This window comes from Primulina eburnea, chromosome 7, assembly GCF_022965805.1.
Source record: "Primulina eburnea isolate SZY01 chromosome 7, ASM2296580v1, whole genome shotgun sequence".
NCBI lineage: Eukaryota > Viridiplantae > Streptophyta > Magnoliopsida > Lamiales > Gesneriaceae > Primulina > Primulina eburnea.
The window spans coordinates 19854336-19926424 of record NC_133107.1 but is presented as its reverse complement, the minus strand read 5'-3'; the positions used below and the strand labels follow the sequence as shown (position 1 = coordinate 19926424).

General features: G+C 38.2%; 1 protein-coding gene and 1 long non-coding RNA gene across 3 annotated transcripts; both read left to right on the top strand.

Moving 5' to 3' along the window:
- The first annotated feature begins 19217 nt into the window (after window positions 1–19217).
- LOC140835767 (uncharacterized) lies at window positions 19218–20297 on the top strand. Its single transcript, XM_073201176.1, has one exon. The coding sequence runs from the start codon at window positions 19218–19220 to the stop codon at window positions 20295–20297; it is 1080 nt and encodes a 359-aa protein (XP_073057277.1).
- Window positions 20298–21419: 1122 nt separating this feature from the next.
- LOC140836177 (uncharacterized) lies at window positions 21420–37876 on the top strand. 2 transcript variants are annotated; one of them, XR_012119001.1, is made up of 3 exons: window positions 21420–21505; window positions 36870–36935; window positions 37528–37876. It is a non-coding gene; the product is annotated as an uncharacterized lncRNA (long non-coding RNA). The 2 variants fall into 2 exon arrangements; XR_012119002.1 differs by lacking the exon at window positions 21420–21505 and adding an exon at window positions 35859–35982.
- Window positions 37877–72089: the final 34213 nt, after the last annotated feature.

The window sequence follows — 72089 nt, the reverse complement described above, 5'->3', positions numbered from 1 at the left end:
TGTAATTTTGAGAAAATGGTTCAAAATTTGGCCTTTTGAAATTGTTCAAAACATTGGCTTGTTCATGGAGACATTCTTTAAAAGAGGGCAACGTGGGACAATCTTTTGTAAAATGATCACTTGTATCACAGATGTGACACACAATTTCTTGAACAGATTTTAATTGTCCATTCTTTTTCAATTCAAGTGCCTCAACTTTTCTTGCCAAAGAGGTAAATCTAGCTTGAAGATCATGTTCATCTTTGAGAGTGTACATATCTCCACCAGATGTAGGAGATTGAATCTTGTTTGATGGGTCGAATGTACCTATAGTGTCCCAATTTTGAGCATTTTCAGCTAATGAATCGAGATACTCAATTGCCTCGTTTGGATCTTTATCTTCAAATGTTCCATTACACATAAATTCAACCATTTGCCTATCTTTAGGTGTTAAGCCTTTATAAAATTGAGAAACAACCCTCCAAATTTCAAAACCATGATGTGGACAAAGATTAAGCAATTCTTTGTATCTATCCCAACACTGATAAAAAGTTTCTCCTTGTTTTATAGTGAAAGTGATGATTTGCCTTTTCAAAGAATTTGTTCTATGCGATGGAAAAAACTTTTTCAAAAATTTTTGTTGCAATTCATCCCAAGTTCGAATGGATCTCGATCTAAGATTTTGTAGCCAAGTTTTAGCTTTATCTTTTAAAGAAAAAGGAAAAAAGCTTAAGTCAAATGGTGTTCATGCTACAATTTAGATCATTATATGTGTTGCACACTTTTTCAAACTCTCGTAAATGCATGTATGGATTTTCAAAATCTAAGCCATGAAAATTGGGTAAAAGTTGGATAATACCAGGCTTAAAATTGAAATGAGATGCATCAGAGGGAAAAACTAGACATGAAGGTGCACTAGTACGTGTAGGATTCATGTGATCTCTAAGTGTTCTTCGTCTATCATGATCATGTTGAGATTGAATTTCATCTTCATTTTCTGGGATGGGTTCTTCCGCCATGTTTTGTAAAAATAAAGGGTTATTTCGAATGAGTCGACCACTAAGTGTACGTGACCAAATGTTCATGCAAATGCAAATGCAAATGTAAAAGAATAAAAACACACAAAAGCAATAAAAATTCAAATAAAGAAAAATAAACTATAAAAGAAAATTAAATAGACTTGAAATTAAATTATACTTCTCCGGCAACGGCGCCAAAAAGTTGTTGCGACTCTGATTGTTGCACTCCCAAGAGCAGGTTGTCCACAAGAAGTATAATTCGGAGAGTCCGATATCGTATCCACAGGGAAGCTAAGTTAATTACAAGTCCACTACAATGTCTTTTTGTTTTGTTTTTGTTTCTTTTTAATTTTAATTGTTTGAATCTTTAATGGGTAAATTTTAATTGTTTCAAATTTTAATTTAAGTAGTTGAGATTAAAGGATCCACTCTTGGTATTTTAATAAAGTTAACACTAACGAACAATATTGAAATCCACTTAATAAAATAGTTCCAATATATTAAATAATCATATTTATATTATATTATATATTATTATCTTATAAGTATATAATATATACCAACACTTATAAATGTGGTCAAGTATTTATTGTGCTATATGTATTTGTAAACACCTGGTTGGTAAAACCAAACTAACATTTAAATGGTAACAAGAAATTAATATTATGATATATTCATATATAATAAATTAAGGCATCCACTTTAAATGGTTGGTGAAACCAAACTAACATTTAAATGGTTCCAAGAATTTAGTGTAACATATAGCAACAATAAATCAAAACTCCCACTTATAAGTAGGGTATAAAAATACTTAAAGAAATAAATATAACATAAACAATAAATAATGATTAAATAATATAAAACATAGATTCTTACCTTTTAGTAACCTTATTATCATGCCAAGAGTTTCACCTTTTCATCTCAACTTTAGGAAGTTAGCTGTTCATTATTCAAAGTGTAAAACTTTGAATATGAAATTATCATGCTAATTATATTTAAATGAAGAAATAAAAGAAAAATATAGAGAGAAATATTATGAACTCAAAGGTTTGTTCATAGAATGAGGGATATCTCAATACATTACAATGCACCCCTATTTATAGCCAAATTTGGGGAGACAACCACAAATAAAAATATTATTTTTTTACACAAAAGTCTTCATTGGTGTTCCAAGATATTATATTATATTACACATCACTTTTGAAAATCTTCTTCTTCAAATTTGCTTCTTCACATAAAAGAAACATGTGGATAATTGAGTTGTCTAGTTGTGGTATTTTTTTCAAACCATTTGACCAAGTAATTTGAGAGATATGGTCAAAATACTAGAGCATGGTAAAACTGCCACTCCTTTGGTAACTTTATTTGTTGCTTAATTTGATCCCACTTGTGAAAAGATTTTTATCTCATGCTTGCCATCAATATTGTAGATATTAACATCAACTTTCTACAGGTCCAAGAATCATCTTAATCCCATTTGAAACTCCAAGTTTATTCTTGTTTTATTGAACCTGTAAAAAATGGTAAAAACTTGTAATTACACAACAACTTATATTTTATACAATTTATTATGAAACATATAATATTTAAACATTTAATAAAACAATAACTATTTATTTATATTATAAAACATTTAATTAATGTATAATTTTTATGTTTATCAGTTACCTTTTGGGGGAAATGTTGATATCAGATATTGTTGTGAAATATTTTATACTACGGTAAGAGAAGAATGAGATCGAGTTAGATTATGATGTACTTGTGTTTTCAGATTTGACCGCATCATTTATATTAATTTGCTAAACAAGTACAGAACTATTATAGATTTCTTTCAGGAGAATATATGATTTAGACCGGATATGGCTGAGTGGAGATTCCACGGTAAGGATTCTAGATTCAGAATCCCTTTGATATCTGTATGGTTATGACTCGATTGTTACAGAAAGGAACAGATGGTATCCTTATGTATTCAGTAGACCTACTGAAATCGAGCCTAACATTGACAGATTTGCCAATGATATACGAGTTGGCTGGTGTTGCCAGATAAGATTTCAGAATTGCTTTATATCAGAAAAATAGATTCCAGAATTGAATTGAGATCAGGTACTGTTTGTGCTTTAGAATTCAGCACAGAATGACATTGAATATACAGAATGAATTAAAAGAATTGAAAGATCAGTAGAAGAGTACTGACCAGGAGTTACATCTGATTTAGTGTTTCTCTTTGGCATGTTTCAATATGTTCAGAGATATTCTGATGATTTCATGCTCGTTATATCTATGATATCTTGATTTATTCGCAGCATCTGATCGATTGAATCAAACAATTGAAAATTGTATTGAATATTCTGAGAACTGTGATTATTGTATACAGAAGTTATTCATATACGAATCCTGCTTGAAACAGATTGTATTCAGAGTATGTGATATCTGAAGTTAGTATACCGATTGATTTTGACACAGTTGAGATTATGATCAATGGCTGAGAATGATACCGATATCAGAAAGATCAGAAATTTCAGAAATTTCAGAATTGTCAGAAATGTCAGAAATTTATTTTGTCTAAGTTGGCAGATTATCTTATCTGATTATGTTTTGAACTGCTTGAGAATTGTTAGCTTCTAGATCAGTATAGATTATTGATATTCTAAATCTGATTTGATAGTACTGTTGTGCTAAATCCATGTTTGAAATCTATTTTTGAACCGTTGATATTATATACCGTTCAAATCGAATCAGAATTGAATTCGAGAATTACAGCAGTCCAGAAATTTGATCAGATTGTTCAGAACTAGATTTCGATAATCAGAGCAGAGCATCGATTAGAGTGACAGATATGTGATTCGTACTGTATGAGAATGAGTATCTGGTGATGTCAAATGTTTCAGAATTGTACAACAGAATTTGATATCGATAGTCAGAACCGAATACCAGGTAGGTATTTTTCTTTAATTTATATTATTAACTGATTTGTTTGTACCAAATAGTTCGAATTTGAAATGACAGACAGTGTCAGCAACACACAGTAGTGGATTCAGTTTTCATTTTGGTGACTGAGAATGTATAATATTCAAACGGACAGTTTTGATATAGACAGATTAAATCAGTTATGGAAGAATTTATGCTGAAATGTTGGCAGAATTTGTACTGAAATGTCTGAATCGCCAATAAATGAAGATAGAAAGATAAAAATCAGAAGATTTATTACAGAATTTGTATATTTCTGACTAGACATGGGAAGTATAATTCGATGAATTTAATAATGAGATCACCGCAATACTTTCCAGATTGTGATATGATATGATTGTGATTGACAGATTGTTCAATCTATATCTATTAGTTTGTACAAGATGACGTACAAACATGGCCAGATGACAAAGATCGATGTCAAGAAATGGTCAGATTGACCAGAATGTTGAAGTAGATTATATCAGATTGTGAACCTTGATTGAGTTTGTAATTGTGGCAGAATATACCATGAACTCATTCACCTATTATCCATAGACTGACAGATAGCCAGAGCGTACTATCCAGATATTGGAAGATATTTGTGGAATTATAGTGCTGGATGCTAGCACTAATTGATATGAAATATTGTCGCTGTGTGAACCATTGTATGATAATAGTTATCAGGTTATCAGATGGATAATGAGATAGTTACAAATGAGACATTGTACAGTGAGTACTACAGATTTCTTTAGTACAAGAATAATATCTCGGAGATACCTGAGATAGGATCTGATACGATTAGAAATATGACAAAGAAAATGTAGATAAATTCAGAAGAAAATGAAGATAGCTCAGACCAGACAGACTAAATATGCCAATGTCGGATGGTGACGATTGGTATTTGGGGCCAGAGATTTAATATATCCTTGAATGGATAAACAGATTTGATTACAGCTGATGATGTTGACTCGCTATGAGCTGTGGATGGGCATATACAGATGTTGTATAGCTAGTATTGTGAGATTAGTTCTGTTAGAATTATTTCGAGTGGTATTATGAGATTATACTTCTTGAATTCTTATTCCAGAGCGGAATCGGAGATCCGTAAAAGAAAAATATTTCAGAACGAAGATTATTCTGTTGTTGAAAACACAGTAAGATTGTCAGAATCTTAAAGAAATTATTTGAGAGATAGAATCTAACATAAGATTGAGATTTCAAAATAGATTCATTGAAATGAGTTCTGATTTAAACTCGGTATACATTTCTTCTGATATATCTGAATTGATTACTTGCGAGTTCGAGGACGAACTCAGATCTAAGAGGGGGAGAAATGTAAGGCCCGAGATTTTATTCCTGTAATCTGAGATTAATCTGAAATGATTTATTCATTAATCGAGATGATTATAAACGGAAGAGAGCCGAAAGGAGAAATCACATTAAGTGTGAAGAATATGATCGGCGCATATGCGCGAATTGAATGCGCGCACATGCGCGGGACGTCCAGAATGTTTGGCGCATATGCACGACGTAGATGGCACACATGCGTGGGACAGACAGAATGATTGGCGCATATGCGCGACGTAGATGGCGCATATGCGCGAGCAGGCAAGATGCTGGTGCGAGCTACCGGCGCATATGCACGACCTTGTTCCCGTATATGCGCGCAACGTGCAGCACATGCATGACGCCACTTGGGTTATCATGCAACGTGTGTATATGTGTATATATATATATAATTGCTTTACATATAATTGCATGTATACATTGTTTATACTGGGATTTATTCTCACCGGAGTTATCCGGCTGTTGTCTTGTTTGTATGTGTGCATGACCACAGGTGGGACAAGATCGGGGTCAAAAAGATGATGAGGGAAGATGAATTTAGAGTGGTGATTCCGGACTTATTGTAGACCTGGTCTAATACTTGAAATTTAGTAGTTGAACCTTAGACTAGTTTGAATAATTGTTGTACAAGATTTGTATTATTATACTGATTGTATAATAGATTGATTCCATTACCTTCCGCACTTGCATTTTAAAATAAAAAATTTTAGACCCTGTTTTATCTTAATTGATAATTAAATCCCAAAGATGATTAAGAAAATGATTAGCGTCTGGGTCCCCACAACAGGATAAACATCAATTTATACCTTTGTCTTCTCGGTCTGATGAAGACGAAGTCTCGTATCCCAATCTGTCCATATCCAAATCTGATAATGACAATCATATAAATACCATATCAGTATATAACTCAATTCAAGACCTGTTCTGATCAATACTCAAATCGGTATATAATCTGATCCATATCTGAACAAGGTATAATCTAATTCATATCAATGATATCACGATACAATCTAATTCATTACTGAATCTAATCAATTTCAATCAAAACTGAATCTGATCAATATCAATCTACTGATATTTCGACAGCATAACAATACAGTCTTGATACCCCGTCAATCTCAACATCACAGATATGATACCAGAATTCATAATCTCAATATCGGTACACTTAAATCAGTAATAACTCAACTCTGATATCAAATCTCAATCAATTCAACTCTGAAAATCATAACAATTGTATAACCAGTCTATTCTTTAATATGACTTCAATTATACAATGTCTAATGTAGTAGAAACACCATATCTGATTCATATTCAATTTTGACAATATCATAATTTCAAATCATGTCTAAACGTAACAAAACTTACGTCCAATTGTAGCCTGCGTCGCTAGGAAATCATTACTGAAGTCGGATTTAAAATCTAATAGACGGATTTCTCGTAATCACTAATTCTTTGCTTGAAGAAATGCTTCCACGTTCTCGTTTCCTTCCTTCCTGATCTAAATGGTGAGGAATCAAGGTTTCTATATATATATATATATATATATATATATATATATATACACACACACACGTTGCATGATAACCCAAGTGGCGTCGTGCATGTGCTGCACGTTGCGCGCATATGCGGGAACAAGGTCGTGCATATGCGCCGGTAGCTCGCACCAGCATCTTGCCTGCTCGTGCATATGCGCCATCTAAGTCGCGCATATGCGCCAATCATTCTGTCTGTCCCGCGCATGTGCGCCATCTACGTCGCGCATATGCGCCAAACATTCTGGACGTCCCGCGCATGTGCGCGCATTCAATTCGCGCATATGCGCCGATCATATTCTTCACACTTAATGTGATTTCTTCTTTCGGCTCTCCTGATCTGATCCGTTCCGTTTATAATCATCTCGATTAATGAATAAATCATTTCAGATTAATCTAAGATTAAAGGAATAAAATCTCGGGCCTTACAGAGAGAGTCCTAGCCATGCTAGGACTTTAGTACAGGGCTCGAGAAGGCTAAGACTCCCACCCGAGAAAGGGTAGTGTTGTGCGCCTTGGTGTAGCAGCGTGCAGGGGTTGCACGGTTCATCCAGGGGTCTCAGGCTGGGCTAGAGTGATGCACTAGGTTCCTAGGAAGGTGCACGTGAGGCTGGTTTAGGGCTAGCTAGGTCCTAGGCGCAAGTTTGAGGTGTCCATGCCAAGGAGGACCCTCGGCCGCAGCGTTGCACTCGGGAGTGTGGCTTTGGTTTTGAGCTATGGGTCTGGTCCGGGGGTTCCAAGGGTTCAGGAGGGTGTCCTAAGGGGTTGGTCAGGGTCTGGTTCAGCATGGTTTGAGGGTGGCTCGAGGAAATAGGAACATGGCTCGGGTTGAAACTTGTGGGTCGAGCTATGGTTTCTAGTTGCTAAATAATTCGAAACACGGCTCACGGGAGTCGAGTCGTGGTTCACGAGGGATAAAATAATATATAAAGTTTGTGTTTTAAATTTAATAATTTTATATTAAAGTTTGAAATTATTCGGGATTAAAACACCTTAAAATGAATAATTAAAGATTAATTTAAAAGTCTAATATTATGCAAAATAAAATAATGGAAAAAATAATTTAAGCTTAAATAATTATTTGGGACATGTTAGAGTCAATGAAATTAAGAAAAAGTCAAATTCCAAAAATATTTTACGTCTTGGGGTAAAACAGTCATTTTTACACCTAAAAATTAGTAAACGTAATGGCATTGCTTTGAATGCTGTTTTATATGCTATTACGATTATTTTAACTATTTAAGGATTTTTATATGCTAAAATGTTTATTTTAAAGGTTTATAAAATTTTATGATTTAATTATGGAATGTTATGATTATGGAATTTATGAGGAAACAAGTAAATTAAAAGTTATGTTGCATGCTTGTTTTTTTATAAAAAAAAAAGAAAAGAATACTTAATGCAACATTTTTATAAAATGATGAAAATGAAAAACGTTGAAGGAAGTGAAAAAGTTGTGACTATTGAGGATATGAGGATAAGAATGAGGATATCGTGTGGGAAAAGGCCCCAGAGTGAGCCCGTTTATGGGAGAAGGCCCCAGAGGGAGCCCGATGATCGTATTTCCATTCGATGAGGATAGACCAAGGCCCAGTTGACCGGTGAGAGTGTTGCTGGAGTCCCCGTCGCTCAGTACTGTGGTTACATGTAGATGGATGCATCGAATTTTTGAGGATGAGGAAAGTCATAATTAACTATCTGAATTCAATAATAAGGAAAAATGTTTATGTTCATGATGAAATAATTTATGTTATGAAATGAGGAAAAAAGAAAAGTTGAGGTTTATGTTATGCATGTCATGAAAATGTTATTTTTACGTAAAAAGTAACTTTCACTATTGCATGTGATTTTATACATAGTACTTGTTATCAATATTATGGTGTGTTGAGTCTTTAGACTCACTAGATGCTATGGATACAGGTGATTATGATGTTAATGTTACTGGAGGTCTTGATGGTTGACCTTGCTGGATTGTCGGTGCACATAACCCGAGAGGTCTTGATGGTTGACCTTGCTGGACTGTCGGTGCACATAACCCGAGGACCAGCGCTTCTACTTTCCGCACTTATGATTTATGTTAAAGATTTTTAAGACTATTTATTTATGCTTTTGAGTTGTTTTGGAGAGGATGATACTTTTCAATTTTATTACTGTTTGGGTTTGTAAACATTATATTTGATGATTTTATGCCTTGAGATATTTCCTTTAAATTCCAAATATTAGTTGGTTGGTTTATTATTTTAAAACGATGCAAAATATTTTATATTTTGTATATATTTAAGTTGAGTTCGCTGATTACCAGGAAGGTTTTTTTTTAAAAAAATATAGTACTTTTTAAGCAAAAATATTAGTGGACGTTTCATTTGGTATCAGAGCAAAGGTCCTGTAAAGGGTTGTGCCACCATCATCGTCGGAAAGATCAGTCATCAAGCCTCGATTTGTAAGTTTACATGCTTTATATGATTTAATATGATGTTACCAGAATGATGATATGAATAATATGTTTACGTTACATGTTTACTAGCTTTTTGAGTATATATGCTTTGTATGTTTAAATTTTTAAATGAATTAGGATATGTCACATGATTAGAAAACTTAAATTTAAATACATTTTGGTTACGTTAGAATTTGGAAAAAATTCAGATAAAATGCCTCCTAGATATGTCCCTGTTATTGAGAATCAAGCTGAGAACAGTGTGAACCGACAAGAGAATTAGAATGGAAATGCAACACCTCCTCCAAGGGATGCTGCTACTCGTTAGAGAGGATGGCTCATCTCTTCAAACAGCAGTTACAGCAGCAGAAGTTACAGTAACAACAGTTACAGCAGATGCAGCAGGCACCTAGGCCACAACATGACATGTATGATCAGTTCCGAAGGCTAGGGCCGAAGGAATTTTCAGGCACCACCGATCCTTTTGCTACTGAGAGTTGGATTCGTTCACTCGAGGTACACTTTCATTATCTAAATATGGGGGATGCTAACCGTGTGATGTGTACCATTTATCTATTCAAGGATGATGATTCTTTATAGTGGGAAGGAGCCGAGCATGTTATTGATATTGCTACTCTTACTTGGGCACGATTTAAGGAGATATTCTACAAGAAGTATTTCCCTGCTGATGTTAGAGGGCGACTGAAGAGAGAGTTTATGAGCCTCCCTCAAGGAGACTCGACTGTTGCTAAGCTTTGAAGAAATTTGATAGGGGTTATCACTTTGTACCCCTTATTGCGAGGGATCCAGCAGAGAAGCTTAGACACTTCATGGATGGTCTAAGACCCACTTTACAAAATAATGTTATGATGATGCGTCCTTTGCACTATGCCACTGCTATTACTTATGCATTTCAATCTAAGCAATCTTTGAGAGACATTGAGTTTGAGATGCAGCGCAAGAGGCAACAACACCAAAATAACAATCAGCCAAACAAGAAATCATATACAAGTCCTCCTAGACCTCAAGGGCCTCAAAAAAATCAAGGTCAAGTCAAGAAACAAGGACAGAAAAAGTCCCAAATTCTCGGAGCACCAAAGCCTGCTGAGAGGCAACAATGCAAGGAGTGCAATCGATTACATCTCGACAAATGCGAATGGGGGACATTCAAATGTTTCTACTGCAAGGAGAATGGGCACAAGGTGGCTGATTGCTCGAAGAGAAAAGCACCTACTGTGGGACAAGATTTTGTTATGAATGCTGAAAAAGCTGAAGAAGAAGCTGACACTACACTCATTACGGGTAACCTAGTCACTTAACATTTTTATAGTTTTTTTATTGCATGAAATGTTAAATTGATTATTAGAATTTAATTGGGATCAAGTTTAACCTAATGAAAATTAGGTTGCATGTTCTACCCTAGTTGGATTTAAGTTATGATTTGAGAAACCCTAGAACTTAATATGGAATTTTGTGCCTTATTTTATGTAAAGGATGATTTAATTCCAAAGAAAAAGTTTCATGGCCAAAATTTAAAGAAAATCCTAATCAACGGTTACTAAAGGTTTCGAAATTTATTGAGGGGTCTAAGTGCAATTTCTGAAAAATGTAAGGGCCTTAATGAAATTAACCAAAAGTTAAGCGACCTAAATGAAATTTTCGAATTCTTAAGGGTCAAAAACTTAATTCTCAAAATTTAGGAACCAAAATGAAAAATTTTAAAAAAAAATTAAAAGTATTAATTAAGGATCAAATTGCAAATATTCAAAAATTTGGGGACTAAAATGCAAATTTCAAAAAATTGAAGGGCTAAAATGAAAATTTTCAAGAAATGCATTAGTACTACGCGTTATCCTCACATAACTTTAGGAAATTAATTATATAAATTCCTTAAGCTTCAACACGAAAAGATTTAAAAGTCGTTTTCTCCGCAGGGAGGTTTATCATTCAAGGTGTGGCAACCTATGCACTACTAGATTCGGGAGTTACACATTCTTTCATATCTGAAACCTTTGTCAAAAGATTTAATATTACTCCTCAAGATATGGGTTTGGGTTTCAAAGTTTCTATTCCTTCCGGTGATCAAATGCTCACGTCTAAAATTGTCAAGAATATGGAAATTCGTTTAATTAAAGATGTGGTTCGGACAGATCTTATTGTGCTTCCTATGTCTGAATTTAATATTATTCTCGGGATGGATTGGTTATCATAAAATGAAGATTCGATTGATTTTCGTCAGCAATCAGTTTCTAATCGACCGCCTAGTGGTAAAACTTTTGTCTTTGAGACGGCGAGAAACAAACAATACCGCACATTATCTCTTTTCTATGTGCGATGAAACTTATTAGACATGGATGCCAATCTTTTCTAGCATGTGTCACAATTGCGCATGCTCATATTAGTCAGAAGTTAGAAGATGTTTATATTGATAGAGTTTTTCCTAGCATCTTTCCCGAGGACGTTTCTGGCATTCCACCCGACCGTGAGGTGGAATTCTATATTGAATTAATGTCGGGCACAGTACCTATCTCTAAAGAACCTTATCGTCCAGCACATGCTGAAATGAAAGAATTAAAAGATCAAATCCAAGAATTTCTAGACAAAGGTTTTATTCGCCCTAGTTATTCTCCATGGGACGCTCCAATATTATTTGTGACGAAGAAAGATGGTAGTATGCGTCTTTGCATTGATTATCGAGAGCTTAATAAGGTCACTATCAAGAATAAATATCCACTGTCAAGAATTGAAAACTTATGTAATCATTTACAAGGAGTATCGATATTTTCTAAGATTGATCTATGTTCTGGGTACCATCAGTTGAAAGTGAGAGTCTAATGTTCACAAGACAACATTTCGTACTAGATATAGGAAATATGAGTTTACGGTCATGCCATTTGGGTTTACCAATGCGCCAAAAATCTTCATGGATCTCATGAATCACGTATTTCAGCCATATTTAGATCAATTAATCATAGTCTTCATTGATGATATTTTGATCTATTCTAAGAGAAAGGAGGAGCATAGTCGTCATTTGATGACAGCACTGCAAGTACTGCAAGATATAAAGTTATAGGCACAATTCAGCAAGTGTGAGTTTTGGCTTGATTGAGTGGCATTTTTAGGCCACATTATTTCTAGTGATGGAGTGGAAGTCGATCCAAGTAAAGTTGAGGCAGTGAAAGAGTGGCCAATACCGAAGAGTGTTATCGAGATTCGCAATTTCTTGGGGCTAGCTAGCTATTATCGCAAATTTATTCAAGGATTCTCATCCATTGCAGTACCTTTGACATCCTTGACTAAGAAGAATGCAAACTTTATTTGGAGATCCGAGTGTCAAGACAGTTTTGATAAGTTGAAGCAAGCCTTAATATCAGTGCCAATGTTATCTATGCTATCGGGGAAAGGAGAGCATGTTTTATATGCCGACACTTCTAAACTTGGTTTGGGTGCAATTCTGATGCAAAATGACCGAGTTATTGCCTATGCGTCGAGAAAGTTGAAAATCCACGAGAAAAACTACCTACTCATGATCTTGAGCTTGCAGTGTAGTTTTTGCATTGAAGATTTGGAGACACTACTTATATGGGGAGAATTGAAAAATATTCACCGTTCATAAAAGTTTGAAATACTTCTTCACCCAAAAAGAACTTAACAAGAGACAGTGTAGATGGCTTTAGTCAGTAAAGGACTACGACTGTGAGATTAGCTATAATCCGGGAAAAGCTAATGTTCTGGCAGACACATTGAGTAGAAAAGCAGCAGTTATCACTCAATTGTCACTTCAAAGACCGTTGCAATCCGAGATACAGCGGTTTGAGCTTACAATTTATGCTAGGGGCGAGGCCCCGAAACTTTACACATTATCAGTACAGTCGACCTTGAGAGATAGAATTCGTCATGGGTATTCTACCGATGAGCAATTGCAAAATTGGAGAGCAAGAGATGAAGCCAAGGGCCAGAAGTTATATTCAGAGGTGGATGGTATAGTTTGTTATCAAGATCGTTTATGGGTTCCTAGTGACGATTCTTTGAGAGATCTTATTATGAAGGAAGCTCATGACACGCCATATTCCATTCATCCGGGAAGCACAAAGATGTATAAAGATTTGCAGTTGTTATATTGGTAGCCTGGCATGAAGAGAGTTGTCAGCAAGTTAAAGCAGATCATCAAAGACCAGCGGGAAAGCTTAAGCCATTTCATATTCCCTAGTGGAAATGGGAAAATATTACTATTGACTTTGTTATGGGATTGCCAAAGACTATTAAGGGACTCAATGCTACATGGGTGATAGTGGATCATCTTACGAAATCGGCTCATTTCCTACCTATCAAGACGACCTTCACCATGATTCAGTATGCCAAGTTATATATTCGAGAGATATTTCGTCTGCATGAGATTTCTGTATCTATTGTTTCTGATAGAGATCCGAGATTTACGTCATCTTTTTGGAAGAGTCTGCATGCAGCGATGGGGAACAAGTTATTATTTAGTACCACATTCCATCCTCAAACCGATGGTCAGTCCGAAAGAGTTATTCAAAATTTGGAAGATCTACTACGAGCATGTATTATTGATTTCCAAGGCAGTTGGGAACCAAAATTACCTTTACTGGAGTTCACCTACAATAATAGCTATCAATAATCTATCGAGATGGCTCCTTTTGAGACACTTTATGGAAGGAAATGTAGATCTCCTATTCATTGGGAAGAGGTTGGTGAAAGAAGAGAGATTGGTCCAGATGTGATTGAAGAGACTGCCGAGCTCGTAGTCAAAATTCGTGATAGATCGAAGACTGCACAAATCCGAGAAAAGAGTTATGCTGACAAGAGACGTAGAGACCTAGAGTTTGCAGTGGGAAACCATGTGTTTGTTAAGATAGCACCTACGAAATGTGTTATGCGATTTGGCAGGAAAGACAAGCTTAGTCCAAGATTTATTGGTCCGTTCAAGATTTTAGAGAGGGTTGAGACACTAGCTTATAGAATGGCATTGCCACCGCTGTTTTCTGGAATTCACAATGTGTTCCATATTGCGATGCTGCAGAAGTATATGTCAAATCCGTCACATGTGCTAAATTATGAACCTCTACAACTGACTCCAAATATGACATATGAAGAAAGACCTGTCCAAATCTTGGCAAGGCAAGAAAGAAGACCGTGAAACAAAGTCATTCCAATGGTCAAGGTCAAGTGGCTGAATCTCTTGGAAGAAGAAGCTGCTTGGAAAACCGAAACGGACTTGAAGAGTCGCTATCCAGAATTATTCAGTAAATTCTAATTTCGAGGACATAATTTTATTTAAGGAGGGAGAGGAATTGTAAGGTCCAAAATTAAGATGACGTAATTCAACTGCATGCAAATCTTGGAATTATGGAAAATGGTTAATTAATTTATTTTAATTGCTTAATTGATTATGACATACATGATTATATATTAAATAGGATTTTATTGTCATTATGCATAAAACTGTATTTTTAAGGATTATTCGAGTTGCGATCGAGGAACGGAGACCGATGGCTGAAAAAAAATGAAAAATGTTTTTATTAAATAATAGTTTTTCATTATTTAAATTAAGGGTAATGCTTTTTCTCATTTTTGAAAATAAGGGGTTTAGAGGTGATTTTATATACCGGGACGTAAATTTTATCGATGTTGGTTTTTTCAACAAAAATATGAACGTTTGGCAACCCAGCTAATAAATTCACAAACTTATTTAAACAAAATTATTTTTAACATTTAATTAAGCATTAATGGGCCTAATTTACATACCAAATCGGCCTATGCTTGATTAAGGTGTAATTAATTATATAATATGCAATTAACCTTACCCCAATTCATGAGTATACACGCCCTTCCTCCCCCATAAACCACACGAGACCCACCCTTTCAGAAAACACAAGCACACACGCCACTTTCAAGAGGAATCAACCAAGGTTTTGAACAAAAGTTCTGTCTAGTCTCCAACGTCAATGTTCTTCGCATTGCCATCGAATATTCGTGTGTTTAAAATGCAAAGGCACGCTATACATCTCCTTTCTCGTATATCACATCGTATTATTGTTTAAAATTATGTGTGTATGAAAAGCATGACGTTCATATGAAAAAATTTCGTAATAATGCATATAAATGTGATATTCTTATGATTTTAAGTTCCAAATTCATGTTTTTATGTGTTCAAGAGGGCTGCCATATGATCAAGCCTTGTTTTTCATGATTTAAGGTCCTAGAACACACACCATACACAGGGATATCACAAAGGAAATATGCTGGTTCGATACTTCTGTTTTGTGATCTTGAAGGTTCGGTTGTGGGGTGTAGGTTGGCATGGCTTGGCACGGCTGGGACCAGGGCTAGCCAAGGCTATGTACTAGTCAAGGAACAGGGCTCGGGAAGGCTAGGACTCCCACCCAAGAAAGGGTAGTGTTGCGCGCCTTTATGCAGCAGCGCGCAGGGGTTGCACGATTATGCCTGGGGTCTCGGGCTTGGCTATAGTGATGTACTAGGGTCCTAGGAAGGTGCACGTGAGGCTGGTTCAGGGCTGGTTTGGTTGGCTAGGTCCTAGGCGCAAGTTTGAGGTGTCCATGCCAAGGAGGTACTCTCAGCCGCATGCGTTTCACTTGGGAGTGTCGCTTCTGTTTCGAGCTAGGGGTTTTGTCCGGGGGTTCCAAGGGTCAGGAGGGTCTCCTAAGGTGTTGTTCAGGGTCTAGTCCAGCATGGTCGACGGTGGCTCGCGGAAATCTGGACATGGCTCGGTTGAAACTTGTGGGTCGAGGTAGGGTTTCTATTAGCTAAATAATTCGAAACACGGCTCACGTGTGTCGAATCGTGGTTCAAGAGGGCTAAAATAATATAAAAATTCTGAGTTTTAAATTTGCGAATTTTATATTAAAGTTTGAAATTATTCGAGATTAAAACGCCTTAAAAACAAATAATTAATTATTAATTAAAAAGTCTAATATTTAAGCAAAATAAAATTATGAAAAATATAATTTAAGTTTACCTAATTATTTGGGATATGTTAGACTCAATGAAATTAAGAAAAATTCAAATTCGAAGAATTTTACGTCCAGAGACAAAACGGTCATTTTTACACCTAAAATTAGTAAACGTCGTGGCAATGCTATGAATGCTGTTTTATATGCTATTACGATTATTTTAAATCTTTAAGGATTTTTTTATGCTAAAATTTTTATTTTAATGGTTTATGGAATTTTATGATTTATTTATGGAATGTTATGATTAAGGAATTTATGAGGAAACAAGTAAATTAAAAGTTATGTTGCATGCTTGTTTTTTTATAAAAAATGAAAAGAATACTTAATGCATGATTTTTATAAATTGATGAAAATGAAAAACGTTGAAGGAAGTGAAGTAATTGTGACTATTGAGGATATGAGGATAAGAATGTGGGTATCGTGAGGGAAAAGGCCACACATGGAGCCCATTTATGGGAAAATGCCCTATAGGGAGCCCGATGATCGTATTTTCTTTCGATGAGGATAGGCCAAGGTCCAGTTGATCGGTGAGAGTGTTGCTGGTGTCCCCGCCAGTCCAGTACTGTAGGTTACATGTAGATGGATCTATCGACTTTTTGAGGATGTGAAAAGTCACAATTAACTATCTGGATTCAATAACAAGGAAAAACTTTTTTGTTCATGATGAAAGGATTTATGTTATGAAATGAGGAAAAAGGAAAAGTTGAGGTTTATGTTATGCATGTCATGAAAATGCTATTTTTACGTAAAAAGTATTTTTCACTGTTGCATGTGATTTTATACATAGTACTTGTTATCAAGATTATGGTGTGTTCTGTCTTTAGACTCACTAGGTGTGATGGATGCAGGTGATTATGATGTTAATGTTACTGGAGGTCTTGATGGTTGACCTTGCTGGATTTTCGGTGCACATAACCCGAGGACCAGCGCTTCTACTTTCCGCACTTATGATTTAAGTTTATGATTTACATTAGATATTTTTAAGACTATTTATTGATGCTTTTGAGTGGTTTTGGAGAGGATGATACTTTTCAAGTTTATTACTTTTTAGGTCAGTAAACATTTGACGATTTTATATCTTGAGATATTTCCTTTAAATTCCAAATATTTGTTGATTGGTTTATTATTTTAAAACAATTATAATTTTTTTTTTATATTTAAGTTGAGTTCGGCCGATTACTAGGAAGGTTTAAAAAAAAATTCTAGTGTTTTTTAAGCAAAAAGATTAGTAGACGTTTCAAGTCCTGTTTTTGTTCAACTCTTTCCAGCAGCTAGGGCCATCTTTCACAGTTGTTCATTTCCATATGTTACTTTCTAATAGTTTTAATATAGATTTAACAATTTTTTAATTACTTACCTTTACCAAGGAGTGGGATCAGGTCAAGATCCATCCCGTGATCTTCCTACTTAATTTTCGGGGCGAATAAAAAATATATGATCCATTTTAAATTTAATTAAATAAAAGAGATTTTGACTTTTTTTAATCTAGAAAATGGAGTTGAGTGCTGTTAGTTAGCTTAGATCATTTATTAGCTCATTAATTAATTAGTTAGATTTTATATTTAAAAAAATATTTTTAATTAATATCGTTCCCTCTTCTCCGAAAGGTCTCATTCAGTTATTTTTGTATTCTTCCAAAGAAAATTAATCAATATCATTTGAAAATTTGAAGATCTTCACGAGAAGTAAGTATATACTCGAACACTAAATTGTAGTAACTAGATTTGTTTCAGTTTATTCTGGTTGTTTTTTGTTAGAATTTTTGTGGGCGGAGTTACTGGTTTTTTTTTTTTTGTTAGATATTTTATGGGTGGAGTTAGTGTGAGTATTTACTGTCGAACAACATAATATAAGTTGATTGTATGGGTCGAGCAGGTGATGGAGTGTGCTGGTGTGCGTCGAGCATGATGATGTGTGCTGGGTCTGGGTCGTGTGTTGGTCGAGCACGTGTGGGTCCAGCTTTCCCATCTCTCGACCCACTCTTCATGCGCCTCGACCCATGTGAGAAGAGTGGGTCGAGATCTTCACACCTCGTGTGTGGGTCGAGGTGCAAGGCTCTACCCAGGTGTGAAGAGTGGGTCGAGCTCTTCACGCCTTGTGTGTGTGGGTCGAGTGATGTGTTTGTGGAGTGATGTGTGGGTCAAACATGGTCGAGGTTGCAAATGTGTTGGATGCAATTCATGGGTCGAGTAATGTATATATGTTGTTGGGTCGAGTGTTGTGATCTTAGAGCTGCGGCGCTGTATATGTAGCGCCTAGGCGCTTGATCTTCGCAAATGCAGGCGCTGGGGTGATAGTTTGTAGCGCCTAAGCGCTTGATCTTCGCAAATTCAGGCCCTGCGGTGCTAGTTTGTAGCATCTCAACACTCATTTCTTTCACATAACATGTTTTTCTAAATAAATAATGTTGTGTATAATATAATATTCTTATCTATATTTTGTAGATCATACCAACCATTATTCTCTTTGAGTACAACGGTGAATGAGAAATTAAAAAAGATAATATATTTAGATGGCGTTCATGGCCGAGTGGTAAGTGGGCAGCAATTCATTTGGATTATGATATTTTTTCAATGGAATATATAGAAAGTGAGATATACCGAATTATGAAATTAGTTGGCACAGAAAAATTGCAATTAAGTTATCTTCCTAATGTGAAGCATTGCAATATTCATCCAATTTATATTGAGGATGATAATGATTTGAAAGCATACTTATATTTTGGATGTGCAAAAGAAAGACATGTACTTCATGTCGAATTTGAACTCAGTGTTGTTTCTCTTGATATTGTTGAAAGTGAAAATATCATGTCATCGGATTTAAATGTGACCCATTTGGATAATGAGTTTGTCGATGATGAAACAAATCTGTATGATCTTATTTTGATAGAACTTTTGTCTCAACTAACCATTGTACCAATAATGATGTATTAGAAGATATAAATACTTCAACTGAAAATATGGAAGAGAATGATGTGAAAACAACAGATAATGATGTGGAGGATATAGATGCGGTGCATGTGGATGATATTGATGTCAACATCCACCACATCAGTGTAGCTCATGATACTGAGACTCATGTTCAAGCTAACAATGATACATATTTATTTATCAATGGTTCCAACTTATTTATTGGTCAAAGATTTTCAAGCAAGACCGAAGTGAAGAAAGTGCTATCCAAAATTGCTATGAACTCGCCTTTTGCGTTTGAATGTTTCAAATCTTCTCGAAATATTTATTCGGTTAGTTGTGTGACTAAAGGTTGCAGCTGGAGAATTTGGACTTCAAAACATGAGAACTCAACAGATTTTGTGATTCGTACATACTGCAACACACACAATTGTGATTTGACAGGAATGCGTAAAAGGCATCGACAAGCCTCCTCGTCTGTCGTTTGTAATATGTTGGTAGAGAACTTTCGGGGACTACAGAAAACACCTCAACCAAAATCTATTATGACAATGATGCGGAATAAGGGGGTTGACATTACCTATTACAAAGCCTTGAAAGGCAAACAACTTGCTCATGATATCTTCAAAGGTGATCCTGAAACAAGTTTTGCTCTTCTACCTTCATATTTGAAATTGTTCAAGAGAATGAACCTTGATAGTTTAATAGATTTAGTAGTATATGAGCATAATAGATTCAAGTATTTGTTTTTAGCATATGGCGCATGTGCAAGAGGATATAGATGCATGAGAAAAGTTGTATCTATTAATGGTGCATGGTTGAAAGGAAAGTACGACAGTACTTTACTTGTGGCCTCATCACAAGATGGAGATTTTCATCAATATCTTTTGGCTTGGGCTGTTGTTGATGTAGAATCCATTACTTCATGGAGTTGCTTTTTGACGAAGCTCTTGGAACTAGTGGTTGATGAGGAAGAGTTGATGATTATCTCAGACAGACATCCGGACATCATTGCTGCAATTACCGATGTTTACAAAAATGTACATCATGGTCATTGTATATGGCACTTTTCACAAAATATGAAACTTTGTTGCAAAAAAAAGGGTTGCACCGAAATTTTATGTGGTTAGTAAAAAATTATAAGCAAACCGACTTTGACTTGGAGTATGAAAATTTTCAGAAAATATATCCTAATGCTGCAAAGGTTTTGGATGATAGTGATTCATTGGATCGATGGACTCGAGCATATAGCCCAAGATCTCGATATAATATTATGACAACCAGTTGTGTTGAATTAATAAATGCAAGATTGCGTGAAGAAAGATAACTTCTAATCATTGCACTACTAAATTCTTTGCTGACATTGACTACATCTCGGTTTTCAAGGTATCGAAATGCATCTGTCGCGTCAACAACAAATTCACTCCAACCGTTGAGTCGATTCTACGTGAAAGGTTTAATATTGTTCGGAGATAAAAATTTTATGAGCTAGGCCGTCTTGAGTTCGATATTCGAAGTGCTACAAATAGTGACATTGTGAATTTGGAATCGAAGAGATGTACCTGTAGAGAATTTTATATTGACAAGATTCCATATTCTCATGCAATTGCAGCGAGTTACTTTTGTGATGTTAATTTTTATTCCTTGTGCTCAGAATATTATTCTGTAATGATATAATCCTTAGCCTATTCTGAGCCAATTTATCATGTTTTTGAATCAGAACGAGTGGCCACTTGATGATATGTTAATATTGCCACCGGTGTTCAAGAGAAGACGTGGAAGAAAAAAACAAAACAGATTTCCATCCGTTGGAGATTTTAGTAGAAGATAGGGTTGAATGATATGTAATTTGTTTGAATTTAAAGACTGTGAGAACCCAAATTTAATTATTCAGTATTTGGAAAGAATTAGAAATAATTATTTTGAAGTGCTAAATTAAAATAATTAAGCCAATAATTATACTTGTGTGTTAAAAATATGTATTAGAAAATATCAGAATTATAGACGATATTAAAATACATATCGATGTTTAATAGCATACGGGAGTTGTAATATTTGGACCGAGTCATATTCTAGCAATTGGGCTAAATAATTGGATTCATGCATATATGTGTATATGTGTTATAGGAAGCCCCTTTGCACCAAGCCCAATCCATTTCTTCCTTTAAATCTCTCGTTTCTTCTACAAGCATCCATTTTCTTCTCTTCTTGCATCTCCTCTAGCTACCGAGCTGTTGCTTCGTTAATTTTCAGCCTCTTGCTTGTCATTTTTCTTGGTTCTTTAGAGTGTGAAGAGATCGATTCTAACTCTATTTCAGTTGAAATGAACCTTTTGAAGGTAATCCCTAAGCCTAGGTTTTAAAAGTTTGTGCAGGGAAGAAGTTGGTTTCTATTTTTTCGAGTTGCAGGTTTTTGTGTTTCTGTTTTTGGGTTTTTGGTGTGTTGTGCACTAATATTCTTGAATTGTGGTTCATATAGAACTTATAGATCTATGTCGAAGCCGCTGACGAAATAGAATTCCAATTAAAAACGGATTTGATATGATTTTTTTACAAAACTATGTCAAAATGGAAGTCTGTGTTGGAGCTGTGCAGAGTAGCTTCTGTAATTCGCGTTTATGACATTTTGCTCTCGGATTTTGGACTTGTGATCCAAAAGAGAGTTGTAGAGCTATGCGTTGTCTTCGTATTGATATATGATTCGTTAAATTCCATTAAGAATTGAGGTCGTTATGCTGATTTTGCCGGAACTGCTCAGTACAGGCTTATGTCCGCGAAGTGTGCATGTAGTAGCGCCTTCTGGTTAATTCTGGGATTATTCTATTAGGATTCTGGAAATGGTTTCTTCTAGGAAAACTTAGATATTTGAGTTTTCTTTCATCACAAAATTTCCGGATATTAATTTGATCAATGATGAGTTAGATATGAATTTTATACTCCTAAGTGTCGAAAATAAATCTGTCACAGACCTTGCATCTCATGGTTGCTGGTTTTGGGCGTTTTTCAGCGGCAAGATGACATAATTTCATTTTGATGTCTTCTGATGAAATATGGCATTTTGAGTTAACAGCCATGTATGTTAAGTATGTTTTGGTTAAGTTTTGGTTGAGTTATGACCTTACAACCGAGCTTAGGTCCAAACTGGAATTAGTAAATTGTTTTTGGCTAAGAGTTGAATATTTATTTGATGGTAATTAATTATTTTCCATAGGATTTAGTAGCCAGGAAGCACCGAAGAGTTTATAAACTATAATGGTAATTTAATTTGAAGGTTAAGGTACGGATTGATCGATTCATTACCGCGTCTATAACGACGTGTAATAAATTGATGTGATTGTATGAAAACTATGTGTTTATGTGCTCTTTGTGCTGTTTGGGTGTATTTTAGGATTATTCCTCATTTAAAAAAAAATAAATATGAGTTTAATATATTGGAATAATCTGTGAATTTATATGCATTGTTGAGCACGCATTCATATAGAGCCGATGACTCCGTTGTTTCCGAGATCTCTGTTTACTCTTGGATGAGTTATTTAGACATCAAATCCGAGGACGTTTAAGCATTCACACCTCTGATGACTAGCGGAAGGGCCGAGCAGTTCTGCAGACTGACACCCCTGACACAGATGTGCAGGGCCGAGGGCGTATTTGACACGTCACACCCCTGGCACATGTGGCCACAGTTGTTGCTATGGTTTCTTTGGATCCAGTTTGATACCCGAGATTATTGGTACCCTACATGCATTTCATTGCATTGATTTTATTACATGTCATTTATTTATGCTGTAATTTATATGATCTTCGTACTGGGGTTTGACCCCTGTCCCTCGGGGCTATTGTTGTTTGTTTTGTGATTCTATAGCAGGTTATACAGGTGCATCTGATGCAGCCTGCGGAGCGTCTGCCAGTGGAGCCCAGTGAGTCGGTTTGAGTTTGGAATCCCCAGATATTTATACTATATATTGAGTCATTTTCCGAGGCAGATACCTCGTGTATTTGTATGGTTGTATTTTGAGTGTTGGATCCTATTTGGTATGATCGAGCCTGGTTGGCTCTGTGTGCGATTGGTATTCTGTTTGTTTTAACAGACTCTATTTTCGAGTATAAATGTTTTGTTGTGTTGTTTTGAAATTTTTGTTATGTCCTATTTACGGGGAGGTCATGCCGAAATTTCTGTAGGCCCAAAAATGAAAAATTTTACTCGTTTTCGCTGTTTACGCTAATAAATCCTGTTGTTTGATAATTTAAAACTAATCAGGAGCACGGGCCCTCGCAGTTGGTATCAGAGCGTAACTGGGGTATGCTCGAATTAGAGTCTAGGACACTCGAGTTTAGACACAAATAAATAAATTTTGTATTTGATTTACTACTTGCTCTTTATTTGATTTGCATGCTATAATTATTTAACTTAGCTAAGATAGAGCTGGTAGTGAAGTAAGTTTGACGCTTCATTTATTTCTACCTAGTGGACTAAGCTCTACTTGAACCGTTCAGTGTTTACTATTAAATTTTTTTCTGCTGGTGTATAATCCTTGTGTCTTGTAGAATGGCACCGGGAGGAAGAGGCAGAAAAGGGAAAGAAGTTATCCAAGAGTCTGAAGCTCAGAACATAGCTAATGCTGAGGGTATTGGCAGAGGTAGACGTGGTCGCTCTAGGGGAAGGGAAAATCAAAATGTGAATATAGAGTAGAGGTGGAGCAGGAACCACCAATTGGTCCTAGAAAGGCATGTTGCAAGAAATGTGGAAGTTGATCGTGAAGTTCAGCAGCTGACCCAAAGAATGAGAGAAATGGAGTTAGTAATTGCTAAATTCCAAGATATGCGTCCTCCAAAATTCTTTAGAAATGAAAGTGGAGAAAAGGCAACAGCGTGGCTGAAGAGTATGAATTATTTATTTAATTTGGTGGAGTACACTACAGAGCTGAGACTCAAGTTGGCTGTTTACCAACTCAAGGATTGAGCACAACTGTGGTGGGAAGCCACAGAGGAAGCGATCCGAGAATCTGGTCAGATAATTTCATGGGAGGTATTTCGTACTCATTTTATTCAAGAATACACGCCTCCATATTATTATTCTGCTAAGGAAGCCGAGTTCAATCAGTTGATTCAGGGAAATATCAGTGGGAGAGTATGCCTCTCAATTTGCTGCTCTTCTAGCTTACGTACCCCATGTATCAAATAGTGATCGATCCAAGCTGTCGCGTTTTATGCAAGGACTGAACCGGACAATACATACTTTGGTTATGACTGGAGCACCAACTACCTATGCTGAAGCAGTAGAGAAGGCGAAGAATATTGAGGCTAGTTTGCTTTGGGGAGGATCACAACAAGTTCCATCTTTTACTTCCCAAGGGTCCGAGAGTAGCATTCAGATGCCAGTGGGAATTCCTCCGTATCAGCCTCCACAGTCAAACCAGCCACCGAAGCAGCATAAATTCAGGGCTAGATGAAAGCATTTTAAGAAGAATTCTTACAGTAGTTCATCTAGTTCAGGCAGTTCTCGTGGCAGAAGATCTATTGGTTATGTTCGAGATTCTTGTGGAAAATGTGGAGGTAGGCATCCTACTACCCAGTGCACAGGAGTTCAGGGAGAATGTCATACATGTGGATTACCGGGACATTATGCGATAGTTTGTCCTAATGCGGGAAGACAACATTATCAACCCTCGCAGTTTAGCCAGTTTCCGCGAGCCCCAGGTGCCTAGACCATCTACTCCACAGCCTAGCTACCAACAGCCGAGAGGATCTTCTCAGCAGTACTTTCCAGGACCTCAACAGGCTAGGGTACATGCGTTGACTCAAGACCAGGCTCAGGAGACGCCCCGAGGGGTCATTGCAGGTATATTGATAAATGCAAGATTTGCACTTAAGTTACATTTAAATCCATTTTGAATTATGCTTGTTTCGAACAGAATTACGCGTTTTTGGTTTGTTTATGTTGTCATTTCAGGAATGGAGAAAATAGTGGACACGAAACCAAGTGGACCAAGAAAACAGAACCGAGCCGCGAGTATAAATATTGCAAAGACCAGAAGGGCGTGCGCGGTCCGCCACTTCACGCGCATCCGCGCACGCACAAATAATGCACAAGGGCAGAAGCTTGCGCGCGGTCGCGCGACATCTCTCGCACCAGCGCACGCACAGAAGCAGAAGATGACCCGAGAGGTGCGCGCGACAGCGCCACTTTACGCACAGGCGGCGCGCACACCTATACAAGCGAGTGACCAGACGCTAGCGTGCGCCCGTGCGACAACATGCGCGACCGCAGCGCACACATGCATGGCCAGAGGAGCAGCACCGAGCACGCCACCCGCGTGCGCCGCGTCCAGAAAAAGTATAAAAGCACTATCGTCTAGGTCAGAGAGGACTGAGCCGCCGTGGAGAGAAAACACACGAAAATTCACCGTCTTGGGAAGGAAAAGAAGCGAGAAACGGAGCGCATACACAAGACGAAGATTCAGAGTATGAAGAACAGACACAAATACGAAGAACGACGGAGCTGGGGACAGAGACGACACTTCGGATTTGTTATCTTTTCCCTTGTTTCTTTATTTTATTGCGTGGCGATGTCTAGAATCACAAACATGTCTTGTTTTCTCTTGGATTTTGTGATGAACTAAATTTACCTTCTAGAGGTTGACGTAGCTTTGTCTTTACGATGATTTGACGTGGATATTTTTATGATTGGATTCCGTTTTATTTAATTGTGTTCTCTACTCTTATTTCATTGCAATTTACTGGCCATAAATTGTATTTTGTGATTAATTCTACGACTCGGGAGAGGGACTAGGATTATAGATCACTAGAGGCACATCGTGGAATGTTTATATCGTTCGGAAGGCGTATAACGTTTGCGAGGCTTAGGTAAGAACATTGATTGCATTTATCAATTAAACTTAGATTTGTATTAGGAATAATTGAATCGAAGTTTGATTGATACATTTATTCGTCACTTGTGAAAGGGGGAATAAAAAACGTAAGTGTTCTTGGCCATTAAATAAGAGGAATTCAGGAATTTAAATGCAACCAGGAGAATTATTGTACAAACTTAGTGAAATCAGTCCTCTAGATAATTTCTATCACTGATATTTCTCCGGTCGGTAATTCGATTTATTGTTTATTCGCATTTTAATTGTTTTTAACAAACCAATTCTCTTACGAATTTTCTAAATAAAGTCTTGACTATTTTAATTACAAGAACTGATATACGTGTTTATACACACTCCTCGTGGGATCGATATCTGTACTCTAACCAGTACTAAAACTTGACACTGTACACTTGCGGTCGCAACAAGTTTTTGGCACCGTTGCTGGGGAGTGTCAAATTTGAATTTATATCAGTATTGTTACCAATTAGTCTAGATTTTAATTTAGAGCTTTTATTTTTATTTCATTTTATATTGATTGAGTTTTTCATTTTTTCCTGCTTGACAGTGTATGCTAAGATCGCAAAACTCAGACTTGCTGATTTTTTACCCGAAGATCGAAAAAAATTGCGAGAAAATTAAGAAAAGCAAGGAGGGAAGAGATCCAAGCAATGGCTGAACACAGAGAAAATGACAGACACGCCCAGCCAGAGGCTACTCCTATCAAAGATCACTTCCGACCAGTGATCAACAATCATTACTCTGGTATTGCTCGGGGGACCATAAATGCTAACAATTTTGAGCTGAAGCCTGCCCTGATCAATATGGTTAAACAAAACCTAGTTCGTTGGAACTGCTACTTCAGATCCTCACGTTCACCTGAGAACTTTCTTGGAAATCAAAGATACGGTAAAAATTAATAATGTTCCTGATGACATTATTAGATTGTGTTTGTTTCCTTTTTCTCTCAGGGATCAAGCAAGAGGATGGCTCCAATCACTGCCGTTAGGGAGCATCACAACATGGCAGGAGCTGGCGACGAAGTTCCTTTCTAAATATTTTCCACCTGCAAAGTCTGCACAATTAAAGATTGAGATCAGCACTTTTAGATAGACAGACTTCGAGCAGTTGTATGAAGCTTGGGAAAGGTATAAAGAGCTGTTGCGGAGGTGCTCGAATCATGGTTTCGAAGACTAGGTGCAGATTGAGTTGTTTTATAATGGATTGAATGGTCAAACACGTACAACTGGGGATGCAGCAGCAGGTGGCACGATCTTTGCCAAATCTCCTGCTCAAGCCTACGACTTGCTTGAGCAAATGACTATTAACAGCTACCAAGTGGCCGTCTGAGAGGTCTGGAGTACAGAAGACTGCTGGAATTTATGCGGTGGATCCGATCACATCACTCACTGCACAAGTATCAGCATTGACTACACATATAGCAACCATGAATAAAGTGAGCACATCAAATACTGAGGGACCATCGCTCGTCGTTGAAGAAGCACATTTTCTTGAAGAAGCTCAGTATATCAACAACAGAAATGTTGGAGGGTTTGGCAGATATCGAGGTAACCCTCCCCCTAATACTTATCATCCTGGGTTGAGAAACCATGAAAATTTTTCTTATGCAAACAATAAGAATGTGTTGAATCCTCCACCGGGGTTCAATACATCAAATGGGGAAGGGAAGCCATCATTTGAGGATTTAGTTGGAACGTTTGTTGCTGAATCTGGCAAGAGAATGGCTAGGACTGAGTCTAGGCTTGACAACCTAGAAACCCACATGGCAAGTATTGGTGCTACTTTGAAAATCATGGAGTCGCAAGTTGGGCAAATAACGAAGCAACTCACATCTCAACCATCAGGTGCAGTGCAAAAGAATGCAGACCCAAATCTGAGAGAGGTGAATGCTATTTTTATGCAGCATGAGGAGATTGGAGTGGTAAGCAAAGAAGAGAAAGTTGATCAGCCGACTCCAAGCAAAAGGAACCGAGGTAAGAAAGGTAAGAGTTATGATTTTGATCAATGCGTTGATATTTCTTTACTTCCCTACCCCCAAAGATTTTTACAATTGAAGGCTGAGTTTCAAAAGAAAAAAGGTTTGAAGATCTCAAGAACCTACACTCTAACATTCAGTTTGCAGAGCAGGAAGAGGTGGCATTTTCTGGAGGAGATGATAAGGCAGGAAAGGAAATCTTCCTCAGAAACTACAAGACCCCGGGGAGTTTGTTGTACCATGTGAAATTGGAAGTCAATCAGTGAAAAAAGCTATCTGTGATTCAGAAGCGAGTGTGAACATAATGCCAAGTTTCCTTTACTAGAAACTTGGATTGAGTAGGATAAAACCCACAGGACTAAGCTTGCAGATGGCAGATAAATCGGTTAGGACACCGCTGGGTATTGTGGAAGATGTTGAACTTAAAATTGATAAAATAAGGCTTCTAGCAGATTTTGTGGTGCTTGACATGGGGAACAGTCAGAATGTTCGTGCTATTTTAAGACGACCATTTTTGGCTACTGCTGGAGCCGTCATTGATTTGAGACAAGGAAAACTGACCATGGCGGTTGATGGTCAAAACCTAGAACTCAAGGCTTCCAAGATATCATACGATCCACCATGAACAAGAGTGGTATAGTTGGGCTGATGACGTTAAACCAAGCGCTGTGTGGGAGGCAACCCACAATTTATTTTCTTTAGCTTTCATTTTGTTTTTATTATTTTATTTTATTTTACGTCCTTAGTTGTTAATTTTACCCACTACCAGATCTATCACCGCCGCAGCCCATGGACATGGATGACACAGATGTTGCGGACAAAAACTCGAGCGCCCGAGTTTTGACACTCGTGCGCAAGGTATGTGTTGTCGTGTTCTTTATTTCTATACATTGAGGACAATGCATACTTTAAGTTTGGGGAAGGGTAAAATTGTGTTGCTTGTTAGAATTTTTAGAATTTTTCTGCAAATTTTTTGTTTTATCGCTCAGTAGTTAGTTTGATTTTTTATCTATTGCATGCTAGATTTGTTAGGTAGAGTCATGGATAAGTAAAATGTGTGACCGATGATGAAAACTGAATTGCGATCCTGAAATATATATGTGTTCATGATAACTTAGGAGTCACAAATATTTTGCACTGTCGTGTTTATTGATACTATTGTTGCTCAGAGACAAGTTGTATGCCTATGATGCTAAATAGAAGACGGATATCTGATTCTTGGTAATTCTTGCATGACATTGATTGACACTTTCACAAACATAGAAATGATCTAGGCAGTTTTTCACAATATCTTTGGGCCTTTGTTCTTTGTTTACTGTCATTTGTAGCCCTTTGAGCTTCGAAGTTTTTGAGATGCTTAAGAGTTCTTTTGTGCATGCCTTGTATATCAATTTTTTGTTGAAAAAAATTCATATTATTAGTTGGTATGAGATGATTAATGGATTGACGGTAGTCTAGAACTTGTTTGAACACTTTTCGAGGCGAAATACGGATAATATGTGACATAGGAATGATTTAGGCGATCTTTGGAGCCATTTTGAGCCTTCGAGCCTACCAAATGAACACGAAATATCTCTAGTGTCCCATTTTGAGCCTACTAAAAATCAAGTGGTGTGTGTCAATGACATACAATTAGCCCCCACTTGTATCTATTCTATATCCCACAGCAACTACCAAATGAAGCTTATACACTTATTTTCCTACCTGATTTTGAGAGAAATAAATTCATTGGTGTTGTAATGATTCAAATGCTCCTTGAAAAGAAACATAAAAATGAATGTACAGAAAGGAGTTCAAAAAGAAGAAAAACAATGAAAAGAATGAATCAAAAGTGGTGAGAAAGAAAGCATTTGGAAAATGAAGGATACGAATGAAAAGAAAACAATAAGTGGGTGGTGGTTGAAAAGAAAATGAAAATGAGTGAAGTTGATGAAGTTCAAATATTTCTCTCAAATTTTGATTTCCATACCTTTATTGTAGCCATGAGCCGGAGCCTAACGTTACAAGCCTGCAAGACCTATTAACCTTGTCACATTCATCCAATATACTAGTGGAGAAAAGATGTTCAAGTCGAGCATATGGATACCAGAAAAACGTTGTCATCAAGTATAGACTTTAATCACTTGCTTTCAAGCATCTCATTTTGTGATCTCATCTTTGGCATACTTGTTTTGACCATCTTTCGAGCCAAATAATCACCAATAAAGTCCTATGTGATCTATGAATGTGAATTTGTATTTTGATGAAGTGTGAGTTGAACTAAACTGAGGATTTCTTGATTCAGTAAGGTGAATGGGCATTATGACTCTATTTGAGCACTCGATGGGGTAAACGAACATTGACATATCACACACACACGTGACACTTGGGAAATCGTGAATTACATGAAATTAGACAAGTCGGAGGTCAATATCACTTTTCGCATATCCATGATTGTAGTAGTTTGCGTAATTTTTCCGTTTTTATTAGCTTTTATTCTATTTTGCTCGGGACTAGTAAAAGTTCAAGTTTGGGGGGTTTGATAAATGCAAGATTTGCACTTAAGTTACATTTAAATCCATTTTGAATTATGCTTGTTTCGAACGGAATTACGCGTTTTTGGTTTGTTTTTGTTTTCATTTCAGGAATGGAGAAAATAGTGGACACGAAACCAAGTGGACCAAGAAAACAGAACCGAGCCGCGAGTATAAATATTGCAAAGACCAGAAGGATGCGCGCGGTCCGCCACTTCACGCGCAGCCGCGCGCGCACAAATAATGCACAAGGGCAGAAGCTTGCGCGCGGTCGCGCGACATCTTGCGCACCAGCGCGCGCACAAAAGCAGAAGATGACCCAAGAGGTGCGCGCGACAGCGCCACTTTACGCGCAGGTGCGCACGCACCTATACAAGCGAGTGACCAGACGCTTGCGCACGGCCGCGCGACAACATGCGCGACCACGCGCACACATGCATGGCCAGAGGAGCAGCACCGAGCGCGCCACCGCGCCAATTCTCGCGCCACCACACACGCAGCATCCAGAAAAAGTATAAAAGCGCTATCGTCTAGTTCAGAGAGGAGTGAGCCGCCGTGGAGAGAAAACACACGAAAATTCACCATCTTGGGAAGGAAAAGAAGCGAGAAACGGAGCGCATACACAAGACGAAGATTCAGAGTGTGAAGAACAGACACAAATACGAAGAACGACGGAGCTGGGGACAGAGACGACACTTCGGATTTGTTATCTTTTCCCTTGTTTCTTTATTTTATTGCGTGGCGATGTCTAGAATCACAAACATGTCTTGTTTTCTCTTGGATTTTGTGATGAACTAAATTTCCATTCTAGAGGTTGACGTAGCTTTGTCTTTACGATGATTTGACGTGGATATTTTATGATTGGATTCCGTTTTATTTAATTGTGTTCTCTACTCTTATTTCATTGCAATTTACTGGCCATAAATTGTATGTTGTGATTAATTCTACGACTCGGGTGAGGGACTAGGATTAAAGATCACTAGAGGCACATCGTGGAATGTTTATATCGTTCGGAAGGCGTATAACGTTTGCGAGGCTTAGGTAAGAACATTGATTGCATTTATCAATTAAACTTAGATTTGTATTAGGAATAATTGAATCGAAGTTTGATTGATACATTTATTCATCACTTGGGAAAGGGGGAATAAAATACGTAAGTGTCCTTGGCCCTTAAATAAGAGGAATTCAGGAATTTAAATGCAACCAGGAGAATTATTGTAGAAACTTAGTGAAATCAGGCCTCTAGATAATTTCTATCACTGATATTTCTCCGGTCGGTAATTCGATTTATTGTTTATTCGCATTTTAATTGTTTTTAACAAACCAATTCTCTTACGAATTTTCTAAATAAATTCTTGACTATTTTAATTACAAGAACTGATATACGTTTTTATACACACTCCTCGTGGGATCGATATCTGTACTTTAACCAGTACTAAAACTTGACACCGTACACTTGCGGTAGTGAAAACACGCAACATATATGTTTTATTTTTTATCATCCTGCACATATATTGATAGACACGGGAGCATCTCATTCATTCTTGTCTGCTGCATTTATCGGTGAGCATGAGATAGCTACTACCTTGTTGATGGATACGATGTCTGTGTCTACCCCTGCTGGTGTGTATTTGATGTCTCGAGAGATAGTTCTGAATTGTGTGATTAGATTTGATGATAACGTTATGATAACTAATCTAATCAAATTGTTTATGTCTGACTTCGACTGTATTTTGGGAATGGATACTTTGACGAATTATCGAGCCATCGTTGATTGTTTCCATGGAGTTGTCAGATTTAGACCTTATTATGGCCATACGTGGAACTTTTATGGTAATGATTCTCAGTCACGCATTTCATTAGTTTCAACAATGGAAATGTTTAGACTGCTATCGGCAGGGAATGAAGGATTCATGATTTATGCAGTTGATGTCACACAGGAAGAAATGTTGAAAGTTTCAGATATTCCTGTGGTAAAGGATTTTCCTGATGTATTTTCTGATGAAATTCCTGGCTTTCCCCCTCAAAGGGAAATAGATTTCAGCATTGAGTTAATGTCAGGGACGAACCCTATTTCTAGAGCACCGTATCGTTTGGCTCCAGCAAAGTTGAAAGAACTCAAGGAACAATTGCGAGACTTACTGGAGAAAGGTTATATTAGACCAAGTATGTCACCTAGGGGAGCTCCGGTATTGTTTGTAAAGAAGAAAGACGGGACGATGAGGATGTGTCTTGATTATCGGCAGTTGAATAAAGCTACAGTGAAGAATAAATATCCTCTCCCGCGTATCGACGATTTGTTTGATCAGTTGCAGGGTACATCCGTGAATTCCAAGATCGATCTTCATTCTGGATATCATCAGCTTAGAGTTAGAGAGGAAGATGTTCCTAAAACTGCATTTCGGACACGTTATGGGCATAATGAATTCTTAGTCATGCCTTTCGGATTGACTAATGCTCTAGCAGTTTTCATGGGTTTGATGAATCGTGTTTTTCGAGAATTTTTAGACAAATTCGTTATTGTCTTTATCGATGACATTTTGATTTATTTCAAAGAAGGAGCATCGAGAACATTTGAGACTAGTACTCCAAACACTCAGAGCAGCACAATTATATGCTAAATTTTCTAAATGTGAATTTTGGTTGGACAGTGTAGTATTTTTGGGTCATGTTATATCCGCTCAGGGAGTTTCTGTGGATCCTAGTAAACTCGAAGCTGTTAATAATTGGCCAACACCAACAAATGTTTCTGAGATTCGCAGTTTTTTGTGATTAGCAGGGTATTATAGGCGTTTTATTGAAAGATTTTCCGCTATTGCAAGGCCTATAACCCAATTAGCGCAAAAACATCGACGTTTTGTGTGGACTGCAGAATGTGAATCAAGTTTTCAAACTTTGAAGGAAAAGTTGACAACAGCTCCTGTGTGAGCTTTACCTTCAGGCTCAGGTGGATTTGTTGTGTTTACAGATGCTTCTCTGAATGGAATGGGATGTGTTTTAATGCAAAATGGGCGAGTTATTGAATATGCATCTCGACAGTTGAAGCCACATGAGACTCGATATCCAGATCATGATTTAGAATTGGCTGCCATTGATATGGCGTCATTATCTGTACGGTGAACAATTTGTAATTTATTCTGATCACAAGAGCCTTAAATATCTTTTCACACAGTCCGACTTGAATATGAGACAACGTCGATGGATGGAGTTGCTTAAAGACTTTGATTGTGAGATTCAATATCAACCAGGACGAATGAATCTAGTTGCAGATCCACTTAGCAGGAAGGTTAAAAACGCTATGCTGACATCTCTGAATATTTCTAAAGTCCACGAGCACTTGGGAACTTCAGGATGGACTTATCAAACAAGTGGAGATTACTTTGTAGTTTCATCTATCAAAGTCGAACCACAGATAATATTAAGCATTAAAATAGCACAGAGAACTGATCCACATATTCATAGATTGAAAGAATTGGCTCAAACAGATCAGTCAGATAAGTTCAACGTTGCCTCAGATGGTAGTTTGCGCTTTAAGGGGAGACTAGTGGTTCCTAATTTGACAGATCTGAAAGAAGCTATACTACGTGAAGCACATTGTAGTCGACATTGCATTCATCCAGGAAATCGAAAGATGTATCATACCTTGAGAGCTCATTATTGGTGGGAAGGTATGAAGAAGGAAATTACTGATTTCGTGGCTAAATGTTTAACTTGCCAACAGGTTAAAGCTGAACGAATGAGACCTGGCGGTATGTTAAATAGTCTTGAAGTACCACAGTGGAATTGGGAGCACATTGCTATGGATTTCGTGACACATCTACCTCGTTCTAATCGTGGTTGTGATGCAATTTGGGTGATTATTGATAGATTGTCTAAATCAGCTCATTTTATTCCATATGACCGTACTTGTACTTACAAGAAAATGGCGAAATTGTACATTGATCATGTGGTGAGATTGCATGGTGTGCCAATAACCATAGTATCAGACCGCGATCCAAGGTTTACTTCAAAATTTTGGAGTAGTTTGCAATCAGCTTTGGGTTCAAAGTTGGCCATGAGCACTGCTTATCATCCCCAAACAGATGGTCAATCAGAAAGAACCATCCAGACTCTAGAGGATATGTTACGAGCAGTTGTAATGGATTTCAGAGGTGGTTGGCAAGAATCATTGTCTCTGGTCGAATTCTCTTAAAACAATAGTTTTCAGACAACGATCAGTATGGCATCATTTGAAGCTTTATATGGCAGAAAGTGCAGATCTCCAATTTGTTGGGAAGATGTAGGAGAACAACAGATGTCTAAACCAGAGTTTGTACAAGAAATGAAAGATAAAGTTGAATTGATCAGAAAGATAATGAAAGCAGCCCAGGATCGTCAAGCAAGTTATGCTAATAAAAGGCGTCGGCCTTTAGAGTTCCGGGTTGGCGATTATGTTTTCTTGAAAGTATCACCGTTTCGTTGTACTATGAGATTTGGACGTAAAGGGAAGTTAGCTCCACGTTATATTGGTCCGTATGTGATTGTTGAGAGGATTGGAACTTTGGCTTATCGTTTGGACCTGCCGCAGAGTTTTTCTGCGATACACGGTGTGTTTCATGTATCTATGTTGTGGAAGTATGAGCCAGATCCATCTCATGTTTTGAGTACCGAGGATATGGAGTTAGATAGTTCCCTAAGTTATATTGAGCATCCAGTTCAAATTCTTGATCTCAAAGAGAAGCAACTCAGGAACAAGACGATTCCTTTGGTTTTGCTGAAGTGGAGTAGACATGGGATAGAAGAATCTACATGGGAGTTAGGGGATCGAATGCGTCAAGAGTGGCCTCACTTGTTTGAAAATATGATGAATAACACCATGTACTCAGATTTTCCTATGTATTATCTGTGGTAAATGTTTTAACCACTTTGTGTATAAGTGTTGTGTACGTTAGATTTCGAGGACGAAATCTTTTATTAGGAGGGGAGAATGTGAGAACCCAAATTTAATTATTCAGTATTTGGCAAGAATTAGAAATAATTACTTTGAAGTGCTAAATTAAAATAATTAAGCCAAATAATAATACTTGTGTGTTAAAAATATGTATTAGAAAATATCGGAATTATAGACGATATTAAAATACATATCGATGTTTAATAGCACACAGGAGTTGTAAATATTTGGACCGAGTCATATTCTAGCAATTGGGCTAAATAATTGGATTCATGCATATATGTGTATATGTGTTATAGGAAGTCTGTTTGCCCCAAGCCCAATCCATTTCTTCCTTTAAATCTCTCGTTTCTTCTACAAGCATCCATTTCCTTCTCTTCTTGCATCTCCTCTAGCTACCGAGCTGTTGCTTCGTTAATTTTCCAGCCTCTTGCTTGTCATTTTTCTTGGTTATTTAGAGTGTGAAGAGGTCGATTCTAACTCTATTTCAGTTCAAATGAAGCTTTTGAAGGTAATCCCTAAGCCTAGGTATTAAAAGTTTGTGCATGGAAGAAGTTCGTTTCTGTTTTTTCGAGTTTCAGGTTTTTGGGTTTCTGTTTTTGGGTTTTTGGTGTTTTGTGCACTAAGATTCTTGAATTGTGGTTCATATAGAACTTATAGCTCTATGTCTAAAATTTCTGTAGCCGCTGACGAAATGGAATTCCAATTAAAAACGGATTTGATATGATTTTTTTACCAAACTGTGTCAAAATGGAAGTCTGTGTTGGAGCTGTGCAGAGTAGCTTCTGTAATTCGAGTTTATGACATTTTTGCTCTCGGATTTTGGACTTGTGATCCAAAAGAGAGTTTTAGATCTATGCGTTTTCTTCGTATTGATATAAGATTCGTTAAATTCCATTAAGAATTGAGGTCGTTATGCTGCTTTTGTCGGAACTGCTCAGTACAGGCTTCTGTCCGCGAAGTGTGCATGTAGTAGCGCCTTCTTGTTAACTCTGGGATTATTCTGTTAGGATTCTGGAAATGGTTTCTTCTAGGAAAACTTAGATATTTGAGTTGTCTTTCATCACCAATTGCCGGATATTAATTTGAGTCAATGATGAGTAGATATGAATTTTATACTCCTAATTGTCGAAACTAAATCTGTCACAGACCTTGCATCTCATGGTTGCTGGTTTTGGGCGTTTTTCAGTGGAAAGATGATTGAATTTCATTTTGATGTCTTCTGATGAAATATGGCATTTTGAGTTAGGATTCCAGCCATGTATGTTAAGTATGTTTCGGTTAAGTTTTTGTTGAGTTATGACCTTACAACCGAGCTTAGGTCCAAGCTGAAATTAGTAAATTGTTTTTGGCTAAGAGTTGAATATTTATTTGATGGTAATTAATTTTTTGCCATAGATTTTATTAGCCAGGAAGCACCGAAGAGTTTATAAACTATTGTGGTAATTTAATTTGAAGGTTAAGGTACGGATTGATCGATTCTTTACCGCGTCTATAACGACGTGTAATTAAATTGATGTGATTGTATGAAAACTATGTGTTTATATGCTCTTTGTGCTGTTTGGGTGTATTTTAGGATTATTCCTCATTTTAAAAAGAAATAAATGTGAGTTTTTAAATATATTGGAATAATCTGTGAATTTATATGCATTGTGGAGCACGCATTCATATAGAGCCATGACTCCGTTGTTTTCGAGATCTCTGTTTACTCTTGGATGATTTATTTAGACATCAGAGCCGAGGACGGTTAAGCTTCACACCTCTGATGACTGGCGGAAGGGCTGAGCAGTTCTGCAGACTGACACCCCTTGACACATATGTGCAGGGCCGAGGCCGTATTTGACACGTCACACCCCTGGCACATGTGGCCACAGTTGTTGCAATCGTTTCTTTGGATCCAGTTTGATACCCGAGATTATTGGTACCCTACATGCATTGCATTGCATTGATTTTATTACATGTCATTTATTTATGCTGTAATTTATATGATCTTCGTACTGGGGTTTGACCCCTGTCCCTCGGGGCTGCTGTGGTTTGTTTTGTGATTCTATAGCAGGTTATACAGGTGGTTCTGATGCAGCTAGTGGAGCGTCTGCCAGTGGAGCCCAGTGAGTTGGTTTGAGTTTGGAGTCCCCAGATATTTATACTATATATTGAGTCATTTGCCGAGGAGATGCCTCGTTTATTTGTATGGTTGTATTTTGAGTGTTGGATCCTATTTGGTGTGATCGAGCCTGGTTGGTTCTGTGTGCGATTGGTATTCTGTTTGTTTTAACGGACTCTATTTTCGAGTATAAATTTTTTGTTGTGTTGTTTTGAAATTTTCGGTATGTCCTATTTACAGGGAGGTCATGCCGAAATTTCTGTAGGCCCAAAAATGGAAAATTTTTACTCGTTTTCGCTGTTTACGCTAATAAATCCTGCTGTTTGATAATTAAAAACTAATCAGGAGCACGGGCCCTCACAAAGACAATCGATTTGATTTTATTAATATATAATGTGTTTAAGGTGAATTTTTAACTTTGGGTCGAGTGGGTGGTGAGTGGGTCGAGTGGATGGTGAATGGATCAAATTTTTAAGTTTGGGTCGAGTGGGTGGTAAGTGGTTCGATTTTGGGTCGTGTGGGTCGAGTGGTAGTGTTTGGGGTTTGGTTTAGGCTTTTGTTTAGGGTTTAGGGTTGGGGTCGAGTTCGGGTCGAGTGGGTGGAGTGTGGGTCGAGTGGTGGTATTTGGGGTTTGGTTTAGGGTTTTGTTTAGGGTTTGGGTCGATTTGGGTCGAGTGGATAGATGGATTTTGAGTTTTGATCATGTTATAATATATAATTCACTTTATATATAATTAGAATGTAAATATATATAAAAAATTTATTTGTATAAACATTTTAATATAAGTTATATATTATAATTTAAGTATGTTAATTAAAAATTTCATAACAATAGTAGAAGAATGTATCACTTATTCTAACAATTTGGGTTGAATTTCTACTCAACTAAAATTCTTAACAAATTTCATAACAATAGAACCTAAAAAATTCGTAACAAATTTCATTATATATTCATTTGACTGAATGTATCTCGAAGCATATGAACTGAATGTTTATTATATATCAATGGTGCATCGAACATGGGTCGAGCCTTCATGACGATCTCGACCCACAAAGGCTCGACCCATTTTCGGTCGAGTGGGTCGAGCCACACCCAAATTACCCACTCGACCCAAATTGGGTCGAGTGGGTTGAGCATAAGGGATATTGTGTGGCTCGACCCACTCTACCCCTGACTCAACCCACACCACCCCAATGAATTGGTTTCACTGTTTAAAATAGATAACCACACGACCCCATACTCTAACCAATGAATTGTTTTCATTGTTTAAAATAGATTGAGTTACTGAAACCACAAAACTACAAAACTCCAATCAAAATTCAAAACTTCTTAAATGGATCATATAAATTAACTAAAAATCAGGAAATCTCCCAAACATATCCTTCAAACTCGAGATATCAGTCTGCATATATTTCAGTAGATTCATGATTTCGGCTTGGTCCTTTTGCATCGTCGCCACTTTATTCTCCAAACTTGTCAAACGAACGTCATACATATCTGCAAAAGATGTATCATCTCTATGCATAGATGTATATATCATATCAGTCAATAGAGGAGATGGTTTATTCATGTGTGAAGGACCACCAAATGACCGAGAAGATTTTCGGACTTTATCTCGAGATGATCTTGAGTATGTATATGTAAATTGCCGGGGAAACTGTGATTACCACATTATTAGAATCAAAAAAGTATCCAGTCAAATAATGCACAAACAACAGCTTCTCCGTGGGGGAAATGAGGATTCCCAAAATATCATATATTAATCATTAACATTAAACATGAAAATTAGTTAACAATTGACAAAAAATGTATTAGATAATACAAAAAGTAAATAAAATGAATATATTTTTGTATTTACCTTGACAAATACATTTTTAAATACTTTGTTCACGTCGTCCATGGAAGGGGAATGATTCAACTCTTACTAATACGTTATTCTCTCGTTGGATTTCTTGCAGACGAATACCTTGTAGACTCATTGTTAATTCTTAGCCAAAAACCAAAACAAAGGATGCAAGGAGGGTTGAGTAGAAGAATATGTTTTGTGAAGATTGGGAAGGAATGAAATGAGATGTGAATTGGATTGAGTTCGGTAAGATTGGGTCGAGTGAGTTTTTTTGAAGGATCATGTGTTGGGCACCTTGAGGTGCTTCAAACACAATATTCTCCAAGAGCTGCAATGGCTCGTCTTCTAAGAATATATACACCGATGAATTAGATCGAGTTTGGTATTAAATCAAGCGGAAACACTCGAAGTAATCCTTCTTTAATAAACATTTATATATTTTATATCATGTGTAACTGAATAACTGAAAATAATAGGATTCCGTTGTGACATATATCAGTTCAGTTATGGCGAAAAACTGAACCGACGGATGCTCTTAATGATCAAATAAGTTTGAAAACAATAGTTAAACAATTAAATACACAAGATGTGTTTATGGATGTTCGGAGACTTCAACTTCTTCTACGTCACCTGATGTGATCCGGGCAAAATGAATGAGCCGGGTCGGGTTGCTCCACCGAATCTACTATCAAGATATTGGAAAAAGTTAGAGCAGGACGTATGGATCAAGAGCTTGATTCCTAGAATAGATGTGAAAACCTGCAATCAAGAATAACCACGTGAATGGGCGCCGGAGAGGTGTCCGACGTGACCACTCCAATGCTTAAGTCAGTGAGGAACTCAAGCAAGAAACCAATGTAGCCAAGTGATGGTTGTGAGATTGGTGTGGAAGGTGAGTAATAAATGAACAATGAATGAGAGTAGAGAATAAATGCAAGGAGAAAACCTGGTATTTATAGTAGAGGATGTAATGTTGACCTCGTTCTTTGTGGTGATCATTAATTACAATAGGGCGGCTGATTATACCCGATTATTCTGACATGTCAAATATCATACTAGTCATATCTAGCCCACCTAATTTTTTCAACTATTTGTATTAGTGTCAGGGATAGGTCGACAATAAGCACCCTACTTTGTCGGCATTATTAAATGCAGCACTCATATCGAAGTGGCCTGGGCAGAATGCCTCTCAGGTATTTACATGAGAACCCGGGCATACAATGGCCCGGGAAGGTGATGCCCTGAGTGCTCCATGGTCCGGCCTCTAGACTGACTGGCCTCTCCATACATTCTTCCTGGCGGATCATACTCCCAACGTACCGGGCAGCCTGAGATCAGGTTATCGATTCAGATTGTCGCCTTGTTGATCCGGGAACAGTACATCCTCCTGACCCGGGCACTTCCCATGGCCCGACTTCATGGCCCTGGGACATCTCGGTCATTACCCATGACCCGGGGTATCCCGGGGTATCATCACTCCCTCCTTAAATATTCGGGCTAGAGTCTTACTCGCTGTCCCGATCAGTCTTGTGTGCCCGGTCAGGAGAAATAATTTGTCGTTTAGTCTTCCCGAGATGATAGAGATGATGTCATCCTATCAATGCCGACGTAAGCCCTAAGATTTTATGATATGTCAGAAACTCTTCGATTTTTGAGAGAAATCATTCAATTCCTCGATATCTGTGCACTTATTTTCGACTGCCTGGTACAAATTCCGAGGCATATCTGAGCCGTCTACGTGTACTCCTATCGACGATCAAGATCACTTCTTACCGTCTATATATAGTAGCACAAGAGTTTTTCAAAAATCACTTTCAAATTTAAAAAGGCGGACGAACTCTTGCAATTTTTCCTCTCGAGCTTCCCGACGCGCAATCTACTCTCCAGTGATCTTTACCCTTATCAGTCGCGTTCTTTCCCCATTTCTCGTAAGTTTCTCAACCTTCCTTTTCTTCTTTTAGTCAGTATTTCGAACTCTACTTCTTCCACTTCTGGTAAAAATGTCAGGGGTCGGTCGGAGGATAATTCCCGACCTTTTCCGAAACCTCCGTTCATTTCCCCATAGCCATTCCCATCCCAGTTTTTTCGATCTATCACAAAAGAACAAGAAACCACCACTTCTTCTCGGGCTGGTGGTTCTCGAGGGACAGGGAAGGATAAGGTAGCAGGGCCTCTATGGTTCTCTACATTGACTTCCACTCTCCGTCCCGGGGTTTGAAGGAAATTAGGTTCCTAGGATCGATCCCTTCTACTTATAAGATCAAAATACCCGGGCCAAGCGACCACCTGAATACCCCACCCCCAGGATTTCAGACTTTCTTCATATAACAGATTAAAAGTAGTCTTCGTTTCCCCATACACTATTTATTCGAGGAAATTGCCCGATATTTTGGGCTCCCAATTAATCACCTCCACCCTAATGCCTTTAGGATAATGGCCGTCACCTTTATTCTCTTTTGTATGAAAAATACACCTATCAACTCTTCCATTTTTCACTTTTTTTACTCCTGTCGTTTTAACGACGGAGGTTTCTCTTTCATGGCTCAGATGAAATACCGATTCCTAACTGATATTCCCTCATCTCTGAAGGGGTGGAAAACCAAATTTTTCTTTCTTCGACTTCCGAACCCACTAACCTGTGAGATAGGCTTTTTATCCACAATGCTTAAGCAACCAGAACTCCCTCGAAATTACAGACTCCTCCCCCCGTTCACCCAAGCATAGGATGCCATAGAGAACCAATCCTTCCTGTCTTCAGTGTTAATTGGGGTGGGGGGGGGGGGGGTTATCTAGTGTATTATGGGATCGGGCCTCGGCCTGAGGACCCTGTGAACCAGATGATTAATGAATTTGGTCAGGCTGGGTCACAAGCCGGTAAATTACTTTTTCCTTTAACTTTGGTTTAGACTTGCATTATTTTTCTAATTGTCAAGATTTTGATGCAGAAGGAGAAGAAATGATCAAGTCCAGTCTCCTTGAAGCAGCTTCCAAGAAAAAGGCAGAGCAGAAGAAGGCCCTGGGCAGGAAAGAGAGCCCTGGAAGCTCAGGAGGAAGAAGAACATCGAGCTCGGGCAGAGGCTGAGGCCCGGGAAGCAGAGGAGCGCCGGGTCCGGGCGGAGACTGAGGCCCGAGAAGAGGCAACTTCTACCAGGGAGGAGACCACCTCTCTTGTTGCTGAAGAGATCCACAGTCTTTGGGGCAGGCTTTATTCAGGTCTCGGAACAAACATCCTCCGTTTTCCAGTAGCTTTAGGAACCACATTCGAGAGCCAAATAGGAATCGGACCCCGAATGTCGCTGGCCCGCAATATCTCTCCACCTGCTCACCAATAACTTTATCTTTCTCTAGGCCAAAATGCCTCTTCTTTTGTTTCACGGGCCGGGATCCTGGGATGATATTTAATTTGTGCTCAGCCACCTTCGGCGAGATCTCGGTCATCTCCTGTTGAGACCAAGCGAAAACACTAATGTTAGCTTTTAAACATTTAAGAGATTTACCCAGGTGGATGCGTTGATGTCTCAGGCCACCCGGATGTGTTTCCCGGGCTCAATCTCCACCGCCTCTTGTTCTTCCTCCGCAACAAAATGTACTTCCCTTTCTCCTCCCTTCTCGCCCTCTTCTGATCCAATCAGGATGGTCTCCCCATAGCATTTCCGAGAGGAAAGCTGGTCTCCCTTGACCTCCCCGACCTGTCCTTGTACTGGAAATTTAATTTTTTGATGATAAGTGGAGGCCACAGCTCTCATTTCATTCATAGCTGGCCTCCCCAAGATAATGTTGTATGAGGAATGGGCATTTACCACTGTAAAGACTGTCATGATTGTTTTCCTCAAGTCCCCAGTTCCCAGGTCAGTGGCAGGGTTATTTCCCCCTCAGGGTACACGGCATGACCAGCGAAGTCAAACAGGGCAGTCTCAACCGCCTCTAACTGATATTCGTGCAAATCCATTTGAACCAGTGCCTCTTTGAAGATGACATTCATAGAGCTGCCATTGTCAACAAACACTCTTAATACATCATAATTAGCCACTCGGGCTTGGATAACGAGAGCATCATTGTGGGATAGATTGACTCCCTGGAGATCTTCTGGGCCAAAACATATGACTGGTTCATTCCTTCCCTTCCCATCAACTTCCAGGAACTCCCTCCTGCTTCTTGCTTTTTGAGCCCGGTTAGAATCGCCATCTGTGGACCTTCCCGAAATAATTTATATTACTCCTTGGCTCGGGGAAGGGTCCTTCCTTTCGGTTTGTCTACTTCTTACTTCCCGTGAACCTTTCTCCCTCCTACTACCACCCGAGATATCTGCTGACTTCGTGGAATATAGGTCCGGGACGTCGAGACAACCAAGGTGGTTGTCTAGACCTATCTCGGGGGGGATGAGATTCTGGCCCAGGAACCCTACCAGACTCCTTCCTTAGAGTTTGGCACTCATTCGTGTTGTGAGAAAATTCTTTGTGAAGTGTGCAAAACCCTTTCTTTTCTGGTCTTGATGGTGGTGCTGCTGGACTTGGGTGAGTAGTCATATTAAAGATGCATTCTTGGACTTCCTGATCATGAGAAATTCTCAGAGGGACGTGAGAGAAGTGCCCTGAACCGCTTTTCTTGTGAGCTCTCTCCTCGGGTCTGACAACCCGGTGTCCTCTGGTTCTTTTCAAGGCTTCTCTTTTTTGGTTCTGCGCCTCTTCCATATTGATTTATTTCTATGCATGGGACAAGAGATCTTCGAAGTTCCCGAGCAATTTTTTGGTCAAGGATCGAAAGAAATCCCCCTCCCATAATCCTTGCATAAAAGCTGTAACTTTTGTTTCTGGAGCACATGCGGGGACCTCCAAGGCTACTCGATTAAACCGCTTGGTGTAGGCTCTCAAAGTTTCATCTTGGCCCTGCCTTACTTCAAACAGACTGAAGGCAGTCTTCTTGTATTTCTTGCTGCTACTGAATTGGTGCGAGAATATTTTTTGAAAGTCCTCAAAAGAATGAATGCTCTGAGGTGCTAGTCCTTCGAACCATCTTTGGGACGAGTCAATCAAGGTGGTCAGGAATACTTTGCATTTGATTTGATCTCAGTAGCAATGTAACATAGCCATGTTCTCAAATCGAGCAAGATGTTCTTCGGGTCAATACTCCTATCATAATCTTTGATTTTGGCTGACTTGAAATGCTCGAGAAGTGGTTCCCGGACAATGGTATCGGAGAATGGACAACCCTTTACAACTTGAGCACTGCTCTTAGAACCAACTTGTCCATCCAACATTCTCACCTTCTTCTTTAATTATTCCAAATCCTCAGCCACAGTAGGAGATTTAGAACCTGCACTTGACTCCCTATCTTCCTCCCTTCTCTCTTCCTCCCGCGGCTGCTCACGCTTCTGCTCGGGTGGTTGGAATGATGAGTAGGGGTCTTCTTCGCCATGGCTGTCTTAACAGCATCAGCTACAATTCTGGTCAATTCCTCAGGTGTTAAATGGATGGTGGGCTGGGGGCCATTGGGTGGCTGACCACCCATATCAGAGAGACGAGTGTTGTTCTCTTCTTGGATCCGGGAAGTTTCTTGATTTGCTCTCCTAGTAGGAGCCATATCAACGCCTTAGAACTCAGAATTCCCACAGACGGCGCCAATGATGTGATCCGAGTGAAATGAATGAGCCAGGTCGGGTGCTCCACCGAATCTACTATCAAGATATTGGAAAAAATAAGATTAAGACGTATGGATCAATAGCTTGCTTCCCAGAATAGATGTGAAAACCTGCAACCAAGAATAACCACGTGAATGGGCACTGGAGAGATGTCTGGCGTGACCACTCCGATGCTTCAGTCAGTGAGGAACTCAAGCAACAAACCAATGTAACCAAGTGATGGTTGGGAGATTGGTGTGGAAGGTGAGTAATAAATGAACAATGAATGAGATCATTCAATGTATGAATAGAGAATAAATGCAATGAGAATACCTAGTATTTATATTAGAGGATGTAATGATGACCTCGTTCTTTGTGTTGATCATTAATTACAATAGGGCGGCTGATTATACCCGATTATTCTGACATGTCAAATCTCATAATAGTCATATCCAGACCACCTAATTTTGTCAACCACTTGTATTAGTGTCAGAGATAGGTCGGCCACAAGCACCCTACTTTTTCGGCGTTATTAAATGCAGCACTCATATCGAAGTGGCCCGGGCAGAATGCCTCTCGGTTATTTACATGAGAACCCGGGCATACAATGTCCCGGGAAGGTGATGCCCCGGGTGCTTCCATGGCCCGGCCACTTGACTGACTGGCCTCTCCATACATTCTTCCTGGCGGGCCATACTCCCAACATACCGGGCAGCCTGAGATCGCGTTAATGATTCAGATTGTCGCCTTGTTGATTCGAGAACAGTACATCCTCATGATCCGGGAGCTTCCCATTGCCCGGGACATCATGGTCATTATCCATGACCCGGAGTATCCCAGGATATCATCACCCTTTCTACCACCTCGGGTAGGATCCACTAGAAGACTTTGATTAATTACAACAAGTGTAATAACCCACTCAGCTTAGGGTTTACCCACTGCCTAACTGAACTCCTAGGCTAGACTGAAGGCAGCACCTTCCATTCAACACTTGTTTAACGTCTGTGTGTCAAAGACTACATACACAAGTTTATTGTCTTTGTGCAAGACCGTATTTGAGTGGTTGTGTGTGTGTATGTGAGAACTGATCTCTGAGTATGATGTGATCCGGGTGAAATGAATGAGCCGGGTCGGGTGCTCCACCGAATCTACTATCAAGATATTGGGAAAAATAAGAGCAGGACGTATGGATCAAGAGCTTGCTTCCCAAAATAGATTTGAAAACCTGCAACCAAGAATACCCACGTGAATGGGGGCCGGAAAGGTGTCCGGCGTGACCACTCCAATACTTAAGTCAATGAGGAACTCAAGAAAGAAACCAATGTAACCAAGTGATGGTTGTGAGATTGGTGTGGAAGGTGAGTAATAAATGAACAATGAATGAGAGCATTCAACGTATGAATAGAAAATAAATGCAAGGAGAAAACCTGGTATTTATAGCAGAGGATGTAATGATGGCCTCGTTCTTTGTGCTGATAATTAATTACAATTGGTGTAATGCCCGGAAATTTAATCATAGTAATCAGTAATTATTGATTTATAATTTGATACGATTATGAAAGGATTAATCGGGACACGATTTGAGGTAACGTGTGAAAATGTATGTGCGAGGATAGTACCATCGGCGCACATGCGCGACATGAGACGCGCACATGCGCGAATTGGACAGAAGGTCTCGCGCATATGCGCGACAGGAGGGCGCGCATATGTGCGAGCTGCGCGATGGGACAAGGAAAATTCCAGTAGGCCTCGCGCATATGCGAGAGGTAAATCGCGCATATGCGCGAGCTGCCGAGGAAATCATTTGTGGCAACAGTAGGTCTCGCGCATATGCGCGAAGTTAAGACGCGCATATGCGCGAGGCATGCAAACGGGAAAGTTGACATTTGGCTTAGGGTGCATCGTAGGAACGTATGTATATATATACACAAGCAACGCAATTCTTCAGAATGAAAAAGGAAAAGTGAGGGAAAGTGTTGGTTCTTACGATTCAAATTTCAATCGTGCAAAATCCGTCCGTCTGATTTCAAATCCGACTTCAGTACTGAGTTCCTAGCAACGTAGGCTACAACTGGACGTAAGTTTTACTACGTTTTGACATGTTTTGAAATTATGCTATTGTCAGAATTGGATGGAATTCATATGTGATGTTCTTGACGTATTAGACATCATAGAATCGAAGTCAGATTAAGAAAAGGACTGATTATGGAATTGTTGTGATTTTCTGAAGTTAATTGACTGAGATATGATATCAGATTGTATTGATATTGATTATGAATTGAGGGAATTGTTATCTGGTGATGTGGTATTGACTGAGGATACTGAGTTTGTACCGTTATGTCCGATGATTTGAATTAAATCCAGATTAATTAGTTTCAGTATTGAATTTAAATTGGAATATTGATATTAGTATTCTCGATATGTTATTTCAGATTTACAAAGACAGTCTTGAGTTCAGAACTGAGATTGCTTCAGACCGAGACTACAAACGGAACGTATAAGTCAATGTGGTATTGGGAGATCGACTTGGGTCGGTTTAGACTTGAGTTTCCCTAAATCACATACTTTACTTTATTGCATTGACATTTGCATTGATTGGATTGATGTACTTGTTTTCTTGAATTATAGATAGCAGGTATCGGACGAGTAATCTTGTGACAGAAGTGCCTGATAGTGGCGGGATCGCCATGGGCACATTGCACGACGTCACAAGATAGTATAGAAATCTTGGGACGGAAGTGCCTGATAGTGGCGGGATCGCCACGGGCACATTGCACGAGGTCTCAAGATAGGATAATAGCGATAGGGCTACAGTCTATGACGGTTAGGTCAGGACACCGGATGTTTGGTTATATCGAGTAAATAGAATTGGAATTTCTTCTATTACGGAATCCGATATAGGAACACCATATTTGGTTATATCAAGTAAATAGAATCACTTTTCCTTCTATTACGGAATTCGATATAGGAACACCACATCTGGAAACCGGGATCCCTAGACTAGGATTGAGTCTAGTCTGAATAGTAGAGTTACGAGCATGGTCGACAGTCTGTGATTGATTATGTTTCAGATTTTGATACATATTGCTGTTACCTGTTACATGCTTTATATTCGTTTATATGATTGCATGTTTCGTTGATTTATACTGGGATTATATTCTCACCGGAATTATCCGGCTGTTGTCTTGTTTGTATGTGTACATGACAACAGGTGGGACAGGTTCAGGGTCCAGGAGATGAGGAGAGATCGTGATAGAGTGGAGACTTCGGACTTGGATGTATATAGGGTTTTGACACTTGATATTTAGATGTTGAACCTTAGTTTTACTGATTTGTAGACAGTACAGGACTTGTACTTTCTTTTATACTGAGTTGTATATTATTTGATTTCACTACGTTCCGCATTTTTAAAAAAAAAATTTAGACCCTGTTTTATAATTGATTAATTAGTCCCAATGATGATTAAGAACATGATTAGCGTCTGGGTCCCCACAACAGGTGGTATCAGAGCGATAGATCCTTGAGACTGAGATAGGAGCTAGTGAGCGGGGTAGATTGAGATTTTCTTTCCTGCTTTTGATTGCTAGCATGATTTACTGCTCTAATACATGTTTACCTGAATTATCTGATTTTGATATGGTAATATGTATTATTGAGTATGGATCAGAACCGATTTTTGATCAGAGGTAGGATGATCAGAAAAGGGGCTGAGACATATTTATTATGTGATTGCTAACCTTTTTGATATTCAGATATGCCTCCCCGACGTATACCAAAACAGGGTAGCACCTCGAATCCTCCCATGGACGTTACAGCCACTCCAATGGAGAAATTTTTGAAAAGATTTCAATCATTCCATCCACCGACTTTGAAGGGTACGGAGAATTCCGTGGAGTGTGAGAGTTGGTTGGACGATATTGAAATGATGTTCGAATCGTTGGAGTATACTGATGAGAAGAGGGTGAAAATGATCGGACACCAGTTGCATGACGTTGCCAAGAACTGGTGGATCACAACGAAACGAGCATTGGAACAACGAGGTACAGCCATTACCTGGAATGTGTTTAAGGCTGAATTTTATCAACGGTTCTTTCCAGTTTCATATAGGAAAGACAAGGGAGCCGAGTTCGCCAACTTGAGACAGGGCCAGTTAAACATTGAGGACTATGTGGCCAAGTTCTCTACACTGTTGAGATTTGCTCCCCATGTAGCTGAGCATGATGAGGCCGTTGCGGACCAGTTCATAAATGGCCTAAATCCAGAAATATTTACGTTGGTAAACACTGGGAGACCGAACAATTTTACCTGACGCACTGAACCGAGCTAAAGGAGCTGAAGCCGGTTTATTGAGACAGAGAGAAGCTTTGTTTGTGCCTCCAGCAATGGCACCACAGCAACCACCTCCCAGATTCGAGAGTGGTAGTGGCAGCAGGAAGAAGGATCTCTTGAAGGCTAGAGGAAAGCAATTCAAGAAATCGGGAACTAGCTCGTCCAGTTCAAGCGGCTCGAGACAGATCAGTCAGGACCAGAGTTATACAGGACCATACTGTAGCACTTGTGGAGGGAGGCATTTCACAGAGCAGTTCCGAGGAGTGGTTGGTAGCTGTCGTATCTGTAGACAGCAGGGACACTTTGCCCGAGTGTGTCCCCAGAGGAGTGCCCAGGGATCACAGGCAGCGGAGTCATCGGGATCAGTGGCTCAGGCAGGTAGACGACCATCTGCCGTTCATTCTTTCCAGCCAGCACCGTCTACTCAGTCACAGCAGAGGCCCGGAGGAAGCCAGACAGTGAGCCAGCCTCCGAGACAGCAGGCCCGAGTGTTTGCATTGACTGAGGAGCAGGCACATGATGCACCTGACGATGTAGTTGCAGGTAACTGTTTTATTTCTGGTTATCCTGCATATGTATTGATCGATACTGGTGCATCACATACTTTTATTTCTGAGAGGTTTGCATTGAGTTGTGCATTACCTATTGAGTCATTGTCTGCGGTAGTGTCTGTTTCTTCCCCGTTAGGAACAGGTTTGATATCGGTGAAGTCTGTAAAATCTTGTATACTGCAGTACGATGGGCATACAATTGAGTTAGACTGTATTGTACTTGGTTTATCTGATTTTGATTGTATAATCGGTATCGATATGCTAACCAAGTACCGAGCTACAGTTGATTGTTTCCACAAGATTGTTCGATTCAGAGCTGAAATGGCAGAGGAGTGGAAATTTTATGGTAAGGGTTCTCGAGCTCTAATTCCTTTGATATCTGCAATGAATATGACTCGACTATTGCAGAAAGGAGCGGATGGATTCCTGGTATATTCAGTTGATTTACTGAAGACGAGCCCATCATTGGCAGACTTGCCAGTGGTGTGTGAGTTTGCTGATCTCTTTCCAGATGAGATTCCTGGATTGCCTCCGATTCGAAAAATAGATTTCAGCATTGAGTTAATGCCAGGAACAGTTCCGATTTCGAGGGCTCCATACAGGATGGCACCGATCGAGTTGAAAGAGTTGAAAGAACAGTTGGAGGATTTACTGGCCAAGGGGTATATTAGACCGAGTGTATCTCCTTGGGGTGCTCCAGTACTGTTCGTGAGAAAAAAGGATGGGTCGATGAGACTTTGTATCGACTACAGGCAACTGAACAAGGCAACGGTAAAGAATAAATATCCATTGCCTCGTATTGATGATTTATTTGATCAGTTGCAGGGTTCTTCGGTGTATTCCAAGATCGACTTGAGATCTGGATACCATCAATTGAGAGTCAGGGACTCTGATATCTCTAAGACTGCATTCAGAACCAGGTATGGACACTATGAATTTATTGTCATGCCATTTGGTTTGACGAATGCACCAGCGGTATTTATGGGATTGATGAATTGTATCTTTCAGAGATATTTGGATGATTTTTTTATCATATTCATTGATGATATATTGATTTATTCAAAGAATATGATCTAGCATGCTAATCATCTGAGAACTGTGTTACGAATTTTGAGGGCGGAGAAACTGTATGCTAAATTGTCGAAATAGCGAGTTTTGGTTAAAACAGGTGATATTTCTGGGACATATTATTTCCGGAGACGGGATATCCGTTGATCCCAGTAAGGTTGAGGCAGTGATTTCTTGGCCGAGACCGACATCAGTACCCGAGATCCGCAGTTTTATGGGTTTGGTAGGATATTATCGCCGATTCATTAAAGATTTTTCGAGTACTGCCAAACCAATTACACAGTACGACTCAGAAAAATGCTCCATTTATTTGGTCAGAAAACTGTGAATCCAGTTTTCTGGAATTGAAAAAGAGATTGACCAGTGCGCCTGTATTGACGATTCCTTCAGGTACTGGTGATTTTGTCGTTTATTGTGATGCATCTCACCGCGGATTGGGTTGTGTTTTGATGCAGCGGGGGCATGTGATTGCTTATGCCTCAAGACAGCTGAAACCCCATGAATCTCGTTATCCAATCCATGATCTTGAATTGGCAGCCATAGTCTTTGCATTGAAGATATGGCGGCATTATTTGTACGGTGAGAAATTTGAAATATATTCTGATCACAAAAGCTTAAAGTATTTTTTTTCTCAATCAGAATTGAATATGAGACAGCGAAGATGGCTGGATTTATTGAAAGACTTTGATTGTGAAATCAAATAGTATTCGGGGAAATCTAATGCAGCAGCTGATGCACTGAGTCGAAAGGTATGTTCTTTATCCTTATCGACTATTGGTGTTTCGAATTTGATTGAAGAGCGCTGTTTGTCTGGATTAGTATTTGAGACAGATCAGAGACCCATGAAATTATATACTATTCAAGCAGAACCAGAGCTGATTTTGAGAATTAAAGCAGCTCAAAATTTGATCAGAACTTACAAAAGTCGATTGCTATGATCAAAGCTGGACATCGATCGGAATATCATGTTCGGAACGGTATCTTGTATGTGAATAATCATATTGTTGTGCCCAATGTGTCGGAATTGAGACAGCGTATACTGACGGAAGCGCACAACAGTCGTTTTAGCGTTCATCCTGGTGGCAGGAAAATGTACAATGATTTGAAGACACAGTATTGGTGGAAACAAATGAAAGCTGACATTGCTACATTTGTATCCAAATGTTTAAATTGCCAACTGGTGAAAGCTGAAAGGAAGAAACCTGGAGGACTGCTACAGAGTTTGTCGATTCCTGAATGGAAATGGGATCACATTTCCATGGATTTTGTGACACAATTACCAAGATCCTCCCGAGGTAATGATGCAATTTGGGTCGTAATTGATCGATTGACCAAATCTGCATGTTTTATTCCATACAAAATGACGTATAGATATGATCAGATGGCCGATATCTATGTTAAGGAAGTTGTCAGATTGCACAGAGTGCCGAAGTCCATTGTTTCAGACCGTGATCCTCGGTTTACGTCACACTTCTGGCAGAGTTTACAGCAAGCTCTCGGTAAGAAATTACATCTGAGTACCACATATCATCCACAGACTGACGGACAGTCAGAGCGGACGATTCAGACATTGGAAGATATGCTGAGAGCTGTAGTGCTTGATTTCAGCACTAATTGGCAAGATGCATTGCCTCTTGGCGAGTTTTCGTATAACAATAGCTATCAAACGAGTATTGAAATGGCTCCTTTCGAAGCATTGTACGGAAAGAAATGCAGATCCCCTCTTTACTAGGATGATATCTCTGAAGTTCCTGAGACTGGACCTGATATGATCAGAGATATGACTGAGAAAGTGAAATTGATTCAAAAGAAAATGAAGGCAGCTCAGGACCGACAAGCCAAATATGCCAACCTCAGACGACGACCGTTGGTATTTGAGATAGGAGACCGAGTACTCCTGAAGATTTCTCCTTTCAGAGGTGTTGTCAGATTTGGCAAGAAAGGGAAATTGTCTCCAAGATATGTGGGTCCTTATGAAATTCTCGAAAAGATAGGAGATCGTGCCTATCGACTTGCCTTACCGCCTTCATTATCAAGAATACATAATGTTTTTCATGTATCTATGCTGCGGAAATATCTCCCTGATGATTCTCACGTGATGCAGCCAGACGAGACCGAGCTGGATGAGACATTGAGATATGTCGAGAAACCGATTCGGATTATCGATCGTAAAGAAAAACAGCTCAGAACAAAGACGATTCCTCTTGTGAAAGTTCAATGGACTCATCATGACATCAAAGAAGCTACCTGGGAGACTGAATCTGATATGAGACAAGAATTCCCAGCATTGTTTCACTGATGTAAATTTGGATTTGGTTTTAATTACATTCCTTATACAGTTTCTGTATATACTCCTTATTGATATGATTAATTGCCTGTGATTTCGAGGACGAAATCATATCTTAGGGAGGGAGAAATGTAATGCCCGGAAATTTAATCATAGTAATCGGTAATTATTGATTTATAATTTGATACGATTATGAAAGGATAAATCGGGACACGATTTGAGGTAACGTGTAAAAATGTATGTGCGAGGACAGTACCATCGGCGCACATGCGCGACATGAGACGCGCACATGCGTGAATTGGACAGAAGGTCTCGCGCATATGCATGACAGGAGGGCGCGCATATGCGCGAGCTGTGCGATGGGACAAGGAAAATTCCAGTAGGCCTCGCGCATATGCGCGAGGTAAATCGCGCATATGCGCGAGCTGCCGAGGAAATCATTTGTGGCAACAGTAGGTCTCGCGCATATGCGCGAAGTTAAGACGCGCATATGCCCGAGGCATGCAAACGGGAAAGTTGACATTTGGCTTAGGGTGCATCGTAGGAATGTATGTATATATATACACAAGCAACGCAATTCTTCAGAATGAAAAAGGAAAAGTGAGGGAAAGTGTTGGTTCTTACGATTCAAATTTCAATCGTGCAAAATCCGTCCGTCTGATTTCAAATCCGACTTCAGTACCGAGTTCCTAGCAACGTAGGCTACAACTGGACGTAAGTTTTACTACGTTTTGACATGTTTTGAAATTATGCTATTGTCAGAATTGGATGGAATTCATATGTGATGTTCTTGACGTATTAGACATCATAGAATCGAAGTCAGATTAAGAAAAGGACTGATTATGGAATTGTTGTGATTTTCTGAACTTAATTGACTGAGATATGATATCAGATTGTATTGGTATTGATTATGAATTGAGGGAATTGTTATCTGGTGATGTGGTATTGACGAGGATACTGAGTTTGTACCGTTATGCCGATGATTTGAATTAAATCCAGATTAATCAGTTTCAGTATTGAATTGAGATTGGAATATTGATATTAGTATTCTCGATATGTTATTTCAGATTTACAAAGACAGTCTTGAGTTCAGAACTGAGATTGCTTCAGACCGAGACTACAAACGGAAGGTATAAGTCAATGTGGTATTGGGAGATCGACTTGAGTCGGTTTAGACTTGAGTTTCCCTAAATCACATACTTTACTTTATTGCATTGACATTTGCATTGATTGGATTGATGTACTTGTTTTCTTGAATTATATATAGCAGGTATCGGACGAGTAATCTTGTGACAGAAGTGCCTGATAGTGGCGGGATCGCCACGGGCACATTGCACGATGTCACAAGATAGTATAGAAATCTTGGGACGGAAGTGCCTGATAGTGGCGGGATCGCCACGGGCACATTGCACGAGGTATCAAGATAGGATAATAGCGATAGGGCTACAGTCTATGACGGTTAGGTCAGGACACCGGATGTTTGGTTATATCGAGTAAATAGAATTGGAATTTCTTCTATTACGGAATCCGATATAGGAACACCATATTTGGTTATATCGAGTAAATAGAATCACTTTTCCTTCTATTACGGAATTCGATATAGGAACACCACATCTGAAAACCGGGATCCCTAGACTAGGATTGAGTCTAGTCTGAATTGTAGAGTTACGAGCATGGTCGACAGTCTGTGATTGATTATGTTTCAGATTTTGATACATATTGTTGTTACCTGTTACATGCTTTATATTCGTTTATATGATTGCATGTTTCGTTGATTTATACTGGGATTATATTCTCACCGGAATTATCCGGCTGTTGTCTTGTTTGTATGTGTACATGACAACAGGTGGGACAGGTTCAGGGTCCAGGAGATGAGGAGAGATCGTGATAGAGTGGAGACTTCGGACTTGGATGTATATAAGGTTTTGACACTTGATATTTAGATGTTGAACCTTAGTTTTACTGATTTGTAGACAGTACAGGACTTGTACTTTCTTTTATACTGAGTTGTATATTATTTGATTTCACTACGTTCTGCATTTTAAAAAAAAATTAGACCCTGTTTTATAATTGATTAATTAGTCCCAATGATGATTAAGAACATGATTAGCGTCCGGGTCCCCACAATAGGGCTGCTGATTATACCCGATTATTCTGACATGTCAAATTTCATACTAGTCATATCTAGCCTACCTAATTTTTTCAACCACTTGTATTAGTGTCAGAGATATGTCGGCCACAAGCACCCTACTTTGTCCGCGTTATTAAATGCAGCACTCATATTGAAGTGGCCCAGGCAAAATGCCTCTGGGGTATTATTTACATGAGAAACCGGGCATACAATGGCCCGGGAAGGTGATGCCCCAGGTGCTTCCATGGCCCGACCTCTTGACTGACTGGCCTCTCCATACATTCTTCCTGGCGGGTCATACTCCCAACGTACCGGGCAGCCTGAGATCGGGTTATCGATTCCGATTGTCGTCTTCTTGATCCGGGAACAGTACATCCTCCTAACTCGGGCACTTCCTATGGCCCGGCTTCATGGCCCCGGACATCCCGATCATTACCCATGACCCGAGGTATCATCAGAGTACAACAAGAAATTGTTCTCACACACTGAGGTAATTGTAGCTTATAATCTAAGCTGATAAAACGATGAATTGTTCCCTCTGGGCTGTTTGCTTCTTGAAAGCTGATATGCAATATGCGTGCCCTTTCTATTGTTTTTCCACACATTTTCTTTTTCTAGTCGTGCTATATTGGTCTTCACGGATCTTCTATTTATAGGCGGTAAATTGATTGTATAGTGAGACTCAATAATTGTATCTGTTGCAGCTTGAATGTGTTCCTTGAGATTTGTGTATCGACTTTTTCGATATCTATGCTAGAACATTTTGTCTTTAAGCTTTGCTGCAACGTCCATTATTGTACCTTTGATCATACAATAACTTTTGTATCTTTGTGTGTAGCTGGAATCCACTTAGGTAAGCTTGTCTTGAACTAGAATTGATTGAATCCTAACTGATGCACCTAACTGATCATCTGAACTGATCTTCAGTTGGGCTGGTGAAATCAGTTTTCTCGTCATTTGAACTGATTTCACTCTTTCAGTTGAACTGGTCACCTGAGTTCTTCATCAGTTGAACTCAGGTGACCAGTTCGCTAACTAGAATTGATTAAATTCGCGAGGTCGGACCAGAGTTTGGAGATTTAATATAAGATTAATAATATTCTTAAATTTGATTTAAGTCAAGGAATAATTTAATTTAAAGAAAAAGAATGTTTTAGGATTTATTACATTAATTATAGCTAAGTTATTAAATAAGTTCTTTTGGATTCAATATTTAATTAAAGCTTTAATTAAAATAGGGTAAACAAATGGAGATGAATTAATATAGGTCAAATATATTCAAGAAATTAAACATAGCATTTAAATACTTAAATTTGAGGTAAAGCATGCCATGCAAGATGCTAGTCAAGATTCTAAACTAAATTAATTTGTTAATGCATTTAAAATATATAATGGATGTTTAAAATCTTAAACAATTAAAATGCAAGATTTAAACAATAAAATACCATGCAAATTAGTTATAATTTTGGGTCCAACATTTAAAATATTTCAAAATTTGGTAACTCTACATTCAAATCATTTCTAATTGCACTTCATGGAGTATTCATTTCCCATTTTTAATTCACTAATTAATAGTAATTCAAACACAATGTTACACCTTATTTCTCCACACTAATTACTGAGCAAATCATTGAAAATATACAGCAGAATGATGGGAAGAATCGGCTAGCAAGGGAATGAGAATCATTTCAAAAATCTTCAACTTCTTTACTTGTAACTCCCACCTTAATGCATATAATGGCACCTTTAAGACCTCTTGTAACCATCACCTCCATTACATAACACTTCTCCATCCCTGTGACTGAAATTATCAGAATAAAAACAGCTGAAATCGTGCATATCAGTACAAATAAAAACAGGAAACAAAGCAAACACAACTCCGACTCCGCCGCTCGCATTCGTCGTATTGATTTGTTTTTTTGTCAAAACAAATTCCAGGCATGTATATATTGTTTCTTTTCTCTTCAATAAAGTCCTATAGATATTTTAAAACATTACATACTCAGGATTTATGAGGCAAAAACGAAATTTTGACAACAAGTATTCAAAAATCTGTACAAGCTTATCGGCCCTATGCTATGTGCTTCACGGTTGGATTTTTTTGTTGCTTACATGGAGTTGCTCGGTTACAGGAACCCAAGGCTGCTTCTAGGAATAATTTATAATGTGTTAGAGTGTTTTTGGTTCATTTGTTTCAGTCCATATACGCACAAACAAAGAAATGACAGCAACTTTCCCTTAGGTGCAGAAATGAGTCACGGTTTTGGCCATTTGAGTGGTTAAGGTGTGTGTTCGAATCTTGGCTGTCCTATGGACTGTAGCCATTGTTAGAACCATTCCTTATCATGTCTATGACGTGACCAAAGTGTCCTTTCAAAGCTTGGTTCAGGGTTCCATCTGATTTTTAAAACAGCAACACAAGCATCACTCGGAAATTCCTGCTTCTGGTTTGTGTTATTAACTTCGGTTTTGAGGTGTTGGGATGGGCTATGGCTGGCTTGTAGCCCATAGCCATGGTTCATACCACACTTCATCATGCCTAGATCGAGCATGGTTGATCATATAGCCACTGGAACGATCCAAGACGAGAAAACAATTCAATTTATACCCTTGCACAGAATATGCACTCTCGGCTAGCATGTTGTATTGTCCCATGTGTTGGCTCGGTTTGTGGCTGGCTTTTAGTCCTTAGCCATGGTCCAAGCCATGCCTTAGGATGTTGGTAAGAGTCCTTGGTCGGTGGTTCAAGCCATTGGTCATTAAATTTCAGGGTTTACACCACAAACACACAAGCTGCTACTGCTGTAATTTGACAGCAGCTTGCAGTTTGGTTTTGGTGCTTGTTTGAGTTCTTGGTGCTTGTTTGAGTTCTTGGTTTTGGTGCTTGTTTGAGTTCTTGGTCTTGGTGCTTGTTTGAGTTCTTGCCAAAATGACTCTCGAAAGAGTGTTTTATGTTTTTGGATTCCCTTCACCAATTTTCGTGTACAGCTGTTCCCATGGTTATTTTCCAGTATATTAGGGGTATTTTAATCATGGTTAAACGTCGGTTTAATGTTGGTTCGGTTTACGAAGCCATGATTAAAAATCAAGTTATGGGTTCTAATCGTCTCGTTTTTGGTTCTGTTGCTAAGTTTTGGTCAAGATGAGATTTATTGCATGTGTCACATATTAGAATTAAGTCGCAGCAAGCCTGGGAGCGATCCAACTCATCCGGTAAAAATAAGATTATAATTATATTACTTGCATAAAAATATAAAAATGTTTATTTTTGAGATATATGCTATATGTCTTGTGGCCACCTTATGTTTATGGGTTTGGAAGTCGGTAGGCGCAACCGAGGACCTCTCCACCCGGTGACTTACGACTGGTCTATGATTATGTATGGGTACGGACATCCAGTCCAAGGGCTATGATTGATCTCTACCACCCAGTATACTGTGGTTTAGTCTGAACAAGCGCTCACGTTATGTTATGGGCCACTTTCTTAGAAACATTATCTCTACCAGAAAATTATGATATGATATGATATGACAGAGCTCTATTGAGAAAAGCTTTTACGTATGATTTTCAGATATGCACGTAGATATAATTATTGATGATACAATTTTCATTATACGCTTTACGATACTTTAATTTTACATTGCATGCGATTTTATGGTATATATTAATTGTTATTCACGATATATACATGTTGAGTCTTTAGACTCACTAGACTTGATTGTTGTAGGTACTGACGAGGTCGAGACGAAGGGCGTAGACCAGTGGGCTATCTTGTAGCAGCAGTAGAAAACCCGAGGACCTCATGTTTTAGTTTATGCACCTTTTATTATTCAAACTCAGTTTTAATACATTGGATTATTTCTAAATTGTTGTTTACGTTGGATTATTTTTAAATTGTTGCTTGAAAACAATATTTGCTTCTGATGTTATTTTAAAGTTGAAATTATTTACATGTTTATTTTATAAATGAGGCAAGATAATTATTAATTTAGAAAATTTTATAATTCCGCTAAAATATGAATACTACGAAATACGGGCCTTTACAGTTGGTATCAGAGCCTATGATCTTGTAAAGGGTTGTACTACTACTGCTCTCGAGAAGCTCATGAAGTCACGTCTTCGGTCTGTAAGTTTTACGATTACGCATTTATTTTAAAGCCTGAAATATTTTTACATCATGATTACATGAAAGATTTTATGTCAGGATTACGATTATGCATTATTTATTTAAATTTAAAGAAATAGTGGAATTATGCATGTTGGTTATGTATGGTTTATAATTATGGAATAGCATGCCTCCTAGACGCATTATTGATCGCACGAGAGGTGATGAGCATTGTCAGGAGAATGAGGAGAGAGATTTACCACCACCCCCTCCACCAGACATGAAGGCCCAGATGCTAGCTGGGATGACTCAGTTCTTCTCACATTTTGCGGGGAACAATGCAGTGGGAGCCAGACAGACGGGACCGGAGGTTATCTATGAGCGGTTCATGAAGATGCGACCGAAGGAGTTCTTAGGGACGTCAGATCCTATGGCTGCCGAGGGCTGGATTAAGTCCCTTGAGGTTATTTTCAAGTTCATGGGACTCGAAGATGGAGATAGGGTTCGTTGTGCGAATTATCTGTTTGGAGGAGACGCTCGTCTGTGATGGGAAGGAGCATCTGTAGCTTTGGATTTGGCTACTCTGAGCTGGACACGCTTTACAGAGGTATTCTACTCTAAATATTTTACTGAAGAGGTGAGTTCAAGGTTGACACGGAGTTCATGACCCTGAGGCAGGGAGACTTGACTGTTACGGAGTTCATCCGTAAGTTCGAGAGGGGATGTCATTTTGTACCCCTAATTGCTAATGATGCTGGAGCCAAATTGAGGCATTTTCTGAATGGGCTGCGGCCGATGTTACGCCGTGATGTTAGGTTGGTTGGCCCTACTACCTATGATGTTGTTGTTTCCAGAGCCCTAGCGGCAGAGCAAGACCAGTCTGACCAGAATGATATTGAGCGCGATCGGCAGGGTAAACGTCCATTTCAGGCACCACACCGCCCTCCTCAGCAGCAGCATCAAAATAAGAGACCTTTCCACGGTCCACCCAGGATCATAGGGCAGTAGTAGCAACAGCAGGGACGAGCAGTCTCGAGGACAGTGGAGTATCCAGTCTGTGCCAAGTGCTCACGTCGTCATGCTGGGACTTGTATGTATGGTTCGGTAAAGTGTTACAAATGTGGTAGTACTGACCACATATTGAAGAATTGCCATCATAAGAATCTGCCTACCCAAGGCAGAGTTTTTGCTCTCCATGCTGCGGAGACTAACCCGGAAACGATGCTCATGACAGGTATCCTAAATCTTTAAATTTTATTTGAAGTGTAATGTTTTGGTTTAAGATTTTGAACTTAGAATTTATGATAGGATTGCATGTTCTAATCGGTGTTAGCTACGGGAATTTAGGTTAGAAGAACTTTGACCTTTGCATGTCTATAATCATAATTCTTGTAAAACTATTGGGTTTAGCATGATATTCCAATCTTTCAGGGAGAATCTTTATAGCCGGTTCAGCTACAAAATCCTTGATAGATTCAGGGGCTACTCATTCATTCATTTCAGAAACCTTTGCAAATTCTCTCAAAATCAAGACAATTGGGCGAGACATAGCGTATTCAGTAGCATTGCCTTCTAGAGAGAAGTTGACAGCTACAAATGTGATCCGAGATATAGACTTTGAACTTCATGGTAATCTTGTGTATGCGGATCTTATCGTGCTGCCGATGCCTGAATTTGATATCATTCTGGGGATGGACTTGCTACTGAGGAACAGAGTATTGATTGATTTCCAGCAGAGATCTGTTCTCGTCCGACCGCCTGGGAGGGAACAATTCTTATTCGAACCAGATAGGTATTTTAATTTACCGTGTATAATACCTTATTCCCAGGCTAGGAAACTCATGCATTGAGGGTGCCGAGCATTTTTAGCTACTCTTGTATCTGTTTCCGAGACGCCCAAACAGTCACCATCCAATGTTCCTATTTTCTGGGACTTTCTAGACATTTTTCCTGATGACGTCTCTGGTTTACCACCTGTGCGAGAGGTGGAATTTTCTATTGAGCTTATGACAGGTACCACACCGATATCGAAAGCACCATACCGATTAGAACCGACAGAGATGGCAGAACTCAAGAAACAGATTCAGGAACTTCTTGACAAGGAGTTCATTCGCCCGAGCTTTTTGCCATGGGGCGCACCGGTCTTGTTTGTGAAGAAAAAGGATGGTACGATGAGGCTCTACATTGATTACCGGGAGTTGAATAGAGTTACAGTGAAGAACAAATATCCACTCCCGAGGATTGAAGATTTATTTGATCAGGTTGCAGGGAGCTTCAGTATTTTCCAAGATTGATATGCGTTCTGGTTATCATCAGCTGAGAGTGAAATACGCCGATGTTCTCAAGACTGCTTTCAAGACTCGTTATGGACACTTCGAGTTCCTTGTGATGCCGTTCGGTTTGACGAATGCGCCAGCGATCTTCATGGATCTATGAATCGCGTATTTTAGACGTATCTTGATCAGTTCGTGATAGTATTTATAGATGATATTCTCGTCTGCTCAAAGAATCAAGAGGATCACAGCAGACATCTGACCACAGTATTGCAGACCTTACAAAAGCACAAGTTATTCGCGAATTTCACCAAATGCAAGTTCTGGTTAGAGAAAGTGGCGTTCTTAGGCCACGTCGTTTCTAGCAGCGGTATTGAGGTAGACCCTGGCGAAAGTTACAGCAGTCAGAGATTGGGTTGTGCCGCAAAATACATCAGAGATCCGTAGTTTCCTTGGGCTAGCAGGATACTATCAGAAGTTTATTCAGGGATTCTCCTCCATCGCAGTTCCACTCACATCATTGATGAAGAAGAATGTTAAGTATGTGTGGAGAGAGGAATGTCAGAAGAGATTCAATACATTGAAGCAATGCTCTTATTTCAGCACCAGTGTTGGCCATGCCTTCAGGACCCGGAGATTTTGTTTTGTATACCGATGCTTCGAAACTCGGTTTAGGCGCAGTATTGATGCAGCATGGGAAGGTGATAGCATATGCTTCTCGTCAGTTGAAGATTCATGAGAAGAATTATCCCTAACCATGATCTAGAGTTGGCAGCCATAGTATTTGCATTGAAGATTTGGAGGCATTATTTGTACGGAGAGAAGTTCCAGATCTTTACCTGACCACAAAAGTCTCAAATACTTCTTTACACAGAAAGAGTGGAATATGCGGCAGAGGCGTTGGTTGGAGCTAGTGAAGGACTATGACTGTGACATTAGCTATCATCCTGGCAAAGCTAATGTTGTTGCGGATGCGTTGAGCAGGAAAGTCGCAGGGATGGCTCATTTGGTGGTTTCGAGACCTCTTCAGTTTGAGATGCAGAGGTTTGATCTAGAGACATATCCTCGAGGTAGAGTTCCTAATATATCTACTTTGACGATCCAGTCTTCTCTTCTAGATCGTATTCTTAGTGGACACTTAGTAGACGAGCAGTTGGCGAAGTAGGAGACAGAGAGATGAAGCCAAGGGCAGTATCTTGTATACAGTTAGAGACGGTATTGTGAGATATCGAGACAGAATGAGGGTTCCGAGTAGCGATTCTTTTCGAGAGGATATCTTATTTGAGGCCCATATGTCATCATACTCTATTCATCCGGGGAATACGAAGATGTACAAAGATCTGCAGTTATTGTATTGGTGGCCCGAATGAAGAGGGATATCATACGTTTTGTGTCTGAGTGTCTGACATGTCAACTAGTGAAAGCAGAGCATCAGAGACCAGCAGGCATGCACAAGCCTCTTCCTATTCCCGAATGGAAGTGGGAGAGTGTCACCATGGACTTCGTTGTCGGATTGCCGAAGTCGGTCAGAGGGTCGAATGCTATATGGGTAATTGTTGATCGTCTTACGAAATCAGCCCATTTCTTGCCTATTAAGACGACTTTCTTTATGATCCAGTATGCAGAGTTATATATCCGGGAGATCGTTAGACTTCATGGTATTCCCGTTTCTATAGTGTCTGACCGAGATCCTAGATTCACTTCATCATTTTGTAAGAGTCTACATTCAGCTATGGATACGAAGTTGTTGTTTAGCACAGCTTTTCATCCACAGACAGATGGTCAGTCCGAGAGAGTTATCCATATTTTGGAGGATCTTCTCCGTGCATGTGTTCTTGATTTCTCCGGGAGTTGGGAATCAAAGTTATCGTTGGTGGAGTTTACCTATAACAACAGTTTTCAGTCGTCTATAGGTATGGCTCCATTTGAAGCACTGTACGGTCGTAAGTATAGATCGCCTATTCATTGGGATGAAGTAGGGGAGAGAGCAGAATTGGGTCCGGAGATTGTGCAGCAGGCTGCTGATGTAGTAGTCAAAATCCGTGATAGGATGAGGATTGCTCAGAGTAGACAGAAGAGTTATGCGGATTAGAGAAGGAAAGATTTAGAGTTCGCTGTTGGTGACCATGTTTTCGTGAAGATAGCAGCCAATGAAAGGTGTCATGCGGTTCGGGAAGAAAGGAAAGCTCAGTCCGAGATTCATTGGACCATTTGAGATCCTCGACAGAGTTGGGATATTAGCTTACCGTGTTGCTCTTCCGCCGAATCTGGTCGGACTACACAACGTGTTTCATGTCTCTAAGTTGAGGAAGTATATGGCGAATCCATCGCATGTCCTGAACTTTGAACCGTTGCAGCTCACTGCGAACTTGTCTTATGAGGAAAGACCAGGTGCAAATTTAGACAGACATGAGAAAAAGCTTCGGAACAAAATGGTCAAGCTAGTGCAAAGTCAAGTGGCTAAATCATTCGGAGGAGGAAGCTACGTGGGAGTCTGAGTCAGAGATGAAGAGTCGTTATCCCGAGTTATTCGGTAAGTTTTAATTTCAGGGACGAAATTCCTTTAAGGGGGGTAGAGTTGTAGAACCCGAAAATCAGATTACGTATAAGCCATGCATAATTGCCATTATTTAAATTAAAAATGAATTTTTTAAAAAAAATATATGAAGTATTAATTCATTTTTTTCAATTGCTAAGTCATGATTATTTATTTTAAAAGTAGATGTTTAGTTTTATCTTTTCAAAATAAATACGCGAGGCCGGACCGTAGTTTGGAGATTTAATATAAGATTAATAATAAGAAAATATTCTTAAATTTGATTTAAGTCAAGAATAATTTAATTTAAAGAAAAAGAATGTTTTAGGATTTATTAAATTAATTAGAGCTAAGTTATTAAATAAGTTCTTTTGGATTCAATATTTAATTAAAGCTTTAATTAAAATGGGTATACAAATGGAGATGAATTAATATAGGTCAAATATATTCAAGAAATTAAACATAGCATTTAAATACTTAAATTTGAGGTCAAGCATGTCATGCAAGATGCTAAGCAAGATTCTAAACTAAATTAATTTGTTAATGCATTAAAAAATATATAATGGATGTTTAAAATCTTAAACAATTAAAATGCAAGATTTAAACAATAAAATACCATGCAAATTAGTTATAATTTTGGGTCCAACATTTAAAATATTTCAAAAGTTGGTAACTCTCCATTCAAACCATTTCTAATTGCACTTCATGGAGTATTCATTTCTCATTTTTAATTCACTAATTAATACTAATTCAAACACAATGTTACAACTTATTTCTCCCCACTAATTACTAAGAAAATCATTGAAAATATATAGCAGAATGATGGGAAGAATCGGCTAGCAAGGGAATGAGAATCATTTAAAAAATTCTTTAACTTCTTTACTTGTAACTCCCACCTAATGCATATAATGGCACCTTTAAGACCTCTTGTAACCATCACCACCATTACATAACACTTCTCCATCCCTGTGACCGAAATTATCAGAAGAAACACATGCTGAAATCGTGCATAGCAGTAGAAATAAAAACAGGAAACAAAGCAAACACAACTCCGACTCCGCCGCTCGCATTCGTCGTATTGATTTGTTTTTTGTCAAAACAAATTACAGGCATGTATATATTGTTTCTTTTCTCTTCAATCAAGTCCTATAGATATTTTAAAACATTACATACTCAAGATTTATGAGGCAAAAACGAAATTTTGACAGCAAGTATTCAAAAATCTGTACAATCTTATCGGCCCTATGCTATGTGCTTCACAGTTGGATTGTTTTGTTGCTTACAGGGAGTTGCTCGGTTCCAGGCACCCAAGGCTGCTTCTAGGCATAATTTATAATGTGTTAGAGTGTTTTTGGTTCATTTGTTTCAGTCCATATACGCACAAACAAAGAAATGACAGCAACTTTCCCTTAGGTGCATAAATGAGTCAAGGTTTTGGCCATTTGAGTGGTTAAGGTATGTGTTCGAATCTTGGCTTTCCTATGGACTGTAGCCATTGTTAGAACCATTCCTTATCATTTCTAGGACGTGACCAAAGTGTCCTTTCAAAGCTTGGTTCAGGGTTCCATCAGATTTTTAAAACAGCAACACAAGCATCACTCGGAAATTCCTGCTTCTAGTTTGTGTTATTAACTTCGGTTTTGAGGTGTTGGGATGGGCTATGGCTGGCTTGTAGCCCATAGCCATGGTTCATACCACACTTCATCATGCCTAGATCGAGCCATGGTTGATCATATAGCCACTGGAACGATCCAAGATGACAAAACAATTCAATTTACTCCCCTGCACAGAATATGCACTTTCGGCTAGCATGTTGTATTGTCCCATGTGTTAGCTCGGTTTGTGGATGGCTTTTAGTCCTTAGCCATGGTCCAAGCCATGCCTTAGGATGTTGGTAAGAGTCCTTGGTCGGTGGTTCAAGCCATTGGTCATTAAATTTCAGAGTTTACACCACAAACACACAAGCTGCTACTGCTGTAATTTGACAGCAACTTGCAGTTTGGTTTTGGTGGCTTGTTTGAGTTCTTGGTTGGCTTTTAGCCCGTGGCCTTGGACTGGACACTACCTTAATGAGTTAGGAAAGTAGTGTTTTTTTCCGTTCGTGATTTGGTCGAGTTTAGAGGTCGTACGAGAATTTACGGTGAAAGGTGCCAAAATGACTCTCGAAAGAGTGTTTTATGTTTTTGGATTCCCTTCACCAATTTTCGTGTACAGCTGTTCCCATGGTTATTTTCCAGTATATTAGGGGTATTTTAATAATGTTAAACGTCGGTTTAATGTTGGTTCGGTTTGGTACGAAGCCATGATTAAAATCAAGTTATGGGTTCTAATCGTCTCGTTTTTGGTTCTATTGCTAAGTTTTGGTCAAGATGAGATTTATTGCATGCGTCACATATTAGAATTAAGTCTTAGCAAGCCTGGGAGCGTTCCAACTCATCCGGTAAAAATAAGGTTATAATTATATTACGTATATAAAAATATAAAAATGTTTATTTTTGAGATATATGCTATATGTCTTGTGGCCATCTTATGTTTATGGGTTTGGAAGTCGGTAGGCGCAACCGAGGACCTCTCCACCCGGTGACTTACGACCGGTCTATGATTAAGTATGGGTACGGACATCCAGTCCAAGGGCTGTTATTGGTCTCTACCACCCAGTATACTGTGGTTTAGTCTGAACAGGCGCTCACGTTATGTTATGGGCCACTTTCTTAGAAACATTATCTCTACCAGAAAATTATGATATGATATGATATGACAGAGCTCTATTGAGCAAAGCTTTTACGTATAATTTTCAGATATGAACGTAGATATTATTATTCATGATACGATTTTCACCATACGCTTTACGATACTTTAATTTTACGTTGCATGCAATTTTATGGTATATATTACTTGTTATTAACGATATATAAATGTTGAGTCTTTAGACTCACTAGACTTGATTGTTGTAGGTACTGACGAGGTCGAGACGGAGGGCATAGACCAGTGAGCTATCTTGTAGCAGCAGTAGAAAACCCGAGGATCTCATGTTTTAGTTTATGCACCTTTTATTATTCAAACTCAGTTTGCATACGTTGGATTATTTTTAAATTATTGTTTACGTTGAATTATTTTTAAATTGTTGCTTGAAAACAATATTTGCTTCTGCTGTTATTTTAAAGTTGAAATTATTTACCTGCTTATTTTATAAATGAGACAAGAAAATTATTTATTTAGAAAATTTTTAATAATTCCGCTAAAATATGAATACTACGAAATACGGGCCTTTACAAAAGGAAAATATAAACATGCCTGGAATTATTTTGAGTGAAAAACAATTGAAAACACGACGCGACGCGGAGGAGACGAAGTGTTCTTCACTTTCTTGTTTGTACTCGATTTCCTCTCTTGTTTTCTCTAGTGCTAGCCACGATTTTTATCTCAAAATTACTCTGAATTTCGTGAATGAGGGTGGGGAGAGAAGGTTAGAAAGATAATTGGGAAGGTTGCAAGATAAATGGAGAGAATACGTCTTTCTATCTTTCTAGTTGTTTGAGAGATAAGGGAAAAGATTTGATCGAGGGAGTGAGAGAGTTGGATGACCGATTTTCATCAATCAAATATGGGTAGGAAATTGCTTAATTATTAATTATTGAAGATTAAATGGTGAGGGAATTATCTCCCAAGAAAAGGTAAGGAAATGAATTAAAGATAGAGAGTTGACAAATATTTTTAAATTCAGCAAGGAGTGGCCGATTTTTACAAAAATATATGAAGGGCAATATTTCTTAATTCAATAATTATTGGTGATTAAAATGAAGAGATTATCTACCAAGAATGGATAAGGAAAGAATCAAAGGAAATGAGTTGTCAACTTTTTAAATCTTCCAATGGTGATGGCCGATTTTTCTATGATAAATGGGGATGAAATATTGCTAGATAAGCATGGTAGAAATATTTCTGAAATATTAATTAGTGGTGAATAAATTTAGGGAATTATCTAACAAGAGAAAGGGTAAGGAAAGATATTAGAGTGGAGTTGCTAAAATTAAATCTTCAAAGGTGATGGCCGAAATTTTGAGTCTAGAATGGGGTGAAATATTGCTTAAATAATAATTATTGATGATTTAAAGTTGAAGGAATTATCTATGCCATGAAAGGTAATTTAATTAAGGAATGCCCTTATCTTGCATGCATGACTAAAAATTTAATTTACTTAGATAATTCCTAAAAGATTATTTTACATTAAATTAATTTATTATTTATTTTAAATAAATTTTAGGAATGATTTCTTAATATTAAATTTTATCTCAAACTCCAACTCCAATCCGGCCTCACTCAATTAACCGAAAAAAGGTAAAAATTAAACTACTGCAATAAAATAATTAAATTTAAAGAAAAGCATTTAAATTCTCATGCAATAAAAATCATTTTAATTTAAATACTAGAATTATGCATGCTTATACGTAGTCTGATTTACGGGTGATTTACGGGTTCTACAACCATGATCCAATTAATTGACTATTTCATTAAAAAATTGGCAATAATTTTTTAATAATTAATAGATAAATTAATTTTTAGATCAGAGAAAAATTAAAAACAAAGTACTTTTTGAATACTTTAAATTATACAAAATGAAAACTTGATATGCCTAAAAACACTTATCATCAACAACAACATTGTGCCTAAAACACAGAAGACCCCTACTTTATTAAGGGATCAAATATAAATATCAATTCCTAATAAGCTAAACTTTATCTAGCAATTTTAGATCTTTATTATGACTTGATGTTGATATGAGGCATGAAATTGACCTCGTGTATCTTTCATATCAATTAGAGTATATTATCATAATAGCAATTACTTAGATCATAAAAATAACTCTTTATAGTTATCAAAGCTACAATTGCATCCAGGTAAAGAAACCAAATAATAATAATGCTGAAAAAATGATACACATCCTCTAATATAAAAATATTAATGTAGAAAAAATAAAGTTGGAAAGGATAAATCTAACCTTTTGCTTTATTGCCGAAATCCGATAATAGACCGGGTCCCTTGCTCACAAAAAATAAGCACCCCGATAACAAATTTTAATGTGAAACCTAAAGTAAGAAAACAATATGCACGAGTTATGCCAACAGATGAAAGAAACAAACATCCGAGTTATGCCATGTATAAATAAAACAAATGCATATATAGTGACGGAAAAGCTGATGGTAACTTGAAGCAATAGAACTGGCTAACAACATTGCAAGTATAGGAAGATAAGCAGGTAAATCAAGACAAAAGCCCAAAAAATATTAAAATCTATAAACCAAAATGTAAATGTGTCCGTAAACATTATAATAAAAAAATATCTAAGAAGACCTAATATAATGATTAAGTGACTCTATTTAGAATATGTGAAAGATTAAATCATATAATCTTGAAGCTTGTAATAAATACATTATCATCTGCAAGATCAAAACGAACAAACTAATTTGATATGATCACTAATATAAATCAACATAATATTTTGTAGAATATAAACTTATTCATTATTAAAAACAAACCAGATGAAGATGTGGGGCGAATAGATATTATTCATTGAATTGAGTATGTCATTTCTACAAATACTTTGTTTGCAACATGTATCTTTCAGCTTTTGAGAAAAAAAAAACACAAAGAAAATTCAAAACCATAAAATATTCAACTTATATCAAAAAACAAAAATCATAAATAATATGTTTATCCATTAGGCAATAACAAAGTATTGTTCAAATTTGAATCAATAAATATAGAACGTGTAATGCACATGCACTAAATGGTTATTCGGGGACGTAATAATATAGAGGATGAGAAGTCAATAAACATTGGCAGAGATAAAACCATGTACAGAATACAGGGTGCCACATATAACTTACTGTGATTGAACATAGATAATGGAATATATGTATTAGCATCCCCCAAATTTTAATACCAAAACATATAGCATCTATTTAACAATTAATGTAACTATTTGTGCATAATGTATTTTTAAAATTTAAAAGACAGAGAATTGATTTACTTACAAATAATCATTCTCTAGTAGGTAGCAATACGTCTTTGAAAACCACGTTTCTTGTGAATACACCATATCGACGCTGTAAATTCCCGTCTTTTACCAAGATTTTTGTAGAATTTTGGGAGACTCCTCTTGAAAGTGCCACATACAGCTGACCGTGGCTGAACACATGGTTACGCAAAAATATGCCAATATTTGAGATTGTTTGACCTTGTGCTTTGTTTATTGTCAAAACAAAACTAAGCCTTATAGAAAACTGTCGACATGTCAACTCAGATGGTAATCCAGAGTTATCTTCACCTTTCAAGGGCATTCTTTGTAGAAAGAATCTGTTGCCCTTATAAGGACTTGTTATGATCTCGACATCTATGAAATTTCTACCAAGACCGCGGCACATTAATCTTGTTCCATTGCATAGACCAAGTTCGGGCGCACCATTTCTCAAGAGCATGATAGTAGTTCTTACTTTCAATATGATTTTATGTGGTGGCAAACCACTTGTACTAAAAGAATTCAAAAATTCTTCTTGAAAAAGGTTGTGATTATCCTCTTCTACACTATCCCAAGATGTATATTCTTTTTCCTCTCTAGAAAACTTGAGAATGAGTGTAACACCTTAAAAACAAAGGTGCATAAATGCATTTTTATTAGTATAAATTTAACTATTTTCACTTTTAAAATTTTATCACATTATTTTTTCGATACAAATTTTATTTGTCCAAAGTATCTAGAAATACATTAAAATACATCACAATACACTTAAAAATTCATCAAGTACTATGAGGTTCTCATTCCAAAATCAAATACCCAAAATATAATAAAATATAATAAAAGATTATAATTAAACTCAACATATATGTTAAGTAATTAATTACAAAAATTATTAAGTTCAATATAAGATAATTATGTTCAATAATTAGATACACGAATATAATAATATTAAGTTTGGATAAACATGAGATTTTTTTCTATTTAATAAATAAATAAAAATAAAAATAATATAAAAAATTAATAATAATAAATAAATAGATAAGTATGACTTAGGCTATATATACTGCACTCTACCAAAAGAAAATGAAGAAAGAGAGAGAGCCGAGAAGAAGGAAAGAAAGGGAGAGGGAAGGAGAATAAAAGAAAAATAGAGGAAGAAATAGAAGAAAAAGCAATACCCCTTTCCGAAAAATCCCGATAAATCACCAATTATTCACCTCATATCATAAAGCAATATAGCACTGGAGGTGACGCAAAAGGATCGCTCAAAAACCAGAAAATCAAACAAAGACATTCCGCAAAACGGAAACGGTATCCCGTATTCAAGCTAGGTACTTTTCGCTCATTTTTCTTATAGCTACACACCAAACTAGAGGTCGACTTGAATATAAAATTTGTACCTCTTGTTGCATAGATGAGACAGATACCGCCCGTCGTCCTAAAATATTGCCGGAACTAACATTTTCGGAATTACGAAGTACCTTAGTTAGCCATACGACGATATTTAAATCTGGTATTGATGGGCTAGGAATTTGACAAAACTTTCAACAGAAGAATTAAAGATCTTCACAAGTTACGCATTCTGGAAAAATCCGGCCGCGCGTGGCCTCGGAACGGCGATTTTCCGACGGTCAAACGTTTATGATGATATTTCCGACTTTTTGGCCAACTTTCGTAATGTTTGGATATACCTTCTAATTAATATGAATTTTGGAAACTTAAGTAAAATCAACCGAGTTAAATTTTGAACA

Coding starts and splice junctions, on each gene's coding strand:
- LOC140835767 (XM_073201176.1), top strand. CDS start 19,218: ATGGAAGAGAATGATGTGAAAACAACAGATAATGATGTGGAGGATATA.